This window comes from Hydra vulgaris, chromosome 03 (assembly GCF_038396675.1).
Source record: "Hydra vulgaris chromosome 03, alternate assembly HydraT2T_AEP".
NCBI lineage: Eukaryota > Metazoa > Cnidaria > Hydrozoa > Anthoathecata > Hydridae > Hydra > Hydra vulgaris.
In genome coordinates this window covers 34,266,180-34,338,268 of record NC_088922.1, presented here as the reverse complement: position 1 = coordinate 34,338,268, position 72,089 = coordinate 34,266,180, and the positions used below count along the sequence as shown (strand labels likewise).

At 27.5% G+C, this 72,089-nt stretch overlaps 1 protein-coding gene and 1 long non-coding RNA gene across 3 annotated transcripts in view; one reads left to right on the top strand and one right to left on the bottom strand.

Annotated features, from left to right (window-relative positions):
* The window catches only part of LOC101237560 (uncharacterized), a 103,361-nt gene extending 88,609 nt beyond the window's left edge, over positions 1-14,752 (bottom strand). The window contains exons 1-9 of one of the 2 annotated variants that reach the window (XM_065792995.1): positions 14,711-14,752; positions 11,657-11,730; positions 7,468-7,523; positions 5,119-5,346; positions 4,995-5,032; positions 2,360-2,483; positions 2,089-2,164; positions 1,908-1,988; positions 215-240 (exon numbers count right to left, since the gene is read on the bottom strand). In XM_065792995.1, the coding sequence (XP_065649067.1) occupies positions 215-240; positions 1,908-1,988; positions 2,089-2,164; positions 2,360-2,483; positions 4,995-5,032; positions 5,119-5,346; positions 7,468-7,523; positions 11,657-11,701 (674 nt within the window). In that variant the 5' untranslated portion in view covers positions 11,702-11,730; positions 14,711-14,752. Of the gene's footprint in view, positions 1-214; positions 241-1,907; positions 1,989-2,088; positions 2,165-2,359; positions 2,484-4,994; positions 5,033-5,118; positions 5,347-7,467; positions 7,524-11,656; positions 11,733-14,710 lie in introns of those variants that run through there. The other variant, XR_010637526.1, reaches the window with a different exon arrangement.
* Positions 14,753-43,209: 28,457 nt separating this feature from the next.
* On the top strand, positions 43,210-44,246 carry LOC136077715 (uncharacterized). The gene is made up of 3 exons (XR_010637209.1): positions 43,210-43,458; positions 43,604-43,757; positions 44,123-44,246. It is a non-coding gene; the product is annotated as an uncharacterized LOC136077715 (long non-coding RNA).
* The last annotated feature ends 27,843 nt before the right edge of the window (positions 44,247-72,089 follow it).

The window sequence follows — 72,089 nt, the reverse complement described above, 5'->3', positions numbered from 1 at the left end:
AGTTATTGTTTTCAGTGCAAAACGTCTTTAAATAAGACCCCATCACCCACCAGGTAGAACCACAATCAACCTGTTTTTTTTGTTTATCTTCTTTTTTTTTACTTAAAGGCAAGATAAATAAGTTGATTAACCACTGCACAATTGCCAATTTAGGAATGATTATAACATATTTAGTCACCCTTTTGAGCAAGCTTAAAAAGTTTGAATAGCAAACCTTAAATTAGTTCCAGCACTTGTAATCTAAAATTATAAATAAAAATATAACTAATGATAAATAAAATACAACTAGTGATAAAAATATGCAGTAACTAATGAAAACTGAAAAAGATTAAAAGCTCTGTCTTCTAAAAAATATTTTTTACTACGGTTTATTAAAGATATTTTCACAACATAGGTGCCTGCAGGATTTTTTGATGTTTTAGATATGACATTTTTACGCATTGTACAAAGTTCAAACTTAAGTATATTCATGCATACGCCAAATGAAGGTGCTTTCAACCCCCTACCCCTAAAAAAAAGGAGAGGGTTATAAATTTTGCATGGTCATAACTTTTGAATTTTACAATATTTCTGAATGAAATTTAAGATCTGTCAATGAATTTAAATTTATTATAAGATAGTAAAGTTAAAAAGTTAATTTATTCGATAGTATAGTGAGGGGTCAAACATTTTAGGGTATTTTTGTTCCCAGGCCTCTATCTATGGCATAAACATACTTAAGTTTAGACTTTGAAAAATGTGTGAAAGTGTTATATCTAAGATATCAAAAAATCCTGCAGGTGCCCATATTTGCAATAAAAATACTTAGTAACTGTCTTTTTCTCTATATAGTAACGCCCATTCTTTGTTTAAATAATTAAACAATATAAAAAAATTATAAAATAACCAAAACTAAATTTACAATTTAGTTATGAAAATTTAATTTTTCAAAGGTATCTCTAGACATTACCAATAACATCTTTTTCTGTAGGTGGTCTTGTTCTGAATGTCCTTTTCTCATGCACTAGATGGTCCCATAATTCTCAACGTTATCAACTATTTGTGAAATGGTGATGCATGTTGGGGCATCTATGTGAAACTCACTTGTAAAGCATCTTTGCACTTCAGCTTTATTTTCACATTTCCAAGGTGTTTCACAACAATTTTTTTTTGTATGAGCGTAAGCCAAATATTCGTCATTCCAACTCCAAAATCAAATTTGAAATAGAAAAAAAAAGTTTATTAGTTATCCAAAGCAAAAGTGTGTTTTGGGAAAAACTGTAGTTAAAACAAAATTTGAAATTGAATTATTTTAACTTGCCATGACCCTTTCCCTTTAGAGTCATTATTATCAATCCTCAAATATAGAACTTCACATAAACTTTTTTGTTGAGACTTTATTGTAGATTATGTTTATTATATCAATATGTTGCTATCAATATGTTGCTACCAATATGTTGCTCTTTTTTTCTCAAATAGTACAGAATACAAAATGTTGTTACATGAAAAGTCTGACAGATTGAGTTAAAGTATTTAACATACCTAGTTTTCATGACCCGTTTTATGTGTCTTTTTTGCTAAAATGAAAATCTTATTTTTATTAAAAAAGTTTCATCACTTTCAAGACTTCTTTTATTTTTGGTGACTAAAAATGACTGTTCCTATTTTGTTCACTTTGTCCATCTGTTACACCTTTCATTTTGTGCATCTGTTGCATTCAATTTTTACCACACTTTATTTTTAAAACAAATATATATTTTAAACAAGTTTGCTAAATTATATAAGAAATAATATAAATAGAAGAAATAACATAATAAAATATATAAGAGGAAATAATAAGTTCAGTAACAAACAGCATTTTACAAAGTAGTAAAAAAGTTGTAAAGTATAAAAAAGAAGTTTTTAAAATAAAAATTAAAATTGTGTACATTTTTATTTTTTTTATGTACATATAAAAACTTTTTGAAATTATTTTTGATGATTTTTTTTTCTTCTACTTGTTGAATAACCTAGAAGAAGAAAAATGCTTAAGTTAGATTAAGTTTAAATAAACCAGTTAAATATATGTAATATTGAAAAACTAATAATTTTTGGGTAAAAAAATAATACCTCAGCCATAATTGAATCAAAGCTCAAATTGCTCAATGAATTCTTTACATATGGCAAGTTTGGTTGAGATAAATACCTTTATTAAAAGAACAACACAAAATTAATTAAGAAACAAAACATATATATAAAAGAATAATATAATAAAAGAATTATTAATAGATAATAATTTTAAAGCTATATTAACATTATATTATTAAAAAGCAAAAATTACAACAAAATAAATAGTAATAAGACCACAACTCAAATTTCAAATAAAAATTATAAATTACACCTTTTATTGTCACAACTTTTAAAATTGGAAACCATATCTGTTCCAAATTTTTTGTACTTCCTTCGTATATCCAAAATTGATTCAAACTTTGATGTCTTAAGAACATACTTTTGATTGCAGGTGTCTTGATGAAACAAATAAAATTTTCAAAAACTACTGCAAAAAAGAACTACCAAAAAAAGCTTTAAAAAAAAATGATGTTAAGTACTAAGTTATACAAATAGTTGCAAAACTTTAATTAGAAAAAAAAAAATCTTGTTTTGTTAACATTTTATTAAAAACAATAATTAGACTAAAAAAAACTGATTTAAATAAATGCACAATGATCAAGTGTTGAAAACAATCATCACAATTAAATACAAATAATAAATTATTTTTTTTCAATAAAAACTAAAATTTTTGTTTTATTTTTTAAACATCTAAGCACTTTGGAGTAAAATGGGGGACTTTGAAGTGAATTTAAAGAATGTAATTTATGTAGAGAGTAAGAAAAATAAGTTGCTTTAAAATTATTAAAATTAAGTTATTGTGTTTAATATAATTTTTTTTTCTAAAGAAATTTTTTGTACTGAAGCAACTGACACATAGTAGCTATTATTAATTATTGTCAGTTTTATATTAAATGCCACTATATCTCATTACTTTTAATATCTATATTCCATATTATTTTCTTCTTTTTGTGCAACTTTTATATCTTATTCTAATCATTTCTTTCATCTTTCCCACAAGAACAACTCTCCGGAGAGTAAATTTCTTTTAAATATTGCAAGAAACTGATGCAAAAAAGTAATGCCTGATGCTAAGGTCTATTATTCTCAAATTACTAAATCTTGTTTTATACTTTTAAACAAGGTTATAGTGACTTTTTAAAAAATATAACAGTATACTTTTCAAAAATATACCCTGCAATCATTCTAGTGAAATAGGTTATTATGTTGTTACACATTCAAACCATGTTTTCTATTACTAAAGCTATTTCTAAATTTTCTACAGCTTGTGGTTTCTGTCACAGACTTACAAAACTGTTCTATAATCCCTAAACTATTTAACAAGTTCTTAACTGAATTATGTCTGAAAAAATGACATCTATAGTTAAATTTTTAAAAACTTTGATGATCGCTCTGACCCCTTAAACTATAGTCAAATCTTTCTAATTTTAGCAAGATTTTTGAGGCTTGATTTTACAAACTTTTAATATCACATCTTGAGTCTAAGAACTTAAAAAGTTTTTAAAAAATTTATGGTATAAGATACTAAGTTATACAAATAGTCGCAAAACTTTAATTCAATTGATATAACAAAAGTCAACAGTTCTACAGCTGACTTTTGTTACATCAGAAAAGTCATCTACCATTAGATGGATGCAGAGAATCAAGAAATATTGCTTTTGACATATCAAAAGTCTAATATCCTCTAAATTAAGTCTTCTAACCTTAATATCTTCTAATATAAGCCTTCTCAAATTATCTTTCACTACTAACCTATTTTAATAAGACTTCTCCTTTAAACAAGGCCTAAATGTCATCTGTTTTTTCTAATGCAAATCTAATGTTGATCCAACGTCATGTGTTTAGCACAATAACAATAAAAAGGTTAATAAAGACACAACTAAAAACAACTTGTACAGATAAATTGGTCCAACGTAGTAAAACCATCGCAAAAAGTGATTTTTTTATAGATCTAAACCTAATGTTGATCCAATGTAAATAATCCAATATTGATCCAATGTATTTAATGCAAAGTTCATTTAATCTATATGGATTGACATTGATCAAAGTATATAACCAAATCTTAATTCAACATAAATGAATAAACCATGATTCAATGTATGGAACCCGATATTGTGAGTGTTATATTGCAAATATAACACTCACAACATTGGGTGATTTAATTTGCAATATAACATATATTGTTATATTGCAAATTAAATTTTCTTGATATATATATATATATATATATATATATATATATATATATATATATATCAAGAAAATTTAATTCCAATAAATATTAAATGCAACATTGAGCCAGCTTAAACTACAATGTTGAATTGATGTGAAATTTTACACTTCCTTAACTTAAAATTCAATATTATGCTAATGTGGCAACATTGCATTTGTAACCAAAATAATATAAAAAGAATGTTGGCAACCAATGTTTTACCAACGTATCTTGAAACATTGTTCTCACTTTTTACCAACATACGTGTGCTAGCTGGGTAGTTTTGATCTATTTTACTTTTCTACCAAGACTACCATGCTCACTGTTCAAATAAGTTACTACCTCTACTTCCATCAACCAAAATTCCATCAACCATTCATGTGACTTGTAATTCAACTAAGTTGCTTAATCACTTTACTATAACTGTTTCTTAATGCTCAAAATACTTTTGTTCATCTAGTTTTATTTTTTGCCCATCAATGTTTTAAAATTCTTTCCTGTCTTTATGTTTTCCTGAATCAAACAATTTACATTTTTTTAAGTCTCCTAGCAACCATTTTCTTGCTCATAAGAACTTTTTTTTTCAGTTAACTCCCAACTTGAATAGTGGTGCTGGTAGCCTTGTTGAGGAAGAATCTATTTAAAAAAATTCAAAATATTGGTACCTTTTTGTATGCTGCGCAACAATCCTTACCTTTGTTGTCAAAAGTAAATGAGTTACACCTACGATTTCTGAAAAAATTAGATTAAAAATTAAATTATTCAAAATTTTTGCTTTTTGAAATTCAAATAATTAATATTAAAAAAGTATATTTTACCTGTACATAAATTTTTTATGCTCAACCAATCCTAAATTATCAGATGCACCAGAAGTTGTATTAATAAAAGTTGATGCATTAATAATTTTATCATCCCTTTTAACGGTATTAGTTAGTATATCAAACATGTTATCATTGTTTCTAACAAAATTATGTTCATATTTAGAGTTTGGTATATTTCCGAACACTTTTTGTGAAGACCTTAATTGACCAGATATTTTAGAAGATCTAAACCAATTATATATATATATATATATATATATATATATATATATATATATATATATATATATATATATATATATATATATATATATATATATATATATATATATATATATATATATATATATATATATATATATATATATATATATATATATATATATATATATATATATATATATATATGTATATATATATATATATATATATATGTATATACATATATAATGTATATATATATATTATATATTTATATAATATATATATATATATATGTATATATATATAATGTATATATATAATAGGTGTATGCATATGAAACCGCTGTTTAAAATAAGACAAGTTAATTTTCTTTTTAAGACAAAATTAATGTATGGATGATTATGTGTGTGAAACTACGTTCAATTTGCTTTAAATATCATAGTTTTTAATTTGATTTTATTCATATCTAGATAATTTTATACATCTTTCAAAATGAACAACTTTGTGCCTTCAAATATGCATTTGCGGGAAGTATTACTTCACTATTTTATTTTAAAGAAAACTGCTGCAGAAAGTCATCGTTTGCTTGTAGAAGCTTATTCTGACCATGCTTTATCTGAAACAACTTGCAGAGATTGGTTTAGAAGATTTAAAAGTGGCGATTTCGATCTTGACAACAAGGAACGTGGTAAACCTCCAAAAAAATTTGAAGATTCAGAATTGCAAAGTTTATTGGACGAAGACGATGCTCAATCCCAAGAACAATTAGCAGAAGAGTTGAATGTTGATCAGGCAACAATTTCAAGACGTTTACAAGCTCTCGGTAAAATAAGAAAGGAAGGAAAATGGGTTCCACATGAATTGAAAGAACGTGATATTGAAAGGCGTTTAGTGACATGCGAAATGTTATTGAATCGTTTTGAAAGAAAGTCTTTTTTGCATCGAATAGTGACTGGAGATGAAAAATGGATTTATTTTGACAATCCAGTCCGCACAACACATTATGTTGACCCAGGCGCACCTGTAAAATCAACACCAAAGAGGAATATTCATGGAAATAAGGCTTTGCTGTCTATTTGGTGGGATCAGATTGGTGTGGTATACTATGAGTTGCTAAAACCTAAAGAAACAATTGATGGGCCACTTTACAGACTCAAATTATTCCTTTTAATAAAAGAATTATAAGAAAAACGACCCGAATATGCTGAGAGACACGATAAAATAATTCTTCAACATGACAATGCTCGTCCTCATGTTTGTAAAGTTGTTCAAACAGCGTTGAAAACTATCGGATGGGAAGTCTTATGCCACCCGCCGTATTCACCAGACCTTGCTCCATCAGATTACTATTTATTCCGATCAATGTCACATGGCTTGGCAGATCAGCACTTCTCGAATTATGAAGAGGTCAAAAAATGGCTCGATGATTGGATAGCTTCTAAACCTGAGAAATTCTATTGGGATGGAATTCATAAGTTACCAAAAAATTGGCAAAAAGTAGTAGAAAATAATGGAAATTACATTCAAAGAAATATAAATAAAACATCTCCAAAACAAACGTTCTAATTCAAAGAAAAAACAGCGGTTTCATATGCATACACCTATTATATACATAGATATATATATATATATATATATATATATATATATATATACATATATAATGTATATATATATATTATATATTTATATAATATATATATATGTATATATATATAATGTATATATATATACATATATATATATACATATACATATATATATATATATATATATATATATATATATATATATATATATATATATATATATATATATATATATGTATATATATATATATACATTATATATATATATATATATATATATATATATATATATATATATATATATATACATATATATATATTATTATGTTTGTAATATTTAAGGAAAACTCAAAACAAAAATGATCTTATAAAGGTGTACCATCAAGAGAATAACATTTTTTAAGGTGATTTCCTGTTGTTCTTCTCACCAATAACTATTTTGTAACTACAGCATAAGTTTTCTCATTTGATTTTTTGATTGATTTTCTTATAACACTGTCACATTATTTGAACCAAATTAATAAAGATCAAAAAGATTTTATAATAAATTTACCTTGTTTCTTCTTTTTTTAAATTTATTTTTTGACCAACAACATTTTCAATTGAATCCTAAACATAAAAAAATTATTATATATATAAAATTTTATATAATAGTTATTATATATATATAATTATTATATTTTTTATATATATAATAAATATTATATATATAAAAAATTTTATATAATAATTATTATAAACATGTATATAAAAATTAATATTATATATAAAGTAATATATATATATATAATAAGTTATAATTCTATGAGATATTAATAAACATGTAATACATAATATCAAATCATTAAATTTGTTCAGCTGTATGGTTACCTTTTATACTGTTCTTTCAAATCTCACAAAATTTGATGCTCTCATTTTTTAATTTATATGTGGCAAATATACTTTAAAAAAGAAGCAACATTCAGTATGTTTATGTTAAATGTACTAAATGTTAAAACTGCTTCTTGTCCAATACTAAACTCAGATTTAACTCGGGTGCCCAAGAAACGTGATAACTTGCTTGAAGAAATATAAACTGACCCTAAAACCACAGATGATGACCTATGCATAGTACACATGATAATGACTTCTTTCCATAAATATCAGATTTAAATGAAGACAGCCCTTAATTATTTTTACAATATGAATTAAGCGATTTGATTTGAAATCTGAAGCTGACTAAAGATCAAGATGGACTACTAGCATCAACTACCAGCATCAGGATTAAAATGGAAAAACTTGTTACAAAAAGGTGTTAAAATATCACTTACAATATTGTAAACATTAACAAATTCTTTTTTCATCTTTTCAAATAGAAAATGAACTCTTGAATGTTGTGATATTGACAATTTATTTCAATTCTTTTTATCTTTTAATTGCTCAAAAACGAATGTCAAAATGGTGTTGTTACATATTAGAAATCACTTTTCAATTTGGATTCATGGGCAAGACATTGCTATTACAAAAAAAAAGTATGACTTAAGCAAGATTATTTTACTGTTGGACTAAAGAATGTTGCAAATCATCTACCTGTTTGAATGAAAAAGGTTATACTGTTTCTTTTATATATAAAATTAGACATCACTAAGCGACTTGTAAAAGCACTTGACTAAAGATAAGGATGCAATGAACTTTTTGAAATCAAAATTCCCCAAATTGAGTTCTACAAAAGTAATAGGTGGTATTTTTATGGGATCTTCTCAACCAGCAATTTGATAACACTCTGACACCCTTTGAAAAAGTAGCATGGTTGTCTTTTTAAAATGATTACAATGGTTTTCTTTGACAACATAAAGCAGTAAAACTTGAATTTTTAATTAAGAATGTTATGAAGAACTATGAAAACCTAGGTTGTAATGTGTCACTCAAACTTTATTTTATGAGTTCTCATACTAATTTTTTCCCTGAAAACATGTGATGTATATGATAAGCATAGTGAATAATTTCGTCAAGAAATCAGTGTTATTGATTGTGGTTATAAAGAAATAGCTTTATTACTTGCTAACTATTGCTGGACTTTAGTGTGTGATTTAAAGTCTTCTCACATAAAATCCAGTGTGGTGATTCATTTTTGAGAGGCATTTGTGCAGGCAAGTTTACATATTTAATAATATCACACTTTATATAATACATACATATTTAATCTAATTAAAAGTGTCATCATCAAAAGACATAAATACATTGTTCAAAAGAAAAACAGTTTTTAATTAAAGTTTACACATTAAATGTCAATACAAATGCCAAGTTCAAAATTGTTAAGATAAATTGTTTTCGTAAAAAGTAAAAAAAAAAGAATTTCATCAAATTGTGTTGGTCATTGTTGTTAATTATATATGTCCATTTTTTGAAGATATTTTTGGAAGAACAGAACTGGCATTATTACTTATAAATTGTGTCACAAGAAAAGCATTTTTTAACTTGTTTTATATTTATTTGAACATGTACCATAAAACTACACAACTTATAACAAACAAAGTACATAGCATGTATGAAAATGTGCACAAACATGCAAAAAGTCACAACAATACTTATTTCTTTCACTTTATATATAGTTAGTATTTTTGTCAACATTAAAAATTAATAAATGCATTTATAAACATAGCTATTATTTTTTGTGCATTTAGAAGTGAGTAAAAGTTATCAAAGAAAAGCTTAATAACGTTTTGGGATAGAGGGAACCAAGAATTTTGAGCAAAAAATAACTTTTAAAATAACTAAAAACAAAAAATTTAAAAACACAACTTTAAATAAATTCTCTATATTTATAAACTGATTCAAAATTTTATTTGAAATAGTCTGACTTATTTTATTGAAAGCGTTGTTTAGAAAAATTTCACCGGTGAAATGTGAAAAAAAAAAGAGCTTTACTTATAAAATGTTTAGAAGAACTTTGCTTATAAAAAGTGTGCTGTAGAAGCAATCCACCTACAAAATAAGTATTTGGGAAAAGATTTTCTTAATATATCTGTGGCCATTGGTCAATTTATAATAAGTGCAAGATTGGTCATTTTGAGATAAGTATGCAGTTTTGTTATATTTCATTAGATCTTTCATTTGGTCTAACTATGATTGCTGTAGTTTAAAAAAAATAATTTATTTTTATGAAAAATAATTTATTTATGGCAATAAATATTTTTAAACTTGATTTGTTGCCAATTTATGGCAACAAATCAAATTTTCAAACTCTTCTCCTGCAAAATGTCATATTTGCACCTATCATAAATTGACCAATGCCCAAAGATATGTGTTTATGTCTTTTTTTGAACAAAATAATTAATCAATTGTAAAAATTAATTGAAACTAGAAAACTAAAAAATTAAACGAAACTGGAATAGAACTAGATAAAGTATAATGCAACAAGACTACACGAAATTTAGAAAGAACTTTAAAACAAGGTTATAACAGATTGAAAAAAAGCATTAGGTTTTCGGAAATATGTGACAACCTTTAGAGTTAAATGAAACATTTGAAAATTCATTGTATAGTAGTACATTTGACACTTCATGTTTTTAAATATATATATATATATATATATATATATATATATATATATATATATATATATATATATATATATATATATATATATATATATATATATATATATATATATATATATATATGTATATATATATATATATATATATATATATATATATATATATATGTATATATATATGTATATATATATATATATATATATATATATATATATATATATATATATATATATATATGTAAATATATATATATATATATATGTAAATATATATATACACACACACACACACACACACACACACACGCACACACACACACACAAACACACACACACACACACACACACACACACACACACACACACACACACACACATATCATTCTTTTAAGAATCCTTGTGGTTTTTGGAAATGAAACAAAAATAGGAGTTACATCTCTAAACAGAAGCATTACTCAATTTCTCTTCAGACAATTCCTAAGATGGTAAATAATATAGTACTTCTACCAAAAAATGCAATATATCTAAAATGAGAAAAATATTTTCTCATTTTAGATATATTGGAGTCAAAATGGAAGTCAGGTATAAGGAGTCAAAATGGAAAAAAAAACTTTTTTCCATTTTGACTCCTTAACACCATACTATTTTAGTGTCCAAAGATTGTATAATTAGATTGTATAACCTATTCTTTGTTATTGTGTTAAACTGAACCAAAATAAAACCACAACAAGCACTGTCGTACCTGCCCTAGCTGCAACAACTATTAGTTTCCCTAGCCATACATTTTGATGGCAAAATACAAACATGTTGATAGAGCCAAGAGTGATTAGTTGAAAAATTTTGTTTCTGGCTGTGAAAATAACAAATTAGTAGACATCACAAAGATGGCTTCTAATTGTTTGATAAGATAGAAAGTTGCAGAGTTTATTTACCAGTGATCTGGCATAAAGGAGTATTTTTTAATGCAATAAATACTTGAATCTATGTTGGTGTAATTGCTGATTACAATTACAAAAGCCAATACATCAACAACTTTCTTTTTTACCTGAAACATTACTTTCTGAAATCTGAGTAATGTTTTGACACATTGCTTAAACTTTAATGCAAGCAATTAAACTATAAAAATATTTGGGAGTAAAAAAAACAACATAAGAATTAAAAAATGCAGAATCACTCATACTTTTTTTAAAATAAAAATATTTACCACAGAGTGTTTCAACATGATGAAGTTATCTTTTCTATTTGACATTGCAATATTAAAGTTTTTGTATTTGTTTGCTATAAAAAAGTATATAAAGAAAAAAAATTTATAAAAAGTCGATGAAGAAAGTATTATTATATTAACATGTGTTACATTATTATTTTATGTATTTTAAATACTTTAAAATATTTTTTTTCTGTAATTAAAGATTTAATTATTGCAAAAAATTATATGTATAAGTACTTTTTCAGTATAGTATTTATATTTGTATTCTAAACACAATTTTGGATATATTTAGTACTTTTCAATGTTTTCAAAATGCAACATACTTTTAGCAGAAGCATATATAAAATATAGATTTTGCAGGCTAGTAAACTGAGTTTGTTATGACAAGTTTTAGTGTTAAAAGTATAGTTGATTATATATAAAGAACAATAAAGTCAGAAGGTTTTAACATATATTTACATTCCAGCAAGGTTTGGATAAAGATAGCATGCTGCCTGTTATTTTGAAATAACCAAATATATTGACACAAAAAAGTAGTATTAGCCATAATACATAAGTGTAAAAAAGAAACTCTTTTTTTTTGGATTGACTGAAATCACTTTACTTCAGTAATATAAGAAAAATTTAACAATTTATGTGCTTAATAGACGTTAAAAGGAAAATAGCTGTTTACAGGAATTTTTTCATGCCAAGAGTTTGGTAAGTTCAAAAAAACTTGCGGTGTGAGTTCCAAAAAAATCATCTACAACAAAAGTTTTTTTTTGAAGAATTGATTTCAAACATAGATCAACATTTTTCACATTTGTTTGAAAATACCAGTTCACTCATGATCTTCATGTGTGAGCTGCTATATTCAAACAAATGTAAGAAATGATGATGTCAGATCAATTGTGAACTCACAATTGAGCTGAAGACTTTTTGAAGCAGTTAAAAACAAAACTTTGACAGCAGTCACTATTGAGTGCTTATGACAGCTTGAAGATGGATTATACACATTTTTGTTTATGTGTTTGAAAAAAAATATTGATTGTTAAAAATCGGTTCTTTGTTATTACCGCAACTGTTCCATCATTTTCTCTAGTTAAATATCTATAAAGGAGCCATAATTGATGTTCTGAATTAATATTGATTGTCAGACAAAAATTTTGAAATATTGCTGTTTCTAAAACCCAACAAACATATAATCAGTACTTAACAATCAGTAAAGTTTTTACTTAATTTTCAACCAATGTATTAACATTTGTTTTAGATTCAGCTTTTTATAATGTGCTGTGAAGGACAGAGATAGAGGTATAATACATCATTCTGACTATTATCATTAAGTGGTTTTGCTATTTGTAAAGTTTGGCTACATTTAGTCAGCATTTTTAATTTCAAGTAGTTTCAATAAATAAATAACTTTTATGTTTTCAAAATTTTATCCTTGGAAATATTTTGTATAGAAGTAGTCACTACAGAGTTTCTACTTCCTATTTCTTGTTATGAAAAGTTCTCTTTTAAAGTAAGTTTTTACTCATGAAAAATAAAATGCTACAGTTTCATATACAACTATGACTTCTGATGTTTATTTTGGATATTAAATAAATGAAGCAGTTCAAGTTTTGCAAACCACTGCACTAAAGTCAAACAATATTATTTTTCTGAAAGTTATTAAGCAAGTTAGACCAATAACTTCACATAAACAAGGCACACTGGTAAAAATGATATTAGATGTAAATGGTTTTAGGAAATACTATCTTTTTCCAAGAAAAAATTACATTGAACAATTAATTTATAATAAATCAGCAGATTTTTGTTATTAGTGATTATAATGCTTCAAGTTGGAAGAATAATAAGTTTTTCATTACATGCATGCAAAGTTGTTAACAAGGCCAAAAGTATCAAGGCCAAAGCCAAGATCAAGGCCAAAAGTTACCAGGCCAAGAACAAGACCAAGGCCAAGAGTTTTCAGTTTTTGTTTTCCATTAAGGCCAATTATTAACAAAACTGTAAGTAGCAAGTGCTGTGACAACAAAACTACATTTTGTAAAAATAGACCAAGGTTATGCACAGAACTCAACGAAATCAATTAGAAAATATGTTGTTTTTTCTAATTGATTTTGTTGGCCATAACAAATAAGGCCAAGGTCAAAATTTTCAGGGCCAAGACCAAGGCCAAGGCCAACAGTTTCAAGACCAAAGCGAAGGCCTCAATTTTTGGCCTAAAGGCCAGGTTAAGGCCAAGGACTAACAACTCTGCATGCATGCCCCACTTTATTGAATGTGCAAAGCTTAAAAAAAAAGACATTAAAGGAATATTTAAAGGTATTTTTTGATTTAAAGGAATAGCTAATTTTTTTTAGACATTCAACAATCCTATTTATCTATTTAATCAATAATAAGATTTTTATAATAAGGTTTAGGTTCAAAACCATTGACATAATGCCAGAAAAATGACGAGCATCTATGATTTGCGTGGAATTGCAAAAACAGCCTTTGTTCTATTTCCCAGCAGAATATAATTTTACTTCATAAAAATAACATATGAAAATCCGGAAACTATGATTATCAGATTTTTTTCAATTTTCATGGTACTAACATATATCTTACCACTTTTTAAAATAGTATAGCAATCCATTTTAGATCATATAATATGATTTAAAATGGATTGTTATGCTAATATGAGATATTAGCACGAAATAATATAATATATCGAATTACTTCTTAGTTATTATCTTATTTTTTGTAATTTGTACTATTTTACAATAAAAAATCAGCCTTTAAAAGTAACATTTGCTTTCTTATAAAATGGAACAAAAACTGGTAATGTTTACAACATTTGTGTTTTTGAAGTTTGTGTTTCGCACTTGATTTTTACTTAATTGTTTCTTGCATAAACCGATCAAGACAAAAATATAATCAAAATATAATAAAATAAAAAGAGACAAATTGTAAGTTTCACAAAAACGTTTGAAAACATCATCATAAGAACAACTTAAAAAGAACTTTAAAAAATATATATTACCAAAAAAAGATGAATTTTAATTTACTTGAAAAAAAATAAGCACTTACAAACAAATATTTACGTGCACTATTACAAGGGTCCAAACAAACAAAATATTTTTACCGACTTTTTATTTTTAGTTTGGAAATTTCAAGTACCCCACACTAATGAACGAAAAAACAAACTGTTTTATAATAAAAAATTATCTTAAATTAAAATATATTTACTTTGTAAAGACCAAATTTAAATGTTCTGGAGTTTTATAGATCTTTAGCTTTTTAAAACTTTGTCTGAAGAGGGTTTTAAGTTCAAATGAAGAAAATCAAATTATTTTTTACGGATAATTATATTTTTAAAAATTGGTATACAAACATTTATAAACCGAGACCCTTATAAATTTCACAGACATACAAACTTTAAAAAAAATTCTTATGAAATATAAAAGGTTGATATAAAATAATTTTAAAAATAAATAAAAAATCTTACAAAATTCTAAACATTACAAATATACTATTACAAATATACTATTCATGTTAATATTAACATATTCATATCAAATCAATTAATATTTTTATATCATTAATATATTCATATCAAATATAATATTCATAGACTATTACTAATGTCTATACATAATGTCTTACAACATACCTGAGCCAACGACACTGGGGGGCCGGGGAGCACGTGGCCCCCACTTTTTTTCTAAAGGAGTATTTTTTATTTTATTTTAGAAAATCCTAGATATAGAAGACTTTTTTTAAAAACTAACAGTTGTGCCCCTGTCCCCCCCCCCTCCACTTCGAAATCCGTGTCGTCGGCTCTGCTTACCATTTGCTTCTTTCTTTTTTGGGGGTACACCTTAACTTTGATCAAAAAAAAAAAAAAAAGATCGTAAAACAAAAAATCAGAAAAATAAAATAATTAGTCTTTTAATAAAATACCCAATCTTTATTATAATTAACGAGAAAAAAATTTTAATATATACATATTTATAAATATATAACTATAAATTCAAAAAGATATATTATGTACTGAGTCTTGCATGTGCTATTCATTTTTTATGTTATACACTACGTTTCCTAAAACTATAAAATTACTTTAAAGAACTGATATGCAACATGTGTTATATGTTAAATTTTATACTTCTTATTTTTGGCGAACTACTTTACATGTTTATATCATCCAATGCGATGTAATAAACCATTTATACTCGATATTATGTCATAAATATACCATGTATCCTAAGATTAATAAAAGATTATGAATCTTTAAAAAAAAAAGTCTCAGGGTTAGTCTGCCACTGAGGGCCTGGGAGAGACATTGGGGTAGCAAAAAGTTTAGCAAAAATAAATTAAACCCATACACATAGTGTTTTTATTATAAGAGTATAGGGAATTTCTAATAATGTGCATGCAAATTTCCATATCTTTGACCATACACTCTGTTCTTCAAGTTATTCGGCACGTTAAAAATAAATAATACCATATGCAAGGTTTTAAAAATACAGTAATTCTATATTGCAGCGTCGCACTACTATACTTTCTGCTGCACATTATTGCCATGCAAAAATGGTTTTTCCTAATAACTTTATCAATATTAGGAAATATTCAAGTTTGTCAACAGTTTGCATAGAAATTAATAACCAAAGTATCAGAAAAAGGTATATATTTGCCGTATTATACTATAGCAAGTAATCAGTAAGAAGTGTGCGAGGAATACATATTATCATTTTATATGCAATATACATATTAGAATATGCAGAATATTGTAAAATGTAGCGATGGAAAAAATGGAGAACGCAACTTAAATTTCTGTTGCAGTCTTTTTCGGAGGAGCGTTTCTCTACTTCAGTTTCATCAGCCTTTCTAACTAATGAAAAACAAGTTGCAAATGATTTCATCTCTGTACACAGTGTTTCACTAAGTATACTAGCAAGATCAACTAAATCATTGAAAGTATAGTCGTCAATATGGTCACCCAAAGATTGAAAGTTTTGAGGATCCAGACAAGCAACACCTTTTAAGATAACAACATTATTTCCTTTGAAACTGTCATTGATTGCTGTAGTGACAGTACCCATAAGGGCATAAAATACATTAACCTTAAACCGTCTTGGTGGGTCCTGAAATTCTTGCCTGCTTTCATAACTCGTATTTTCACCAGGCATTCGGTTTCTTTGATATCATTGGTAGCTTCTGACATGATATTATTAGCCAATGGTTCGGCTTTCATAAGGATATCAGCGAGTTTTTCACGGTTTAAAAAAGTTTATACCATCTTTATAGTGACTAGAAGATCCAAGCCATCTGTTTTAAAAAGTAGCGAAAGTGCTCATATTACCAAGACCTCTTGATAATACGAGCACTTTAAATTAGCTTTAAAAAATAACATTAATAAAGTGAAGAAATACTAACCTAACAATTAGAAATAGTTTGGGGAATATAATGATTCGTTATTAACAAAACTTATTAAACTATTAAACTTTAAGCCACATTTTATTGAAACAATACTACTATATTTTTACAAACACAGAAAAAAATTATCTTTTTTTTTTAAATTTTATTAACTTAAACCTTTAAACGATAAAAATTACAGAATAGATATAAACAAGTGTTGGGCGAGGTAATATGGGTCTAAGGAATAATGTGGGTCTAATCTTTTAGCTAAAACTTTTGAAAAACTAACTTATGAAAAGCTTATCAGCTTTTCATAAGAAAGGTTTTAGCTAAAAAAAATTTTCTTCTGTATGTTAAAGGTGCACCTATAACATACAGAAAAATAATAATACAGATAACCATGGTTGAAACAGCTCTCTAAAAATTTTATTTATCAGCTTACTAGGCAAATTCTTAAGTACATTTTTTAATCAAAATGGCGCATACATTTAAAAGAGATTTTTATCGAAAACCTTAAACTTTAGAAAAAGGTAATAAAAACGAAGTCTAAAAATTACCTGATAATTACCTTCAATTAGTTTTAAGACGGAATAATGCATAGTTTTTTCGAAATGAGCAATATTTTTGGGTTGGGTAATGTGGGTCTATATGCCAATGTGTTTTGTGCTGTTAAGAATCGAATGCTAAATACCTTTAAAATGAAAATTAATTAAAAAAAGTTTGACTATATTTCGGGATTCATTTTTCTGGAGTCATGTTGTAATGGAGTTTTGAAGGCTTGCACATTGAATTTTTATTATATAAAGTTTTTATAGAATAATATATGTACCTTAGCAGACAAAGGTCGGTTGTCCAGTTTTTTGTGAAAATGAATGAGACCTTTTTAGTTTTTTCAGTACCTGTACAGGAATAAAGACTGCTGTCCTACGACAACGTGAAACAAAGTTAGGTCTATATAAAAGGTCTGGTGTCCCTACAATGTTCAAAGGAAAAACGTTTGTTGTCCAGAAACAACTTTTATAATTTTTGTCAAAATTATGTTTCATGTGCCTTAAGACAAATTAAATAAAATAGGAAAAAATTACATAACTTTAACCATCAAGAATAAGAGTAAAGACTATTTCACTATTTCCTCTCTCCTGAACAATTTCTAAAATGTAACAACCGACCTTTTGACTTCTGCGGTACAGATATATAACACAAAAATGTTTAGATAATTTTCAATTAAGTTTAAATTCTTCCTTAAACATAAATTCATCATGCTTTGACTTTTATAAATACTTCAACTTATAAATATGAATATCATATATTCAATTTGAGAATTATAATATTTATTCTACTTATTAAAAAAATTCGTAAAAAAAATAACTATGGAAATTGAACCACAAGAATGCTCTGCCTTCCATGGAAATTTGCTTGCAAAAATTTAATTTTGCATTTCTAATTTAGCGCTTTAAACGAGTAAAATTTTTTTGCGTTTGAAACATTTATTAAAGTATTATTATATTTAAACTTTTAAATAATTTAAATATAATACATACTCAAAAATAATTTAAATATAATACATACTCAATGACTTCAGTTATATTTTACTATAAGTTGGTATATTTCATTGAAAAATGATAAAAATATAACTTGGACCCACATTACAACACTAAACGGGGTAATGTGGGTCTAGAATACAACTCAAATTAGTGTTTTTTAGGGGTCTTTAAAAATTATGTATAAACTTTTTTTGATGTAGTTTATTAAAAATTATGTCTATTTATAATTTTAAGATGTTTTGCTTTATATATTTTTTGCTCAAAGTCAGAAATAGGTAAAAATAGGCTCAGATAACCCCACTCTACCCTATTGTTTGATATTGTTTTTTATTGTGTTATGCTTTTATTCAAAAAGCAATAAAAACCGTTGCAATTTTAGGACTTTTAAACTATTTAATTTCACTGAAAAAACCATTTGAGCATGCTCAAATTACACGAAAATAGTGTCTTTAAACAAAGTCAAAAATAAATGTTTCTATGCACTTTTTTTCAAACAAAAATTAAATGGATTTCTAGCTAATATATTTTTCTTTATGAAAAAGGAAGTTACACTGCCTTCTATTATTATCACATAAAATTAATTCAAAATTTTTATATATAACCCGAATCTAACATACTTAAATAACGGATCATCTTTATCTTTATTACTCATTCTTCAGCGTTTTGAATTCGAAGAGTCGAGAACAGATAAATACATATGACGTAAAAACAGATAAATATATATGACGATAATATCGGATAGAGTTCATCATTTAAAAGGAATCGACCAAGTGTACTTAAGTAATGACGCAAATAAAAAATGTATAACACCAATGCGGTAGTAACGGGTAGCGTCTAATAGTATGTTTATTTATAATAGTAGATATGTTGAATGGAAGTATCATTATATGGTGATATTATTAAGTAAATTAAAAAGTTGTATTTTATAAAGCACTAATTTATAATTTAATTTAAAAAATTATTTTAACTCCTAAATTTTAAATAAATAATCTTTATCTTATTCTGGCTTTTTTAAAAATTATTTTATCATTTAAGATAAGATTAGGAAACTTTTCTTGTTTTTTTTTTTTAATGAAACAATATGTAATTGATTTTTTCAACGTTAAGTGAAAAAATTAATTATATATTGATTAAATATACCTTTATTAGTAAAGTGATCACAGATTATAATATATGTTTCACGTTCGAAGATTTTTTAAAGTATAGAAAGTATAGGTGTAGATATGTAGTACAGATACAACCATGGTCTTACTAAAAACAAACTTTTTAATATGATTTATTTATAGGTATTATAAAAAAAATTTACTACGTTTGACAACGTTGTAGAGATCATAGACGGAACTACAACAATTGACAAGGAAATCATCTGTCATACTCTTAACAGCTACTTTGAATCGATGTTTCTCACAAATCAAGCATAAAAGATGTTTGCATTCACTAATAAAACCAAGAACATTTGCATTTTTGAAGCACAAGCCATAGTTGTTAAAAATGTTGAGTCAAGACTACGCCATCTCACAGAAAATCAACAGGATCAGATAGCATTCATCCACGGTTTTTAAGCAGATGTTCCGCAGCTTTCTCTAAAACAGTTAAGTTTATTTTTAAACGCTCGTTTAACATTGATGTCGTTCCCGAACTGTGGAAAAATCCAATATCACACTAATCTTAAAAAAAGGCAGTTGATTTGAAGCTAGCAACTACAGACCAGTTTCTTTAACGAATGTTTTGAATACGCGTAAAAAGTGCTTTTGTGCAATAAAATGTAACTAAAGTGCCAAAATGGCACTACCAAAATGGAATCTTTCATAAGTTTGTTGAAAGACTCAAAAGTTAAACTCACTCTGTCTAAATCTATACAAACTAGTCTTTGTCTGCAATATGCATATTTAATTTCATTTACAGTTTGTAAACGTGTATTTGAATAATTTAAAACATGAATTGTTTTTTAAAACTCTACGACCGTAGTTTAAATAATAATTTTATTTTATTTACAACCAAATAAAACATTTTTTAAAGCCAAAAAATACAGTTTTGTTACTAAAGTTGGTAAAAAAATAAAAAGAATATAAAATAATAGATTAGACTCTGTTTTATTGTTTGTAAAAGTTTAGAAGCATTTCAACGAGTAATTAAGATGTAAGGAAAACTTTTACGGTTAAAAAAGCTACTTCGGCCATTTAATAGATTGTTTACCTTATAGAATAATGATGCAAAACATTAAATCCACATCGTATTTCAAGGAATCACGTTGCTATTTATCAATAAAAATGAGTTAAACATCATCTATTCACAGGGCCGTCCACAGGATTTTTTTAATTTTTTAGATATGACACTTTCACGTATTTTGCTAACTCTAAACTTAAGTAGTTTCATGCCTATGACAAATGAGAAGGCTTTGCAAAAAATTTTAGGGTAATTTTGTTCCCAGGCCTCCATCATCGCAATTTTTTGTAAGTTTATAAAATAATATTATAAGTTTCATTAACATTTACAAGTTTAATAGCATCTTCCATCAGTATTTACTAACAAAGCTGTATTTTCAATTAACGCTCATCATCATGGTGGTTTGTATTATATTAAATATTTAAGCAGTTTTTGTGTAGAATTTATTTGCTTTTTAGGAATTTTTTTAAAATTCTAATTTTTTTTAGAGCGTTCAAACTCTTCATTGAAATTTGTGTGTTCCTGTTGCTTTAACAATATCTGTTTATGGATTAATTGGTAACTCATTATCAACTTTTGTCTGGAGGAGAATAAATAATACTAAACTTCGTCAAAGCCAGTCAACTGGTATTTATTTTATGGATTTAGCAATTTGTGACAGCCGAACAATTCTTTGCTTTGTTTTAAATAATAGCTTGCCAACGATATTTCCTTCACCACAAGGTGAATCGTACGCGTATTATAGCACGCGAATTCAACATTTTATTGCTTTCCTTTTTATAACATTTTTATTATAACTAGCGCTTTGTTGACAGTAGGTGTTACTTTAAACAAATTTATTATGATTACAATACCTAACAAAGTTAGATGTCTGTGTTTACCGATTCGAGTATACTGGAGTATTTTTGGTTTAATCTTATTTTCATTGGCTATCAATCTTCCACAACTTTTCATTTTTAAAGCTATAAGAGTAAGCGAAACACAAGTTATGATTATAACAACAAAGTTTGGTTAAGGAAAAAGTTACGAGTTATGGTTACACTGTATTTTTGCGCTTGCGACACCATGGTTGTTCGTTGCTATTCTGATCTTTATCGTTATTTAAAACTTGTCCTTACAAAGATAAGAATTTGAGAAAATGAACGACTTTAGATATGTGATGATATGTGTATAGTGGAAAAATGAATAAATTTAAAAAAATTTGCTTACTTAGTTAAATGGAAACGAAAAAAATGTCTTACACTATAGTTGGTTGTTTAGTAGATTTGTATGAAATTCGAAATGATTTAAAAAAACATTTACAAGAAACAAATTTTAACGATATTGTGATGGATTGAGTGCTTTTATGTCAAGAAAAAGAAAGAGATTATATTATTATGTTAAACCGTGTGAGGAATTTTAAAGAAATAAACGATAAAACAATCAATGTGCACAAAGAAAAATTAAAAAACGTTATTAGAGGATTATTTCTGTATCTTCCGAATCGCGGTTTTTTATCCTGATACGCAATCACATACAAACAACAAAATCATTCGAATGTGTCTTTGTAATTTGCAGTTGTTTTATTATTATTTTACAAGCGTGGATAAAATGATTAAAATAATAATTTATTTAGAAAGTTTAAAAAATATGGTCAAACAATTGAGTTGTTATTGTGAAACTGTTCTTAATAATGGACTTTATTTTCAAGAAGACGCAAGGTCGTAGACAACCTTTTTTGATGCTTGAGCTAAGCATCTTTGAAACATGAAGAAAACTCCATATTTAAGTATGTTCATATATTTACGAGAAATGAGGATACTATGCAAAAAAAGCGGTTATTGGAGACTGGAACAACAAAAACCTCATAGATATGAACATACTTAAATATAAAGTTTTCTTCATGTATCGAAGTTGCTTAGCTCAAACATCAAAAAAAGTTGTCGACGGCCTTGAGACGTATTAGAATGTTATCACAAGATTAGAAAAGAAAAAGAAAATATTTTGTATTTTGTATTAAAACATTATGTTTTAATAAAATCTTCAAATTGATACGTAATTTCATTTTTTATTTGCGAGCGTGTAAAATTTTGAATTTTTTTCATAATTTCTTCTTCGACCAGACATGCCAAACGATGAAATTATATTACAGTGTTTGTATTTTTTAATTTCGATTGTTGCTCTGCATATTTTATAATGATGGTTGATTCTTTAAGATTGTACATTAAATGTGTTTTGTTTGCTCGTATTAGGAGCAAGAGCGATTTCGGTAGGAATTTCTTACGGAATCAATCAAATGGGAAAATAATTGTATTATTCTATTTTATTAAAAATTGTATAAAAACCGTATACATTGACGTGTTCAAAATTAAATTTTTCGCATCCTTTGTAATAATTAAATTTTGCCAAACTTGATTTTTTATCTTTGTAGCCCGGCGTATCAACCACCACGATATAAAAGTATTTTCGTCATATGCAAGCTAATAAAAAACAAAGTTCTTAAAGTTTTTCGCTCCTTATTTCTGTACCTAAATCTATTTTGTCCATCATTTCTTCAATCGATTTATATTTTCGCTTTTCTGAATTATTTAAAACGTGTTTACACTTTGTTTTTATTTCTTCCATATCACAACGAATCTTGATCTTTTTTATAACGATTGATCGTTTTGTCGATTAACAAAACCAAAATCCGAAAAAATAAAAAAAATCCGGCGTATATTATTTTAAACAAGTAATGGAAGTGTTGCAAAACAAAAAAAAAACAAGTCCTAATACTAGCAAAGGAGCAGCCATACACTCCAATATCAGTTTAAAAAACTTTATGACAGACTTTAAAACTTTAAATTTTCGAGTTCCAACAAAAGTTGATTTGAAAAAAAAATTTTTTTTTTTAATCCCATGTTCACGATCGATTTCTTATACAAATCTTATATATCTATTTTTTCACAGATATAAAGATAAAAAAACAGACAAAATTTCTCCAAGTATATAAACTCCAGCTAATATTGCTCCAAATAAATATCCTTCAAGCGTAATTAAAACAATCACTAATGCGAGTACTAAAAAAGGTATGATGTCTTTTTTAAAAAGTTTTAAAATTTCTGATATTTTAGATACTTCGTTTTTAACGAATGCCAAAATTCCGGATATGATTCCCATGCGAATCGTGAGTTCCACCGTAATCAAAAGGTTTGTCTGGTTAATACGGTACCTACCACAGCAACGCGAGTTGGTTTTTTCAAATTGTTGCAACGATTTATTTTTCGTTAATATATTTTTTTAAATTTATATCTTTATTTACGGTTCATTAATTCTGAAGAATGTCATGAATCAGCATTTTTTTTAATTAAAAGATTACCAATAATAAATTTTTTTTTTTTTATTAAAGATTAGCATTTTTTTACTAAAATTATTATCTTAGCAACAAAAGAAAAAGAATAAAAAATGACAAGACAAGACAACCTAACCCATTTTTCCTCTATGCACATATAATCAGATATTTTATGTGAATAATAACTTATTATTAAGTTAAAAGTTTAATATTCCTTGACATAATCCGTTACAAAACTGTACTCAGCTCATGTGTAAAAGAAGGACTACTTGTAGGGATGCGTGAATTTCAATTTTACGTTAGCCGAAATATGCTTAAAAAAGTGTTTCCGAATTTTTCATGAAGCGTCAAAGTCCACCTCTGCCTTAACAATATTACTAAACTTGTTGATGGTTTAAGAATAGGTGTAGTTGTTTTTTATAATCTTCATATTTCAATTAATAATTTCAGTATAAAATACATTTAAGTATTTACAAATAAATGACATTTAAGACAAGCTGAAAAAGTTGATCAAAAAGGAAAACAAAGTTATCAAGTAAAAGTTTGTTCTCGACAATTTTTAAAACTTCAACAAGAAAAAGTATTTTTCTTTTAATTCTGAAAATTTAAGGAAATTTTATAGATTGGAATATATGCTAAAATCGCTGGCAATTTTGGTAGTAGATTCACTTTTTCTGAAAAAAAGTGGTAGTAATTATGCCGTGAAATGTTTTGATTCTGATGTCACGTAACAATTGAACTAGTTTTTAATTGGACTTTTTTAAATCTGTATTGGTTTTGCAAAATAAATATTATTTATAATTAATATATTTCATAGCATTGCAGTTCATATGAATTCAGAAAAAAGTTTTCCTGTTACATTTTTTAAAACTGGGCTCGCAAAGCAGTATTTAATAGACAATTTTACATTTGTCCCAGATAATAATGAAAACAAATGCTACAATGGACATGTTTTGTTATTGTATTTGCAACGATCCAAGTTGACTTTAAAAACTGCCAAAAGCATTTTAAAAAATTTTGATTTTTATCCAACTCATAGCCAGATATATAATTTGGTCAAGAAATACAAAAAAGTGTTCAACCTTAAGTCATCTAACAAAAGAAAACTTGAAGAGTTATGCAAAATCGTTTCCAAAAGTAATGAGCCATCAACAGTGGCAAAAAGTAGTTTATGTGAATCATCTAATTTACTTTCAGCACCTATTCAAACAAAACTGCGTGAACCTTCTACTTCTGTTGTGTATCAAAAACCAATTAAAGAACTGGATTGTAACATTACCACTAAAAATCAATAGTTAAAAAAGAGATTATTCTTTATGTATAAATATAATGCAAAAATGAAATCCGATCATAAAGATAAACTAATTAACCTAAAAGCAAGAATTAAAGTAGATCCTTATGTAATTAAAAGATTAAATCAAACTATTAAAAGGAAAAACTTAACTATTTCAATTTTAAGGCAAAAATTAGCCGAAGTTTCAGCAAAAAGTTTGATACTAAAAGAAAATAAACGTTTAAAAAAACATATAAAGATATTAAAGCTTAAAAAGAAAGGAGTTAGACCAATTTGATTAAAGATAACCGGATAAAGGGTCTAGAACATGAAAATATGAACTTGCTATACAAATTGGATAAGTTAAAGGATTCTGCTAATGAACATTTGCCATTCAAAAAAGATAAAAAAACATTTACATGGCAGCTACGATTAATGATTTATGATGCCATTGTTAACCAGGTACCAACAAAAAGTATTCCAATTTTGTTTCCAAAAATTTTTAAACATTTAGGCATTGCACATATAAAAAGTTTCCTACATCGTAGCACAGTTGAAGAGATGGTTCGTGAATTAGGTATAATTAGCGACCTTCATGCTGCTGAAGTTGCGATTTCTACAGCCAATCTTACCCTTGGGTTTGATGCAACAACCCAAGAAGGAGTACATATAAACTCTATTCATTTTACAACCCAAACACAGTGTCATGTTATAGCAATAGATCAGTTGTCAGGTGGTACTACACACGATTATCAAACTCATGTTGTATCTTCAATAGATCAACTTGCCTTTTTGTATTCTTATTTCCATAATTGTGACTATCAAAAGAGCTGCTCAAAAATTATTCAAAACATTACAAACTCTATGACTGACCGTGTTGCCACTAATCATGCAACTGTTCAACTAATAAATTTTTTATGGGGAAAAGTTTTTAATGAACTTAATTGTCACTTACACCCTCTTGAAACAATATCCAGCTCTTGCAGGTCTGCATTAAATTGATTGAAACACATAATGGAGTGCTGTTTGGGAAAGATTGTATCGCTGGTAATATAGTTTTACAATTAAATAAGATGCGATACAAAGATGGTAAAGGAGATCCTAAAGGTTTTAAAATCTTTTTAGATGAGATGAAACTTCCCAAAGGACTCATTCCCCGTTACAAAACAGATTCCATATTTTGTTTCATATATGTGGTATATTAATCCAGCACTACAACTTATTAAATTTTTAAGTACCAGTACAGTTTCATGTGGAGGGCTACAAAGTAGTTTAAGAATATACTTTATTAATGAAACAGCTAAAAAAGAAATGTGCGTCTTAGGGCTATTGGGAAAGACTTTAACAATACATGGATGACACGTAGTACTTGTAATTTAAAAAATATTTATTTCCCTATTGCATTATTTTACAGCAGTCAAAATCTAGAGTGTTAAGTGAGTTACTCTAAACTATTTTGATCTGTGTACATGCATATATATATTATATATATATATATATATATATATATATATATATATATATATATATATATATATATATATATATATATATATATGTATATGTATATATATGTATATATAAGTATATATATGTATATATAAGTATATATATGTATATGTATATACATATATATATATATATATATATATATATATATATATATATATATATATATATGTATATACATATACATATGTATATACATATATATATATATATATATATATATATGTATATACATATATATATATATATATATATATATATATATATATATATATATATATATATATATATATATATATATATATATATGTATATATGTGTATATATATATACAGGGTTTTTGCCGACTTAAGAGAATCACGAAATATACAACAAGAAATTTATTAACCATCCTCTCTAAGGAATTCGAAATAGTTACCATCACTCTCAATACATCTTCGCCATCTGTCCGGCAGCTTGGCAATGCCAGTTGCGAAAAATTCAGGGGGGCTTTGCATTGATCCAGAGCTGAACATCCTGCATAATTTCGGCAGCATTGTTGAAAATTTTCCCCTTTAAAGCCGATTTCATGGGTGAAAATAAATAATAATCTTTCTCTGTCAAAATTCATTGATGCAATCAAAAAAATGCAAAACAATACCCTTGGCAATAATTCCTATAAAACAAAAATGTTCATTTTTTTATTTTCACAATAAATAAATACCTGAATATTATTTATTTTCATTTATTAAGTGCAATTATAAAGTAAAAATATTCTATGAATACATAGAAACACAAACGATTTACTTCTCTCACATAAACACATAGATATAAAAAATTATAACTCGGCAAAAACTTAGTTTCCAACCCTGTATATATATATATATATATATATATATATATATATATATATATATATATATATATATATATATATATATATATATATATATATATATATATATATATATATATATATATAGTCTATACAAGTGTTGACGTCATACTAAAATATTAGCATTAATTACCAATACCAATTAAAGTACTCGGCTCTTATGCCACAGAGAAACCTAAAAAAATAAAAGTTCAAAAAAAACAAAACAGTTACCTATATCGTTATAGTCATGTTTCTTACATTTTCACAGTTTTATAAAAATCTTTATTTTGAGCCTTAACTGTCCAATTAACAAAGCCAACAACAAAACAACTCCTAGTTTCAATTTTGCGTTGCTTTGTTGTTGTTTGATATTAAATTTTGTTTGAGACGAGACCTGCAAAAGAATTGTTAGCTTTCTTTATTTATTTCCATGAATGGCTTTTATTTAAACTTTTATAGTTTAGAAAAATCAATTGACTCAATTTTTATTTAATTTTAATTTCAAAAAGGCTCAAGTTTGAACACGGAATTTCAAAATTTTTTAATTATGATAAAGTCTTTTAATTATGATTAGCTGTGTAAAATTGCTTTATTGATTTACTCATTTTTTGCTTCAGTAACTTGCGCGAGATACAATATATTCAAAAGTTATATATTCATGATAAAATAAGGTTAAATTTTATGTTTTTTTTTTTATATTTTATTTGCTTAATCTAAAACCAAACAACACTATAGAAAAGTATTGTTTAACTAATCGCAAGGTTAGATTTATCTTGTTCTTCACTAATCAAAAAAATTGAGTTAATTCAATTATTTTCTTTTTATAATTAAAACAAATAATATCAACAAGAAAAGAATTTTTTTTATTCGTTTTACCTAACAAATGCCTATTAGGGACAATTCCTAGATATTTGGTAAATCATGCAAACTGCTTTAGATATGTATATTTCAACCAATAAAACGGCTGAAACTTTGATTAAGTTAGTTAAACATATTGGTAAATAAACGTAGACAAAACTCAATATACATTATTTTATAAAAAAATGCAGGAAGAAAACCTGCCACTTAAATTATTATTTCTTACTATAAATAGTAAACAAATTAAAAAGCAAGAAAGTTTAAAGTACCTAGGAGTCTATGTAAATGAAAACTTATCTTGGCTTTCCCACATAAAATACATAGAATCAAAAATTAAAAAATTATTGGTATAATGTATAGAGTTAGTCCTTTAATTAATACACAAAGTCCTAAATTAATTTACTTCATCTAACTCATAGCTATATTAATTATGGTAACATTGTATGAGCAAGCTTACAACCCTCTAAGCTTAAAAGGATATTTAGTGTACAAAAACATGCTTGCAGAATTATATGCGGAAAAAACAAATTTGAGCATACAAAGCCATTAATGAGGGAAATGAAGATGATGAATGTATACGAGATAAATACATTTCAACACATGATCTTTATGTATTATCATTTAAAAAATCTTACATCGAAAAACTTTGAAACAAAATTTAAGATAAATCAAAGCAATAACTATTTTCTGAGATCAAACGAGAGGCTCAAATACACACTACCTCGTAAAGTAACTAAATACAAAGAATATAGTATAATATATCGAGGTTCTAAGATATGGAACAGTTTTAAAAAAACCACATCAATATGGTGAAAACAGTAAATTTAAGTTTTATATAAAAAAATAAATTTTGAAATAAAATGACAGCTTTGAAACTCAACATATACACTATTGTTTTTTTAATATACACTGTCGCTTTTTAATCTAACTTTTTGATATATTCGAAGTAATTTAATCCTCTAATAGATCCGTTCCCAGTCCGGTTGCCGTAAACTTATTGCATTGCATTCTGGAATCGCTTAAGGGGTGATAGTGATTGTGTACAATTTTATTAAAGCTTTTGGCTATAAATTCTTTTTAAATAATTTATCTACTTTATTGCTCAAATGATTTAGAAGAAAATAAATTTGATGAAAATTTGTGTGCTAGTAATGAAAATTTAGCTTTAGTTTTAAAAACAAAGAAATGTTCTTCCAAACAAATTACAGACACTATGACTGAAGATGACTTTTTAAAATAAAACACATCTGACCTACAAAACTTTTTATCAAAAAGATTAATTAATCAAACCGGAAATAAAGCAACTTTAGCAAAGAATGCTTACTATGCTTATTGCCTAAACTTGCAAGCTCAAGTGCAGAGTGCTCAAGATGAAAAAAATGAATTTTAAAATGACAAGTTGAACAAAAGAAAAACTTCATCAAAATTAATTGTAGACGCAAAATCCTTAATTTATGGTTAGGTTATTGGTTCTTCGTTATTCCCAGATGTAACATATGCAGAAGTTCAGTTATATTTAAACAAAAGAATTGCTAGAAAAGCTTTTAGAGATGGCAAAAGTACTTTTGCAGTGTGTTTCGGATTGTTGTCTTGCTGAAAAACCCATTTTATTGACATATTTCATTCAGCATGAGGTAACATAACATCTTTCAGGATATTTTTATACATGAAACGGTCCATTATTCCATTGTTTCGATGTATTGGACCTAGACCGTTAGCAGAAAAACACCCCCAGACCATTACATTGCCTCCACCATGCTTCACGGTCTTATGGCAGTAACGAGAATCGAGGCGTTTTCCGGCCTGTCGACGCACACGGCAAATGCCATCGCTTCCAATGATGTTGAACTTCAATTCATCACTGAACAGGACAGTTCGCCATTTCTGCACATTCCAGTCAATATGAGATGTAGCAAACAGGAGTCTTTTCTTCTGGTTTTTTAGTGAAATCAGCGGTTTCTTTGCAGGGCGTCGAGAAAACAATCCGCTTCAACAGCACGTCGTCTGATTATTCGGTCCGATACAGGCAGCTCTAATTGCTTTTGTATCTCGACTGATGATATCCAGGGATCCTTCTTGACGGATCTGACGATCATAGAATCCTCTCTTGAATTGGTGGAACGCGGTCTTCCACCTTTGTTATCTGCTGCCAACTTCCCCGTAGAACGATATATGGAACATAGTCTTGATACGGTCCATTTTTTCACGCGATATTTATCGCAAATACTTTTTTGTAACATTCCACTTAAGTAATCGCCAATAATTTTCTTTCTTAGTTCCAATCCAAGACTGTCGCGAGCGATTTTTGCACTTGAAGTCATAAAAATAATAAAAATAAATAATCACGCTTCTCAAGGCTTACCGTGTTACATTTACCTTGTGATGATACAATAATTCTCTGTGGAACACAACGTCTTGGTTGGATGTGGACTGTATTGATGTAATGAAACACTTGTATTGATGTAATGAAACACTTGTATAATACTGACTGATTAACTTCCATATACTGAGTGAATTACATGTCGATTTACATGTCTCTTATATAGTGAAATGAACCTGTGTGAATCTGTTCTGGAAGATTCTAGATGCTTCTTTTCGATGCTTCTGGAAGCTTCTGGATGCGTCTGGATGCTTCTGAATGAATCTGGATATTTCTGGATGCTACTGGATGCTTCCAGATGTTTCTTCTGGAAACTTCTGGAAGCTTCTGCATGCTTCTGGAAACTTCTGGATACCTCTGGGTACTTCCGTTAATTATTAAAAAACTTCCGTGACGTTGACACGGACAAGACTTTAGAAAATGAAACAAACCAAAAAAGTTGCACTTGTTTTGTCCGCTGCAAAATGGCACTTGTCAACGAAATTCTGCCTGTGTGCTGTCACCTGTCAGCTGATTGATCATGTCATGGAATGCTATGACTCCAGACTCCTGAAATGTTTGCTGTGGTCGTATAGTTCGTTTTGTTTTTAAGACATGTAAAATTAGGAACACTTTTTAGCATTGATCGATGTTGGTTAAAAATGTTTTTGTCCAATACTGTATATATATATATACAGTATCGGCCAAAACGAGTGCAACCAAATAATGCTAAATTAGTTTCTTTATATAAAAGTGCTGCATTTTTTCGATTTAGAGAATTAACGATGTAACTGTTAGAGACAAAGTTCTTCAAGTTTTATTCATCACAAAGTTCATTATTTGTACACGAAAATTAATAAATTAATCAAAAGTATTAAATAAAGTTGATTTCCTTCTGAACAAAACAAGTGCAACTCAACAAAATGTTGACCAAGCTGTATTTTGCTATCAATATTTTGTGGCGAATCCTTTGTTGTTGATCACAGCCTTGCATCTTCGAGGCATAGATTTGATCAGGTGATTAATGAAACTTTGTAGAATTGCTGCCCAGGCCTTTTGGATTTGTTCAAACAGTTGATCCTTATTATGAACACCTTCACGATTAATTCTGCGGTTGGCAATCTCCCACGAGTTTTCGATAGAGTTGAGATCCGGAGATTGAGGCAGCCAATCCATCACCGATAGGTGTTTGTATTGAAACCACTGCTTGACTACTTTTGCAGTGTGTTTCGGATCGTTGTCTTGCTGAAAAACCCATTTTATTGACATATTTCATTCAGCATGAGGTAACATAACATCTTTCAGGATATTTTTATACATGAAACGGTCCATTATTCCATCGTTTCGATGTATTGGACCTAGACCGTTAACAGAAAAACACCCCAGACCATTACATTGCCTTCACAATGCTTCACGCTCTTATGGCAGTAACGTGAATCGAGGCGTTTTCCGGCCGGTCCACGTACACGACAAATGCCATCGCTTCCAATGATGTTGAACTTCAATTCATCACTGAACAGGACAGTTCGCCATTTCTGCACATTCCAGTCAATATGAGATGTAGCAAACAGGAGTCTTTTCTTCTGGTTTTTTAGTGAAATCAGCGGTTTCTTTGCAGGGCGTCGAGAAAACAATCCGCTTCAACAGCACGTCGTCTGATTATTCGGTCCGATACAGGCAGCTCTAATTGCTTTTGTATCTCGACTGATGATATCCAGGGATCCTTCTTGACGGATCTGACGATCATAGAATCCTCTCTTGAATTGGTGGAACGCGGTCTTCCACCTTTGTTATCTGCTGCCAACTTCCCCGTAGAACGATATTTGGAACATAGTCTTGATACGGTCCATTTTTTCACGCGATATTTATCACAAATACTTTTTTGTGACATTCCACTTACGTAATCGCCAATAATTTTCTTTCTTAGTTCCAACCCAAGACTGTCGGGAGCCATTTTTGCACTTGAAGTCATAAAAATAAATAATCACGCTTTTCAAGGCTTACCGTGTTACATTTACCTTGTGATGATACAATAATTCTCTGTGGTACACAACGTCTTGGTTGGATGTGGACTGGATTGATGTAATGAAACACTTTTTGTATTTCACTTCTTGTATTGATGTTCTTCGATAAAACACTTTGATAAAACTCACTTCAATAAACTGTCTTGATAATACTGACTGATTGACTTTCATATACTGAGTGAATTACATGTCGATTTACATGTCTCTTATATAGTGAAATGAACCTGTGTGAATCTGTTCTGGAAGATTCTAGATGCTTCTTTTCGATGCTTCTGGAAGCTACTGGATGCGTCTGGATGCTTCTGAATGTTTCTGGATATTTTTGAATGCTACTGGATGCTTCCAGATGCTTCTTCTGGAAACTTCTGGAAGCTTCTGCATGCTTCTGGAAACTTCTGGATACCTCTGGATACTTCCTTTATTTATTAAAAAACTTCCGTGACGTTGACACGGACAAGACTTTAGAAAATGAAACAAACCAAAAAAGTTGCACTTGTTTTGTCCGCTGCAAAATGGCACTTGTCAACGAAATTCTGGCTGTGTGCTATCACCTGTCAGCTGATTGCTCATGTCATGGCAAGCTATGACTCCAGACTCCTGAACTGTTTGCTGTGGTAGTATAGTTCGTTTCGTTTTTAAGACATGTAAAATTAGGAACACTTTTTAGCATTGTTCGATGTTGGTTGCAAATGTTTTGTCCAATACTGTATATATATATATATATATATATATATATATATATATATATATATATATATATATATATATATATATATATATATATATATATGTATATATATATATATATATATATATATATATATATATATATATATATATATATATATATATATATATATATATATATATATATATATATATATATATTTCTGGATATTTCTGGACCTATAAAGGGGTTTTGAACTGCCCAGAAAACATTGCTTTAGTGGATATGCAGTGGACCTATATAGGCATTTTTTAGCGGTTCTTTATAGTTTTTGTCATTGGTTTCTTAGTGGACAATTAGTAGCAGCCGCTATAAATGGCAAGCCAATAACTTTTCGACATTTTAATAGTCGCTATATAGTACATATATATATATATGTATATATATATATATATATATATATATATATATATATATATATATATATATATATATATATATATATATATATATATATATATATATATATTTCTGGATATTTCTGGACCTATAAAGGGGTTTTGAACTGCCCAGAAAACATTGCTTTAGTGGATATGCAGTGGACCTATATAGGCATTTTTTAGCGGTTCTTTATAGTTTTTGTCATTGGTTTCTTAGTGGACAATTAGTAGCAGCCGCTATAAATGGCAAGCCAATAACTTTTCGACATTTTAATAGTCGCTAGCCACTTTTTGGACCATTAGTGGCTAGCCATATTTTGCGGCTGCCCCTAATAGGGTGTACATGCTTGTAATAGTGCGGAACAGTTGCAAAATGTTATAGAAAGTAATTGTACCAAATTTAGTAATTGCGCTAGGGTTTTATTTTTCTTACAAAAACACGTTTCTTGACCTTTTTTACAAAATAAAAATAACAAATTCTATGCGTATACTAAAGTTTTATTAGAGTTTAAACATTACACAATGATCAGGTTAGAAATGGTTACAATTTTTAAGAAAATTTTTTAATGTCTTCAGTTGCCGCTAGAGGGCTGAGTTTTTACTAAAAAATGTTTCTGGTAACAAGCTCTGCAGTCCATAATGTACAGTTAAAGTTATGTGGAAAATGTTTTCGAAAAATGTCTAAAGCTTAGCTGTAATAAAGTTTAACTTTCTGATCCATTTGGATATATCTCAAACTGTCTTTTTGTGTTGAATAAATGCATTCTTTTTTGCGAAGTCTTGCGCGAATGAAGCCGTCTCTATTAGCCTATCCGCAAACTTGATCTGAAGCTTTGGTTACAAGTTTGATGCATCTCTCTACTCCTTGATTATGGCATGGTAAATGCTGCACATCTAGAAGATAAACATTTGTTAACATTTCAATTAGATTTTCATCTAAAATGTGAGTGGTAATCGGAGGTTCATTTAGTTCACATTTTTTCCAATCAATTAGATCTATATAGTCTTTGCTTCAAAATTGATTTATGGTATAGAGAACTTTCAAACTTTGTTCTTTTTCATCAATCTTGCTTTCATTATTTTTTGTAATGTCAATTTTCTCACATTTGGGCGAGTATCCGATATTATAGCAAGAAGTATGTTTTCTGGATGCGCAAAAAAACCATTCCTTTGTATAGCTGGATTGATGATACTTTTTGTTTCACAACTGGCATAACTGAATAAATTAATCGTTAACCATAAATGTCTAGCACCTTCCGTGAATGAGGGATTTTATCTTATATTGAACAAAATTTGGCAGTAAACTTTAATGACAAACTCAACCATTTCTCTTAGCCTGTGTGACGGTTCGCTATATCCAACATAATACCTCAATATTCACCCACCTGACATGGTTAAGTTTTCCAGGATTTCGGTTAGCCAAAGCGTTTGGAAAATAACGTGTAGATATTGCTTTGCAAATATCAAGTAAGTATTTTTGGTCAAACTTAGAGATATTTTGTCTATTTTTGGCAATGTGACATTAACAGGAATGTAGTTGACTATTGGCAAGGTATCACACAATTTAATTTCTCTTTCGATTGGTTCAGACCATCCATTAGGTCTTAATGTAGGTCCATCTAGTTTTTGAATTAAATGCCTTAGAGGCAGTTTATTAGCATGTATTTGACAGATAAACCAGCGGACAGGTCTTTTTAGTTTTAACTCGAACAAAGCAATAACACCATTAAGAAATTCGGTATTGACAGCTCTTCCGTCACAGCTTATGGCAACTAATTTAGATGTATCAATGTTGTTTAAAGTTTAAAAAAGTTTTATACTTATCTTAATGCTGTATCCATGCCTTGATACAGTCTCTACATGCCCTAGACTTTGAACCTGGTTCTTGTACTAAAACTACATGTTCTTCTTTGATAGTTTATCGTACATTTTTCTCCTTGTTTGTATCAATAACTAATGTTGTATCTTTTCTTCCATCAAAATACAAACCTTTAAACATTTGAACATTTTCATTGTCTAAATGTTGCATTTTAAGTCTGTTTTTCTTTCGTTCTTTTTGAATCTTGTTTTTATCAATTACTTTAGATAGGTCTCTTTTTGAAATTATGTTCATATCTTCCGGCACAGCACATGCTATGAATACAGCATCTCTGCTTGAAACACCTATTCTATCGCAGGTTTGTGCTAAGGATGATAACGGTGATAGTAACTCATTTGTTCAGTTTTATTTTTTTTGTTCCATTTTTGCTTGAGGAGAAACAATCAGCATTTGATTCTGAGTCAGCATTCCAAATCACAGTGTCATCAGAGTCATAATCTTGAGATATAGAATAAAAACTTGAATTTTAAATGCGGCTTGATGATATTGCTTGAGCTTCAACACCTGTAATAACTCAAGATTGTGTTGATGGGTTAGACAGTAAGAGACTCTGTTTTTTCTTGCTTCTTTTCACCGTAATCTTATAGTTCTTTGAATATCGAGTCCTTCCATATACATAATCCTCATAAATCTCTGATCGCTGATATTTTTTTGATTTCAATTTATTTTAGTAACAAACTGATGTTAAATTAGAACTAAAGAATTAAAGCCTGTGCTTTTTGCTATCTGAATATTTATTAAATGTTTTGATTATAGACATAATTTGAGGTAAATAATACTGGTGGTGATGGTAATAAATGACGTAATTTGTGACATTTTAAATACTTTAATGTCATTTAAAAATCACCGGTGTAACTGTTGGCATAGAATATTTAGTTAATTACATTTTAATTACTTTTATTCCATTATCGTGACAGTGACGACAAGTGAAAGCATCAACAACATATATAAAATTACTTTGTTTTTAAAAAAAGTTGTGTTTTTTCTTAAAAATTCAGCCCTCTAGCGGCAACTAAAGAAATTAAAATATTTTTTTTTAAATTACAGCAATTTCTAACTTAGTCATTGTGTAATGTTTAAATTCTATTACAACTGTAGTATATGCATTAGTTATTTTTATTTTGTAAAAAAGGTCAGAAAACGTGTTTTTGTAAGAAAAATAAAACCCTAGCGCGAACTGAAGACATTAAAAGTATACAAAAAAGTTTGGCACAATTACTTTTTATAGTATTATGCAACTTTTCCGCTCTATTACAATTTCAAATTCAAAAAAAAATTGTTTTTCGATACACCCAAGCCTCTAATGGTCCACTAAGTAACCAATGAGCAAAACTACAGCGTTCCGCTCAAAATGTCTATATAGGTCCATTGAAAACCTGCTGTAGCATGTTTGCTGGGTGGCTTGCCATTTACAGAGGCTGCCACTAATGGTCTATTAAGTAAATGATGAGCAAAACTCCAATGAACCGCTAAAAATTGGCTATATAGGTCCACTGCATATCCACTAAAGCAATGTTTTCTGGGTAAATAATCTAAATTTTTGATGAAAATTGCAACGTTATAAAATAGTATAGTTTTGGGTGCAAATAGCCTGTACCAAAACATTTATAAGTTGCTTATATGAATGTAATTACCCAGTAAATACTGTTATAGAGGATTTGCAATGGACCTATATTGACATTTTGAGCGGGTCATAGGGGTTTGTGCATCGGGTATTTAGTGAACCATTAGTTGTTATCTGCATCAGCCGATACCCAGCAAACATTCAATAGCGGATTTTCAGTGGACCTATATAAGCATTTTTAGCGGACCGCTGTAGTTTTGCTATAAATGCTATAAATCCCAGCAAACATTATTTTAGTGGATTTGCAGTGAACTTATATAGGCATTTTTTGGCGGTTCATTGGAGTTTTGCTCTGTGGTTACTTAATGGACCATTAGTGGCAGACGCTATAAATGGCAAGCCGATAAATTTCCAAAATGTTAGTAATGGCTAGTCATTGGCTGGCCACTTTTGACGGCTGCCACTAATGGTCCATTAAGTAACCGTTGAGCAAAACTTTATTGGTTCGCTCAAAATGCCAATATAGGCCCAATGAAATTCCGCTATAGAATGTTGACTTGCTAGCCACTTTTGGCGGTTGCCACTAAGGTCCAATAAATATTTGATGAATAAAACCATAGAGGCTTATATAGGTCCATTGAAATTCCGCTATAGAATGTTTGCTGGATATATTAAAGTCACATTTTTAGAAAGTTTTGTTCAAAACTTATACATTTTGCATTTTCTTTTATACGCAGTTAAACCCATTCAACAAAATACATTTTAAAGTTCATCTTACTGATATACAACGTTTTTATTGCCACAATTTAATAAAGCAAGTAAATCTAATGTAATTACTAAAGGTTACGTAACTCATGTGCATACCATTTATCGAGGCTGGTCCACAAAAAACAACTTGCCATGGCTAGTCGTTGTCTAGCCACATTTGACGGCTGCTAATAATGGTCCTCAATTTATCACTTTATTTATACAATAATTTAAGTAAAAGCAAACATTGTTTTAGTAGATTTGCAGTGGATCTATATAGATATTTTGAGCGGTTCATTAAAGTTTTGCTCATCGGTTACTTAGTGGACCATTAGTGGCAGCCGCTATAAATGTCCAGGCGATAACTATCTAACATATTAATTGTACTATTAATATAATAAAAAAGTAGCTAACCGATGACAGCTACATGGCTTGTCATTGGTTAGCATATTTTTGTGGCTGCCAATAATGGTCCACTAAGTTACTGATGAGCAAAACTACAAGTTTTGGTATGCACACATTTATTTTGGATATAGAAAATTTAAAAGGCAATAAATTTATAATTATGAAATACAGCAAAAGACTGTATCTTAGAGTGTTTGTGAAAGTACAAACTAAGGAAAAGGGAGAACCTACAAATAATAGTGTAGCGCAAAATTAAATTGTTATGGTGGGGTGAAAAAAACAACAACATTATTATTAACGAATGGTTTAATGTAGAATAAAGAATGTCTTTCACAAATAGTCAATAAAAATGGGCGATTGTATATTTGGAACTTGAATAAAATTAGAGAGAGCCATTTGTACTACCTGAATGTGCCAAGTGTAATTTTTTATTCACAGTACTAACACTGTCTCTATGATAAATTGCGTAATTATTTTGTTAGCTGTAGCATTAGAAGAATTATATAAAAGTACTAAAAGTAATTGTTTTATAAGCTGTACCAGAAAGTATTTTGTTGGCTATAGCATTAGGTTAAATATACACTAAATTGGTTCTGTGTTATAATTTTTTTACTTCAATTCGACTTCAAAACCATGTTGTTTGGCTGCAACAGCCAAACAAAAAAATATTTTACTTCTATGCAAGTAACACAAACAATAGGATATTTTAAAAATTTAAATACTTTTTATTGATTGATTGATATAACCTGAAATTTGTTGATGGTGTTGTTAGATTGGTTCAGGAAAACCTAACGGTCTGCAGCACAAAACACCGCGGATCTGCGTTTTTGATGAATTTAGAAACAAGCAAAAAAAAATTGTTGGACGGTTTATATATTAGTATTATGAAATAATTGAGATCTTTAAGAAAGTAACACTATACTGCAGTGTTAAAAGATTTTTCAGATCCATTAAAGATTTTAAAGATATATTCAGGTATTATCAATTGTAAAAAATCATCAACAATTAATCTTTATTTAAAGCAACAATAAATCTTTAATTTAAATGATTGTAATGTAAAATTAAAAAAATATATATAAATATGTATATGATAATATATATATATATATAAATATATATAAAAATATATATAATATATATATATATATAAATATATATATAAATAAATATATATACAAAAATATATATAAATTTATATATAAATAAACTTTTTTTTATGTATGAACATATTTTTAAGCAAAGTATATGTTTAAATTAAAATTTAGAACTATAAAAATTGCATCTGCGCATAAACGCAAATAAATTTTTTTTCATTGTCACATTTAATTTCTTGGATCCAAAACACTAATATTTTAATAAGTAACACGTTTATTTACAATGTTTGTCATAAATATTTGTAAATACTTTGTCGAATATTTGACGATTTTGATCACCCTGAGAAACTGACAATAACAACAGACACAGACAAGAACAATTGTCAGACAAGAACAACAAATACTGACGACAACAACAGATAACGACAACAGCAATTGACTGATAACAATAACAGAAACTAACAACAACATATTGCTTATACTATTAAATGAATACTCTGAATTAATAATCAAACTGTGAATGGCAACTAGAAAATGATATCGATTCAACAATTCTAAAAATTACGGTAAGGTGGGGTGAACTCGTTACGGAGTAGATCCATCGTTTCCTGTTACTCGGCTATATTATAATATTGCATAAAAACAAAAAAAATTTTTTAATTAATACGTAAGTTAGGTCAAAATATAATCAAATTACGCAATGTTTTACTTATAAAATATACTTTTAGAAATCAAAATACTCTATGTTATATATACTTTTTGATTGATTAAGTATTTGTAAAATAATAAGTTATTATTATTTTTTTGTTGTTGCACGATTAGTGAAAACTCAAATTTGAGACAACTTTAAGATATAAATAATTTAAACAAAACTTAAAGTTGAACTAAATGAATTCGTCGTGTAAAAAAAGGTATAAATTAAATATTATCTATAAGTGGATAGAAAAAAAGTCATATGACTATAGATGCAATTGAATTAGTGGTACAGATATTAAAATAATATGCATTCCACCTCATATTTTATTTTTTCCTGCAATCACTTTGATAAAAAAGATGCAATGCAATGAAATTGTGACTTGCAAAAAATATGCAACAAACGTTCTTTTATTGATTCCATTACAGCTTTAAAAAAAATGGATGTTATCCTTTTTTACACATATAAACAAATTAATAAAACAAAAGAAATCTTTGGCCATTTCTTATTTAAAAATAATGATATGTTTTGCCTAGCGTTGCTCTCACAACATTACCAGATGATGTCATGTTTCTTAAAATACTAGCTAAAAGGCTTGTACAAAATGTTTTTGTTAAACAGAAGTTGAGATAAAGAAGTCAAAAAGTCTTTTTTTTTAAAAAAAAACAAACAAACACTAATACAAACTTTTCTTGTAGTTGTGAAGCTTTTTGGAGAAAAGCAAAAAAAAAGTGAAATTCTTTGTTGTGTGACTTTGTTCTGACAGAGTTTAGTACTGAAGATGTGGCAAATGATGAATTGGCAAAAGATTGGCAAAAAATAAAATAATACAATTAAAAACATCAATCATTTCCGTTCAATTTGAAAAGTGGACTGCAGCCTACCCAACAAACATTCTGTAGCGGAATTTCATTGCACCTATAAAGGGGTTTTGAGCGGACCACTGTTGTTTTGCTCATCGGTTACTTAGTGGTTCATTAGTGGCAGCCTCCAAAAGTGGCTAACCAATTACTAGCTTCTATTAACATGTCGGAAAGTTATCGACTGGCCACTTATATAGGCTGGCACTAATGGTCCACTAAGTAACCGATGAGCAAAACTCAAATGAACCGCTTGAGAATGCCTATAAAGGTCCACTGCAAATTCACAAAAACAATGGATTGAATGCTTGCTACACATTTGTAACCGTTTTGATATAAACAAGTGGCAAGCTAAGAGCTTGTAGCTTGTAGACAGAGCAAAATATGCTTATGGCAACACAAATGGTGGAACACAGCTTACAGAATTTTTCTAAATGTGAAATGAGCGCAGAGATTACAAGATTAAATGTCAAATTGATTAAAAACACTATCTTCTGAGATTTATCTTCTAGCCAAGAAACTGATTGTTTTGAATTTTTTTGTTTTGAAACTAGAACTTTTTTTTCTAGATTTATATGTGTTATTAGATTACAGTGCATAAAATTTTAATGCATAATACAGAAGTTATAAAGTCATGTATTCATGCAATTGGCCAGCTCTGGGAAGAATCTCAAAAAATGTAAAATAAAGATTATAGAAAGTTCCAAGAGTATAGCACTTGGAAACAGTCGCGTTTTTCTACAAATATAGGTTTGAAAAATATGTTCTTAACAACATCTGAGCCTGTTATCCATGCTCTTAGAAAGTTGCCTGTAAAGAGAAGCGATAAATTGCTAGTAAAGGTTTTAAATTTGATTGTCTTTAGCAATAGCAAATCATAGTTTATTAAATGAGTTGTTTAATGTTTTAATTGATGAGTTTTTTGAAGATTGAGTGATGAGTGTTCTGAGAATTTAAATGGTGAATTTTCTGATGATTGAATAAAAAGTTTTTTATATAATTTTATGTATGCTTGTTGTTTAAACATACTTTTTATTTTGTATATCATTTGCTTTTTGATTCACTGTGTAAAGATTGTAAAAGGTACCAACTTTATTTACAACAAGTTTATTAATAAAAGGTACTAAAAGTTATGAGTAGAAGGTACTAAAAGTTAATTTTTATTTATTTATTTTTTTATTATTATTTTTTAATTTTATTTATTTTGCTGTTTAACAATAAATAATCAACATATTCTACCGTAGTACGAAAAAGACAGTAAAATCTTGTCAACAAGCACCGTTTTTGTATATACAGTATAAAGTACAAACTTTTCTTTTTTACAATGATTTTTATAAAATAAAGAATAAAACAGACACGGGCTCAAAGAAAAAGAAGATGACAATACGTCATCGCAATCTTTTCATAGAGCCCCTAAATTTATGAATAGTTATTATTAGAAGGAACTAAAAGCTATTTGTAAAAGGTACTAAAAGTTACTCGTAGAAAACCACAAAGTCCACAAAGTAACCGATGAGCAAAACTATAGTGGTCCGCCTAAAATACCTATATAGGTTCACTGAAATTCGCAAATAGAAAGTTAAAAGTTTACGATAAGTTGATGTAGATAAAAAATATGGGTTCCCAAAAAGTTTTATGCTTTGCTAAAAAAATATATATTTATTCAGATTAGTTTCATTTGATTAATTTATGTAACTTATTTAATTTATGTAACTTTATTTATGTTACATAATATTTTGAGTGTCTAAAGGATAAATAAAGTAAGCTGCATAATATTATTTACTTAAAATGAGTAAAACAAAAAAACAAATCTTACAAAAAGAGGATTAAGAAAGTTACTCTAATGAAAACATTTTTAAGTTATAAAACAAATTAAATACTTAGAATTCTGATTTAGTAAAACAAATTTTATGTTTAGATTTATGAAAAATCATCAAAAAACATCAGCAACTTGGGATATTCGCCTCTAAATATAGACTTTCTAATTCATTTTTACTTGGACCCATTCCCATATCATGGGATATATAAAGTAAAAAAAAAATCTATTAAAATTATCTATTATCTACTCTAACGGACATTATTTTCATTTATCACAATGAACACATTCAAAATTGCATTGGTATTTTTTGCTATTGTATCATTCGAACACAACTTTCTTTGTAAAGCACAAGGTAAATTAAGAAATTAAATAAAATATTTTATCTAATATGTGTTTTTATGTGACTTTGTAAAATGCTAAAAATTTAAATGAGGCAGAGATTTTGGCTATAGAAAAAAATTAAAGGAGAGATGATTTTTATAAAAAATTATTGACAGGTCCACGTCAAGGCTTTTTGCCAAGAACAAAACTTAATGAAGATTACATAAAAAAAATGTGCGAACGCTGCAGTCAAAATTTATCTATTAAACCAATTACTAATACGGAAAGGTGCAATGAAATTTTTGCCAGCATTTACTGTCGCTCTACAAGGTATGAAATGTTTTTAAACTTATTGTAAAAGTTAAATACACAATACTAGCACAAAACACAATAGGTTTGAATTAAAATTGCAAATGCAGAATATATTAAAAACAGATTTTGTTTTACGCTTTTTTTCATGTTCCTCGATCATGTAAGCTCCTCGATAATGTAAGTTTCTCGATAATGTAAGCTCCAAGACAATGATCTTATTTCTGCTGAACTAAATTTGTATGTGTGCAGTACATATATATATAATGTATGAAATACATATGTATACAATACATAAGTATTGTAACTCTTAGGAAATATGTGTATACCACATATAAACATTGCTTAAAGTTGTTCACGTAAATGTGAATTTTTCATTTATTTAGTGCATAAAAATGGTGGAAAACCTTTAAAAACGACTTAATCCAAAGAACTTGTGGCTTGTAAAAAAACATGCAACGAACGTTCTTTTATTGATTCCAATATAGCTTCAAAAAATGAATGTAAACTTTTCAAATATGTAAATTTTTTTTATACATGTAAATGTGGCTTATAACTATAATCTTTTATAACCTAATAAATACAATATTTATTTTGTAATCATTTATATATTTAAAAAACTGAGCAACTTGCTCTGAGTTATTTTTTTATTTTGTAGTTTTTACAATGAATTTTATTGTTAAATATATGACAAAAAAGTATATCTCATTTACAACTTCGTATTACAATTTACAGTAAAGTTTAAAAAAAATATGTTTCATATTATACAAAATTTTATAAAAAGGCGTTTAAAATTTTTTTAAATAATAATGATAATAATAAAAAAAATTAGAAAATAAAATTTTGAAGAATACTAAATAAGATTTATTATGTATCATAATTGACACAAATTGTAGCAAAGGTCTTGTCCACATGGATATTTCAATGTTTATTTATGTATTTTTTGCCAATGAATTCAAAAATCATAATCGTTTTAACGTAACATTGATAACTTTTATTTATCTTTTATTTAATATTTTCATAAAATTGATGCAAGTTTTCCCTAAGCCAGTATGTTGTATATTTCTATTCTAATATTGTAAGGATAATTACATAGCATATGGCACTTTTCATATATAAAAAGGTATTTATAGACTGTACGTTGTGCGTGAAAACAAAAAGAAACAATACAATTCTTTATTATAAATGTTTTTAAACTTGCAATTATAATACAATTCTTCACTATAAACTCTTTCTTCAAGATTTGAAGTGCTTCGATAACCGACATTTTTTGTGTGACAATATATAACCTCTCATCATATCAGTATTTCATCGTCCTTGATATCCACAATTCATTTTTGCAATGTCCTTACAAAATCTCTCATCATGCTTCTCAATTAAATTACCCATGTTTTCGAAGATAAAAACTAGGCGTGAATGCAATATATGAATCTTTATGGACATTAAACAACCCAGTTTTCTTGAGATTTTTTAATAAGCCAAACAAACGGTATTTAGTAATTAGAGTCCTTACAATTTTTCTGGATGGGATTATAAAACTTTGTTAAAATCTACTAAAAACTTCTTAAGAACATTGAACAATGCTGGTTATAGTTTCACTTGTGGGGGCCAATGAGCTTTCTTGTAATGATCACAACCAGCCCTGCGGTCCCATAAGGTAAGGAAAAATAAATACATGTATCCGTTTTGCTAGTCAAGCAAGAAAGCTAGTGTTTTGAGTTTAAAATAATTAACTTTGTAAACAAGTTCTTAGGTATTATCATAGTTTTGATTTTTCTGTACTGAGGCAAAAATGAACCTTTATTTCGATTGCGGAGCAGCACTGTATTGAAACTTTTGAACCGTTCTGAGCCATCTATCACCAGTCGCCATTATGCAAGATTATGTTCGAGTATAAGAGAAGGAAACAAACCAGTCAAATCTTTGCAACAACATAGATTATTACGCAAGTCATAGCAAATTTCAAATTTTAATATGTTTCTAGTACACACATGTTCTACAGTCTTAGCCACGCAGATTCAATTTCATCAGCTTTAATGAAAGAAGTTTAGCTTTTGAATTGAAAGTATGATCTAAGTCTTTGATTATATCTTTTCTCTCTTTAATTTTTCTGTACTTCTTAATACCATTCATAAAAAAGTAACAGTCATTGTAATGGTTCTTCGGCTCACTACATACTCTAGAAACGGCAAAAGGCAATGCCTTTCTTCTAACTTCAAACCGTCCTACTAAAGTTCTATTTTTTTTTAATTTTATTTAGGTGCCTCTAGAAGTCCTTACGGTCTTATCGCAGAGCACTGCGGATGAGCATTTATGAAATTTAAGAAGTTCACGCCTCCTTCCTAACTGATGTTGCAAAATTTTCGCAGAAGTGGGGTTTGAACCACGGATCTTTCGTTTCTTAGCGAAGTGCGCTACCACTACGCCACGGCTGCTCATTTTGGCATATTACATAAAGGGTCGATGCTTTTTCCTGATTATCTATGGTGACTATCCTGCATTTCAAAATATTTTGAGCACGCTATCTAAGAGCAAAACATGTCAAGAGAATTTGACATCCTCAAGTAGCCGTTATGAATAGAACTTACCAAGTTGGTACAAAACATATACAACGTGTGTTAGATACGTATTTAGAGTAATTTAAGATAACTTTAAAACAAATTACTTTGGTCTTGAACGCAAACTTTAAATGCGTATTTGATAAGAGGCATACAAATCATTTTTATACGTTTTTACAATTTAATGACGCTGAAACGGAAAATCTTGTATTTAAAATGCCTAATAATAACATGTTTTTCAGTCTAAAATATGTTAATTATTATCTGTCTTGTAACCCTCTACTTTTCTTTCCTTATCTTAACTTAGGCTGCAAAAGAACCACCTTAGCAAACATGCTATTGGAATTTTGGTGGACCAGTTTGAGCGGTCCATTGTAGTTTTGCTCATCGGTTACTTAGTGGGCCATTAGTGGCAGCCGCTAAAAATTAGCCTAACTTGCCACTAATATCATTTCGAAAAACTATTGGCTGGCCATTTATGGCTGCTGCCACTAATGGTCCAACTAAGTATCTGATGAGCAAATCTCCAATAAATCGCTTAAAAATACCTATATAGGTCTACTGCAAATCCACTAAAACAATGCTTACTTGGACACTATCTAGCAAACATTGTTTTAGTAGATTTTCCATATACCTATATGGACATTTTTTAGCGGTTTATTGGAGTTTTGCTCATCGAATATTTAGTGAATCATAATTGAAAGCTGCTTTAAATGGCCAGCCAATAATTTAAATGGCAAGTCGATAATTTTCCGACATGTTATAATGGCTAGTTGTCGGCTAGCTTAAAAACGAAAAAAACAGTGAAAAAGTGATTAGACATTTGTATATTGGCTTTTGATGAAAAATACATACCTTTTACACAAACATTGTTTTTATAAATAACAAAACATCAATTTTGAGGTATAGTAATGTAATTTTAATCACTTTATATATTTAAAGTTATTATGTTATTATCAGTCGTACAGAAATGAAATTGTTTTCCATTTCATCTACAGATTTTGTACATTAATTGAAATACTTATTTAATTATTATTGACAAGTTGATTATGTTGCAATATTGTTTATAGTTTATAGTTTATTTTTAATAGATTAAATAATTTCTTAGTAAAGAAAAATTGAAGCAATGTTTCAAAAGTGTTTTTTTGTCCAAAAAATATCTTTTATGCGCATGTTGAATTAAGAAGGTTTCGCTTGATTTCTAGCGTTTTTGATAGAAAGCTCTAAAATTAAGCAAAATTGTCAACTTACATCTGATAGTAGCTAGTTCTAGTCTCTCTACGCCATCGTAGGAGCAGTTGGTTGCTATGACGGCATACTTGTACATTTTTAAAAATAGGAATAAAATAAAAAACAGCTAAACTGTTTAAAATTTCAAGGTTTATTAGTGTTAAGATGTTATAATAAATACATCCATATTAAAACTTTTATTTTTGGTCTTCAGAATACTGAATATTAAAATTTTAAAGTTAAGAGTATGTCAATTAGGGCCGTACCTAGGTGAGTGGGCGTAGGGGATGTTTAAACCCCTATGAAAACTTTGTTCAAAAATTAGCCAGCAATTTAAATCTACAGTAGGCAAGTTTAGACCTTTTAAGCTTTTTGGAGGCATTCGTCAAACGTTAGTAAACTAAAACCCTTCTTTTTGCGACGTTTTTTGGTCGTTAGTTGGCAAAAAACAGATAAATAATCACCCTCCGCCATTCTTCATTTAAAATCTCTTGGAGACGGCCTTGATTGCATGTAAGATAAGGATTAGAAAAATATTATTAATCTTTAGAATAAAAGCGACGTTAATATCAAAAAAGAAGAACCAATTATTTTAATAAATATAGTTTGTGAAATCTTTCAGAAAATGTTTCATAATCGACAGAATTATATTTTAAAACACTATAAATGGAAACCTAAAATCAGCAAATGACAGAATTGTTGCATTATTGAATGAAGCAAGTAAGAAAGAGAAAAAATTAAGAGCTGATTTCAAAATAATATGAGAATGAATGAAAATCTTAAAAAATATAAATAAAAATATGGAAGAAAATTTAACGATCAAGCAAGATATTCATAATAAAAAATTAAATGAATTGATAAAAATCTAAAAGCCGGATTGGCGACAGAAAAAACTTAAAGGTAAGGCAGCTGCAGGGCAGACTTTAAAGAAGTTTGGTCATTCCATTAATTCATTCGGATTGATGTAATCAATAAAACAGAAAAAGAACTCAAAAATTAAAACGACACCAAAAAAAAAGGTATTAAATTTATTTGAAAAACAAACTTTTCAAAGAAATTTAAAACGACTCTTCAGTTAAATACTTTTATTTCGTTTTAATTATTAGTCTAATAAGTTTGAGAAATTCTGAAATAAAAATATTGTAAGTCAAATTAATCTTGTTTATTAATCTTGACTTTTTATTTTTTATTTATTGGAAAACCTCCACTTTTACATTTTTGTGAAAAAATGAGTTTGAATAGTAACTATAATAGTTTGTAACTATGTTATAAAAAAAATTATTAGCTAAATATATAATGAGTTTTTTTATCAATATTCTCAAATCAACTTTAATACTTACATAGACTAATAATACTAATATTGTGTCAAATGATAAACTTACCGAAAAAGAATTGTTAAATGCAGTCTCTTTGATTAAACCGTAATAAAATACCGTAGTTGACAATATAAGTGATAACGTTAGTATCAATTCAATAAAACATATACCAATATACTAACCCCTTATTTGTTAAACTTTAATTTATCTTTCAGAAAGTAAGTTTTCCCAGAAAAACTGAAAATTGCAAAATTTGTGCAATTTCAAAATCAGGTGATGTTTACGACGTTACTAATTAACGACCGATCTCAGTTCTCACATATATATACATATATATATATATATATATATATATATATATATATATATATATATATATATATATATATATATATATATATATATATATATATATATATATATATATATATATATATATATATATATATATATATATATATATATATATATATATACATATATATATATTTTTATATATATATATATATATATATATATATATATATATATATATATATATATATATATATATTTAATTCTAGAACGAATTATGTGTAATAGACTATTCTTTCTAATAATATGACTATCGCAGGCGGAGTTCCCCAGAGATCAGTTCTGGAACCTCTTTTGTTTCTAAGTTATGTTAATGAATTTTTTCAAATTTTTCAAACTCAGCTTTATTCGCCAATGACACTAACTCGTTCTATTATAATGAAGATATTAAAACTTTGTTTTTAACAGTAAACGAAGAACTTGATAAACTAACTCAATGGTTTAAGTCCATCAAACCATTCCCTAAATGATAATAAAATTTAGTACACATTATTCCATCATGCTTACAAAAAAGAATATATTCTGTTTATGCACCCAATTCTTTTTATTGATAATAGCATAATAAAAAGGAAAATATTGTACTAGTTTTTAAGTATAAATCTTAACGAAATTATTACACGGAGAGGACATATAAATGTAATTGAGAATAAAAATTTTAAAAGTATTGGTATAAAAATTTAAAAGTATTGTACAAAGCTAAACAGTTCTTAAACCAGTCTTGCTTAAAATATATATGCTTTTCATTTATTGGTTGTTACATAAATTATGCAAACATTGCTTGGTGCAGCGCCAACCTTACAAAAACTAAGTAAACTTCTCTGGAAAGAAAAACATGCTTATTACAAATTAATTTTTTATTTATGTATTTTGTAATTGTGGTTATTCTTAACGGCGAAATATATATAATGATAAAAATTTAATAATATAAAAAAAAAATGTAGGGTAAGGTTGCCGATATTATACCGGTGCCTAAATGATACTTTTGCTGTATCTAGTTATTTTTACAACCCTAAAAATATTCTTTGACTAAAATTTTAACTTTGCTATGTTGAACTAATGAATTAATTGTTTTTTTGTGAGATGAAACAAGATTCTGGCAACAGTTATCTCGAGTTGGTATGATGCCAAAGTTTTCTTATTTAGAGTGTTCAATGTTTAGATTATTACTTTAAACATGTTAAATATATGTCTTTTTTATCATATTTATGTGAGAGTACTATTTATTTGAATTCACAATAACTCCCAAGAAATTAAGATACAGTTGCATTTGTTGTTTAATTTCGTTATAAAGTCAAAGTGAATTTAGTCGCGTAATTTGTACTTCGCTTAAGGCCTTAAATTGTACCAAGGCTGCCATTTTGAATTTTGAATATTTGTAACTTTTTTCAAGAATAAAGATTTTCTGTTTTTTATTATTAATATAATGTGCAGTAATATCCATCATTTTCCTACCTAAATTCTAGCTACCACTGTATGTTACATAATATAAAAGTTATTTAATACCTTAATACCTTATTGATGATTGTTATACCTTATTACGTATTAATATTATTACAGGAAAGATTTCACAGTTTCATAGTTTATTAAATTCAAAACTTTTTTGCATTGCTTGGCACAGAAAAAAGTCTATACAAAAATCATTCAAAACGTACTGTAAATTAATATATTATTTATAAAATCAAGATATAGGTACAATATGGGATTATAATGGTACGATAAAAGATCTTGATTCATTATTTGTACCGATTGCATGTTTTTAAGATTTAAATACCTATCAAATACCAACGTTTTGTTTAAAAATACTGTTATGCTTATTAGAGAGTTACCTATTTAACTTAATGTCTTCGAATTTAAAAAAGGGATATAGTTACTTTTTAAATTGCTTCTGTTTAAAATATGCTTAAAAAATTGAATGAAATTAATTTAATTTTATTTTATTTGCACAACTAAAAACTTTTTTAACTTATTTTGTATTCATTAGATACTAAATTTATGTACAATCAATCGCAGTTAAAATTTTCATTTGATAATTGAATAAGATATATCAATTATCAAAGCTGAATAAATTCAGCTTTGATAATTGATATATCTTAATTTCATCTAAAATGATAATTGATATATCTTATCTTTGATAATTGATATATCTTATTTTCATCTAAAAACATTAAATATTAAAAAAATTTCACACAAATTTCAAGTTGAATAAATTACTTATCTTGGAAGTGAAAACTTATTAAAAGTGAAAAATAAAAAATAAACTTTACTTTTTTTAAAACGAATGCATTAACCGTAGAAATTGTTAAAATACAAAAACATTTCACTAAAAACTGAATAAATTTTTTATTAGAGCGAGTATTAAGCTCTTTTTCTCAATAAACTTTACGAAAAGAGAATCAATACCGTAAAATCGCCAAAGTTCGGTCACCATGTAACATCGGTCATTTAAGAAAAAATATAAAAAAAGCATGCAAAACTCAAATTTTATAAACTTTTTTTCTCAAATAATATTTGTAATTAGTTTGTAAATATGAATCTATAAAAAAATAATGTTTATATGCAACCTGCTGAAATAATTCTTTAGCAAAACAAAAAATTGAAAAAATGCATACTATTAAAATCTAAAATAAGCAAAATATTAAAATAAATGATCAAATTTAATCTTAGCGTTATTAAAACTCACAAAATTAAGTATATTTACGCATATTTATATGCAACCTGCTGAAATAATTCTTTAGCAAAACAAAAATTTGAAAAAATGCATACTATTAAAATCTAAAATAAACAAGTTATTAAAATAAATGATCATATTTAATCTTAGTATTATTAAGAATCACCAAATTAATTATATTTACAAATAAAAATTATTAATTTTTGAAAATTATTTTTTTTTATAAAGATTAGTGAAATTTTGAAATACTCTAACTTCGGTCATTCACGGATAAATAACGAAGGAGACAATTAGCAGTAATATTGTGAAACGTTTATAAGTGTTGTAAATGTAAAATTTACGGGCAACTTTACCTGTAAACTTACCGGTAGATTTTGACATTTTTCAATGGCTACACACCATGGTATTTTATTTGAATAAAAAATTTGTTCATAATTTCAAAATTAACTAATGGTTCTTTGAGTTCTAATAAATATCAAGCTTGTGACAATTTTTTTGGAGATAAAATAAAAGCTCAACGACATTTATGAATGCGTTGCGAATCCTGTTACGATTGGTTGTGTGGATATTGCCGTTTTTTTATGGTCAACGATACGTGCAAGAATTGCCAATAAACATACAAAACTCATCTAAAGCAAAGTAGTGTATTTTTGTTCATTAAAAAAACTTTTTTAAATTAAGTGAAAAATATATTATTAATTTTATTAACCAGTGGTGTAGCAAATGTGATAATGCCCAAAGTATTAAGATAGTTGGTTAATTAAAATAAAAATTAATAAAACTACTACTTATATTTAAAAAAGCCTTTTTTTTATGTGCTCTTTCTTGGTTTCTTTGATGCCTCAAAAGACCTTTTTTTTGAGCCCCGGGCGACGCCCTCCTTAGTTACTGGTATTATCTGAACTTATATCATAAATTTACAATAAAACAACATTTAAAAATTATTTTTCATTATTTGTGACGTTATGTTTGTGATACGTTATTAGTATTATATTATACGTTATTAGTATTATACTATACGTTATTAGTATTATATAGCAACCGAACTTATGAGATAGTATTAAAAGGTAGCTCGGTCAAAGTAGATGTTTTCGTTTTAAATTAAATATTGAGTACTAGTTTTTATTTTTCAATTTTTATTTTTCCAATATCAATTATCAATATGATTTTCTGTATGTTTCAGGAAAAAAAATTAAACATTTTTTATTTATGCGTGATTAATAAATGTTTAAAGCTTAAATGACCGAATTTAAGCGATTTTACGGTATATAAAAAAAGTTGTTTAAATTATTATAGCTTGTATTTTAACATCGACAAACTTTTTTTTGTCCGTTATTACCAATACGTCCGTAATTACCATAACGCAGATTTAATTACGAACATATATAAAATAGAAAGAAATATACACACATTTTCCCTTTTAATTTCTTGGCATTTGCTTCTTTTTGAATAGACGTAGCATTTTTTATTTCTAGCTATATTAGCAACATTAATTTGTATTGAAAAAAACAACACTCTTCCATAAATATATATAAAAAAGTTTTGAAGTATTGAAAAAAACAACACTTTTTCATAAATTTGTATAAAATTTTTTTCATAAAACGCCAAAAGCTTGATCTGTTTCTGGAATTTGCATTTTCGAATACTTTTTGGTTTAATTCAATTTATTTTAATTAATATTATTAATAACTTAAAATTTTTTGCATATTATTAATCAGAATTAAATTTTTCACAAAATAGTGTTTACAGTCTTTTTATTTTGAATTTTGCAAATGTTATTTTGGTCTATTTTTCGTTAACTTTATAATGGTAGATTTCGAACTGAAACTTAACTTAACTGCAATAATATTGTAATTATTTTTTACATATTATTTTTTGGTTGGTTACATTTTTATTTATCCAAAAACAAAAATGTATATATATATATATATATATATATATATATATATATATATATATATATATATATATATATATATATATATATATATATATATATATATATATATATATATATACAATAGGTAGTAGGTAGCAACAAAGCTACAATGGTAGTACTAGTCGATAGCAATCGACTAGCTACAGATTTGTCACTATGTTTTAGTTAGCTATATCCCAGTGGGCACGCATCGTCCGAGGGACATCCAGACATCCGTAAGACATGCGATGGACGTCCCCGGACAGCGCATACCGACTGGGATACCTAGGATATGTAGTTATTGATATATCGTAATAATAAGTTGCGATATGTAGCCATCGACTAACTAGAAATTTGTCGTTATGCGATCAAGTCATTAGCTAACTACAGATTTGTCGTTAAGTTGTTGCTAGCTACAATGCTAGAATATGTAGCTAACTAATATGTAGGTACAAGGCTGCGATAAACAGATAGTTAAATGTCGTAATAAAATCACAATGATATAAGTTAAACTATTGTTTTAGATATATTAAATCCAATACTTTAAAATTGACATAAAAGTCAAAGTGAAACAATAATGTAAAAAAAAATTTGCTTAAAAATCGATATATAACTAGCTGTTCACTTGCAACTCGCTAGCAATCATTAGCAACCATAGATCACAAATCATTAGCAACCATAGATCACAAATCATTAGCAACGGGAAGCTTTCATCTTTAATTATATTTTAGTTTATTACTTTATAGTTGTTTATTTAAAAACTTTCATTAAATAGGTTGACAGTTTTATGATTTTAAGTTCATGTCAACCAATGTTAAGTCATAATACTATCCCAATGAGGCCAACAAAAGTAGTTTATATTTACATTATAACATAAACTACAAAGTTCATACAGAATTAATCGAATTCGATAAATAAAAATTAATATTGAAAACCAATCTGTGTTAAAATCATTAATCTGGTAATAAGAAATAACTTACTATTTTGCCCCAAATGAATCTCTATGAGTTAATTTCATATTACTTTAACATACATAAAACTTAAGAAAATGAACAATACTAGTTTACTATATTACAATATAAATTTATTATTTAATAATATCTTTAATTATCTTTATTTGCGAAGTTCTTGTTCTTTTTTCTCTTCGATTCTTCGAATCATCGACAACTTCTTTCTAAATTTCTAATCTTCAAAATTGCAGCCATTCTTATAGTTTTAATTGATTTTAAAACCTTGAAGATGTGGTATAACTTGTAAAATAATTAAATATTTACTTTGAATTGTTCTTTTGAGTTATAAATTACAGTGATTATAAAAAAAATTGCTGCGATTAGAACCTAGAACTACAAAAAACCTCTAAATTTATCGCCTCACCCCTCCGCCCCACACACCATTGTTAGGTCAATAAATTAAAGAGTATTTTTTTTTTTTAAAAAAAAAAAAAAAAGCTTTTAGTAAAATAAAAAAAAAGGAACTTTTTATAAAAGCTTTTATAAAAATATCTCAAACAAAAAGTTATTAAACAAAAAATCTAAAATCAAAAATCTGGAGCAAAAAATCAAAAATCTGGAACAAAAAATCAAAAATCTGGAACAAAAAATCAAAAATCTCGAACTAAAAATCAAAAATCAAAAATTTTTCAAACTAAAAATCTAAAATCAAAAATCTGCGCCATAAAAACGTTAAATAAAAACAAAAAAATGCGCCATAAAAACGTTAACATTTTAAAAATAGAAGTAACAATAATTAGAAGTAATTTAATAATAAATTTTTATACTTTTAATTTAAATTTATTCTTTGTATTTGTGACTTTTGCAATAGTTTTTTCTCATAAAAAGCATCAATATGCAATTCTATTCAAATAGAGTAGGTTTTCGTTTAAGTTTGCAGATTGATCCAACTTCGGCAATGAGGACTTATAATAAGGTGAGGGCTTTAGCTAAATTTCCATTTTACAACACTTTAATTAATTTTTTAAACAACTGTTAAACGCAAGGTGAAACAAAGAGCTGCTGGAGTCACTTTTTAGCACATCTATTAGATTCTGCAAAATATTGTGAACAATTTGTCGCAAATATCGCTGATTAATTGCTTTTTAAAAGTAGACATCATACCACAATTAAAAATGATATTTAAGAATCCCTTTAAGTATTCGAACAAGAAGATGTTTAACTAATTCAGAAAATGTGTGAAATGCAACAAAGTTTAATTTTAACAGCTCTGTCAAAATAATCAAAAGAAATTCAAGCTTTTAGTAGATATTCAAGGTTTCTTACATTCGGAAGACGAAAACTCAAAGGAATATGAACAATGCATTATGGAGGATATTTAACAAGTGCCTAATGAAAATCAAAGCACTGAAATTGAATCTACTGATGACGAATCTGAAACGCCAAGTCTTGGAGAAGATCATAATTAACATTCCAATAACGCTAGATATAATTTTCAAGACTGCTATCACGCTAGATACAATTTTTAAGACTGCAATTACCCTAAATACAATTTTCAAAACTGCTATGGAAATGAATTTACAGATTCTTCAGCTAAAGCTTCATTCTAAAACTGTCACCTGATTTTGATTGGACTAGAGCATATGTTTGCATATATTGCGCGCTCTTGTCACCAATTTAGTGTGAAAAATACAACGTTCTTTCTACTTGTAACTTAAACAACGCTAAATGTACATAATCATAAATCAACGACAAATGTGCAATTACATACACTATAAATATTAGCTTTACCTACAATTTTTTATATACATTTGCAATATAATTCTGTAATCTATCTGCAACAACAACAGGTTAAACCTTATTTTAGAGCAAGGATGGTTTAAAATGAAGATATGTAATTTTTACAAAGTTTTGCCGGTAAAACAACAAAAGTAAAAATGCTAATCAACAGCAACCAATAAATCATTAAAAAATTTAAAATAATGATTATAAAAAATGTAATAATTAAATGTAATAACGGCACTGCAAACAATCCTTAAATAAAATTTTTTTTTTTTTCTTTTTTTTTTTTTAAATAAGTTAAAAAATAGAAAAATCTATTGTTTGTTGCTTTCTAACAGGTAAAACGGTTTAAGGCTCCAAAAACTGTACGTTATTGAATCTTTTTGTTTCTTGTGTATATCTATTATTATTATTATTATTATTATTATTATTATTATTATTTATTTCGTCATTTATAAACATTTTACAATGTTCTTGTTTTACAAGTTTCATCAATAACATTTCATTAATAACATTTAAATAAGAGATAAGAACGACAAGAGCGAGTTGAAGACAGAAGTCTTGTCACCAAGCCCCTATAGTAGGCGTAAAAGTATTTTTACAAATTTTTCATTAAATAAATTTACAAATACTCGTTATAATAAACAATTTAATACATAAATACAATAAGACATAATAAAGTGCAACAACAGAATAAATATATAAAGAAAGAAATATTACAAGGATTTTTTTTTTTAAACTTAAAATTACAAAAATATGTTTTTGTCTGATATTTCAAATAAATACTGTTTGATTATATTTTTAAAACAACTTATTGAGGTTATACTTTGCATATTTTCATCAAAAACTATGTTCCATAGACGAGGCCCTCTATATGAAATTGAGTTATCGGATGTTTTAAGAGTTGATTTAGGTAAGTTAAAGTTATGGATAGAGCACTTTTGGTTTAATAAATATTATTTTCAATGCTGAAAGGCATGTACTTATCCAAGCAATATTAGAATAGCTTATGCAGGTATGGATAAAAAAGTAATATAAATCTACTGAACACTTTTTACTTAGTATGTGTTTTGTTTTATACATTAAGCCTATAGTTCTAGAAATTTTGTTTTCAATTAGCGTAATAAAACTTTTCCAATTAAAATGTTCATCAAATATTATTCCTAAATTTTTAAGCCCGAAGCATAAAACGACACAACTTTTTTACCGAGAGAGTGGTAAACGACTGAAACAATCTTAAACAAGAAACAATAGACGCAGTCAGTATCAACCAATTCAAAAACAAATCGGATGAACATTTTAGATACTAACACTATTATACCATTATTTAAAAAAAAAAAAAGAAAACAGCAAAAACAAACATAAAAGATTGAAAACATATTGGAAAATATCAGGAGTGTTTTCAATATATGCTAATAATCTAACTATATTCAATATCTATTGTTCTATATTTGTTAATAAGATATTCTATATCTATTAATAAGAATATTAATGAGCAAAATCAAAACAAGCAGATCGTGTTATTGTTATAAATCTTAATTCAGAGTGAAAAGTTGTAGTTTTTTTTGTTTGTTTTTTTAATTTATTTTAAAAAGTTAAACCTTTAATTAGTATATTATCGTTTCTAGGTATTATTATTATTATCATTATTATTGTTATTATTATTATTATTAGTTTCTAGGTATTATATACATACTAAATAAGATATAAAGTTGTTCTCATTCAAAAGCTTACAAATAATTTTGATATACCAAAAAAATTTTAAAGAAATATTTTTAAAAATATAGCTAAAAACTTTTTTTTTTAATATTTAAACACTATGAAAAAATTGATAACTGAAGAAAGTTGTAAAACGAATATTACTCAATATATAGCAATTTTTTAATATATTGGAGCTTGCTCTTTTGTAATGAGAATTTTCGTAAAGAAATGTCAAAATACCTGCAAATAAAATTGTTATTCAATACCATATAAAACTAAATTCTTTGTAAACGCATTTCAAGGAACAAACTGCTAATAAAAAAAACTCTGTTAAAGCAGCCAAAACAATTTTTAAAGAGTTGGAAACGTCGAATGAACGTTAAGAAATTTAAGAAAGTACTTTTTCTTTATCTTATAGATGAAACTTTTGATCAATTAGATGTTCTTGCAAAAAAAAAATTGTGTTTAATTTACACGTAATCAAAGTTATTATAAATTCGTAAAAACCTGAAAAAAAATTATTAGTCTAATCTAATTACTAAATATAAAAATGCCTCAAAACAAATATGGAAAATATTGAAAGAAATAACGGAGAAACAGAAAACCTGTTCAAATTTCCTTCCGAAAATGATTAAAATAAACAATTTATGTGTATATGAACCAAATGAAATAGCGGAAAAATTTAATAAATACTCTACTGATATCGGAAGTAGGCTGGCTGATAAGATTCCTTCTACAAATATTTCCTTTAATGATTTTTTGACAACTTCTAATAATTTACTTTCTCCCCATGACTTATTCCTAGATTTATCAATTGAAGAGTTTGAAAGAGCCTTCAAATCTCTAAAAAGACATAAAGCAACCGGTATGGATGGAATAAACGGGAACATAATTATATATTGCTATGAAAGTTTGAAAAATATTCTATTTAAAGTTTTCAAAACATCAAGGGGTTTTCCCTGACCTATTAAAAATTGCTAAAGTTAACCCGATTTATGAAGGCGGAGAAAAATCAACTTCAGTCGCCCTAATTCTATCTTTCCTACGTTTTCAAAAATTTTAGAAAAAATCATCTTTGAAAAGACATACAACTACCTGATTTTAAATAATTTAATATATAAAAATCAATTCGGCTTTAAAAAGAATAGTTCAACTGAACAAGCCATTATTTAGTTTACACGTGAAGTCTCAAATCTTTTTGCTAAATTACAATATACACTTGGTGTTTTTGTCGATTTATTAAAGGCTTTTGATACAGTCAATCATGATATCTTACTTAAAAAACTTGAGTTCTACGGAATAACTGGTAAATTGATCAAATGGTATAAAAGCTACTTGTCAAATAGAAAGTAATTCGTCTACCACAGAGAAGAATTGCTTCCTATTGATTTTCAAAATAAAACAATAATTGAAATAAAATGTGGTGTTCCACAGAGTTCTATCCTTGGTCCACTTCTCTTTTTAGTATTCATCAAATAAGGCCTAAATAAATCTAAATAAGATCTAAATAAGGCCTCGAACCTTATGAGCATCATGTTTGCAGACGATACCAATTTATTTTTATCAAACAAAGACATTAACAAACTTTTTTTAAATACGAATAAAGAACTTATAAAAATTTCTACTTGGTTTAAATGCAACAAACTAACCTTAAATATTGATGAAACAAAGTGTATCCTTTTGCACTCCGTAACAAAAAAACGCTTTTTTGCCTAATGATTTACCTCAAACTTTATCTAATGATTTACCTCAAACTTTATCTAATGATTTACCTCAAACTTTATCTAATGATTTATCTCAAACTTTATCTAATGATTTACCTCAAACTTTATTTAATGATTTACCTCAAACTTTATCTAATGATTTACCTCAAACTTTATTTAATAATTTACCTAAACTTTATATTGATGAAGTAGAATTAAAAAAAGATTCCGTTTTAAAATTCCAAGGTATTTATCTTGATGAAAATATGACATGGAAAACTAATATTGATTATATATCAACAAAAGTTGCAAAAAGTATTGGAATCCTCTATAAGGCCAGAAATTATTTAAATAAAAATAATTTAAAACAACTATACTACTCATTTATTCATAGCTATATAAACTATGAAAACATTGCCTGGGGAAGTACAGGTAAAAGTAAATTGCAATGTCTTTACCGCCATCAGACACATGCAATGCGAATAATATATTTTTTAAATCGTTTTTCAAATGCAAAACCTTTATTCAAAGATATGAGTGTATTAAAGGTTTTTGAACTTAACTTGTATAATACTTCATGTTTTACGTTTTGTTGTATGAACAACCCTTTATTGCAGGTTTTTAAAGATCTATTTACCTTTAAAGTAAAGAATAAATATAGTTTGCGAAATAAAAACTATTTAAAAGAATCCTTTTGTCAAACAAAGTTTAATCAATTTTGTATAGATTATCGAGCACCTTATCTCTGTAATAAAATTGTCCAGCCTAATTTTGATTCATCTATCTCTTTTTCTGTTTTTAAAAACAAATTAAAGAATATTATTTTTTCAACGGACAATATATTGAAATATTTTTGAAATGTTATTTTAACCATTCATTATTTCAAAGGCTTTGGGTTGTTACTATATGGGTTGTGTCAGAAACTACTTGCATCATTTTATATTATATTTATATTGTAATTTTTATATGGTTCTGGCTAAAAGATCTTCCTCCAGATTCCAAGTTTATGTGTTTATATTACATGTAAATCATGACATGTAAATAATGTAAACTAAAACTTAACTAAAAAAAAAAAAAATTTAACAAAAATTAGACAACCGGCTCTATAAGTTGATCAAAAACATTTTTTGAATAAGATTGTTAGATAAAAATGAAATAAAAAAACATCTTTTGTATTGAAACAATGATTTTTATGAAATTTGATCATTTTTATTGACATTTTTGTTGGTTTTAGTTCAAGTTATTAAAACATCAGCTATATTATGATTAATTACACAACATTTTTATACGTTGAAGTGACATCAGGTTTTTATGGCAAATTACAATTTTGCAATAAACAGCTTTTTAATTTTAAAAGTTTATGTAGTTGACTAGATTTTTAAAATGTTTCTCTAAAGCAGATTTAAATTCATTTATAAATGATTGGGTATAGCTTAAACAAATTGAATTTTATAAAAACAGAAAACAGTTAAATATAACTTTTATATTTTATGGGAAACTGGGGTTTAATTATATTTAAAAATATCTAATTTGTGCAAGTGCGGTTGAATTGAAGCAAGGACGCTAAACCGATGATAATACTGCTGATAATGAACTAAATTAAGACCTGAGTATTGAGAGATAAATATTAATAATTATTTTTAGTAGTTTAATGGAAAAAATAAACATATTATAATCATTAAACTGCTTGTTTTTTTTATACCATTTAAACTTTTTTTTAATTTATAAAAAAAATAATGTAAATTAATGACAATATGGTTTAATAAAGAATATTCGTAAAGAAAATTTTGTTTTGTTGCTTTTTCTTTTATAAACTTTACCTGCGTCATCTTGATTGATGCTCCAACAATAGTCTATCACCATGTGTTTCTTCGAATGTCCTTGGTAACAGTCTTCAATTGTTTTAAGATCTTGATGGAATCGCTCTTCTTGTTTTCTCACATCTTGAAGATTTTTAGGAAACTGGTCAAGATGACTATTTATATAATCAAGTTTTAAACTCATTTTACATCCAAGATCAAAAAAGGCTTTTAACATTCAAACAGTTAAATCTGCATAGTTTTCAGCTTTTTTTTTTTCAATTAAGTTTTTTACAACATTTACAATCAACAACCTTGCGGTTTTCTCCTATCCATTATTTTAAACAATTTTTTATCATTTAATAAGTATCGAATTTGTGACCCATCGAAATATCCAGCTATTTTTTTCTCTCATGACAAATCTCATGAAAAATGTTTAACCTATAGTTAAAACATTGCCAGGTATTTTTAACTATTAAAAGAAAACATTACCATTTTTTTGTTCTTTAACAAATTGTTTCATAAAACCAAATTTAAGATGGAGTGGTGGAAAAACTACTTTATTTCTGCTAACAATGGGTTCATTCACAATATTTGGCATGCCCGCTGTAAAAGTGTTGCGAATCGGCCATTCTTTTTGTATCCATTGTTGCTTTGCAAAAAAAAAAAAAAAAATTACCATTGTTCAAGAGGACACTGTTGAGGCTTCACTTTGAGCTATAGATAAATAGTCTCTATTATGTTGGATTATTTACAGAAATACCACACTGTAACAGGAGACCTGTAATATCACTACAGAAAATAAATGAATGGACATCTTGTATAACTTATCGATGTTTCCACTTTTGTTCTAAAGTAGGAAACTTTTGCAAAGCTGTCAAGAAGGTTCTTTTTCTTTAATCAAGAGGCTAATAGTTATGCTACTTGCTTAGAAAGTCCTAAATTACTCACCAAATTATTCAGCTCTCTCAGAGTAAAACATTGAAGCAATTGTAAACGTTTCGCATTAATGAAGTCTTTCAAATCTGGAATAAATTCTTCCGTTTTTCTAGCAGACATGTTTTAGTCCAGGGCGTTAAAAAATATGACTATATAAAATTTGTTACCTCCTCAAATGGAAGGGGGTTTCGATAGTCATATTTTTATTTTCGATAGTCATATTTTTATTTTCTATTGTCATATTTTTATTTAACACTGGGAAATTATATTATGAAACTTTAAATTTATCAAAGAATATAAGTGTGATTGAAAATAATACAAAAATTTTTTATCAACCTGTTGGTTTTCGTTTGGGGCAGGAGAAGGGCAAAAATTTTTAGGCTTTTTGTTCTCAGACTCCAATCATTTTAATTTTTTGGAATTACCCTAAACTCTAGAATGAAGTGCAATTCAACTCGAGAATGGAGTGAAATTCCATTATAGAATAGAGTGAATCTCCATTCCAAAAAGATTAACTTCTTTTTGTACAAGAACTAAAACTTGTTTTTTCAAAAATTCAGTTTGTTTCAATTTATGTTTTAATTAGATATATATTTTTTCATACGGGGAAATTTAAATATTGATGGGGAAACTTCCATATAGATGTAGTGTTGCCAGATATTTAGCCTTTACGAAAGTGGTCACAGTAAAAATCTTTATTTTATAGCTTTGGCACTTTATTCTTCAACGTAAACACCGGACATCTGGAACCCTTTTATTGATGGGATAACTTATGAAGCTCCTTTAGTACTGACTAATTTATATATGGCGCTTAATTGTTACAAGTTACTACCAATAACTCAAAAATATAATTAATTTTTTATAATTATTAGCCTATTAAAAACCGCTATTTAACTAACTTAAAACAGGCTGCAAATTAGATACCAGCCTGAGCACCAAAAGCTCTAACCTACTTCGTATCCAGGCAAGATTTTTATTTTTGTATAACGTTTAATCCAAGCTACACATAAATTTTAGTATCATATTAGTTCTCGTGAAGTTGAATTATTCAAAGAGTAGAGAAAGCAAAAGAAAGATCAATGCAATTCTTGTTTAAAAGATTTGTTGCATAAATATATACATTTTGTTTTACAGAGATATTAACTGGTTTAAATGTCAAGTTTTTTATCAAAGTTATGTGAAAAGCGATTTTTCATATTTAAATAAAAGCGCAGACATGAAATTTAAAACATGCATGTTGTCCATCTCATTGTGGAAGAAGTTGGTTTTAATATTGCTTTAAAAAAAGTTTGAAGACTTGTCCTCCAACTCCAAATGATAAGCTTACAGCCTTATTTTCATCTTAGTATAATCTACATAAATTGAAAAAAACTTTTTGTTTTTTTAGATGAGTATTGTGACTGATACGAGTGTGTTGAAATAGACTTATATCCGTACTGGATAAAACTGCTTAGTTTTAAAAGTAGTTTAACTTAATTTAAAAAAACATTTTTTTTCAAACTGCCGAAACCATTGCATACTTTCCGCCTATCATATCGATAAACGGGAATGTATTTAATGCTTTAACTCGCAATCAAGCTTTTTAAAAAAAATTATAAGTAGAGCTACTCCCAAAACGATAAATAGTGAAAAAAACTGTTTCAACTTGTCTTCTTTGAATGTTAATATTGCTTTTAGTGTTTAAAAGGTTCGTTATTGTTGTAAATAAATAAATGATAAGCTAGAAATAATCTCGATAAACCTCGAATGCAACATCACAAAAATCAATTTTATATTTTAAACTAAAAAAAGAGAGTTGCTACGTATACCATTCATCAAATTGTAAAATTGACATCGAGTCATGCAACGGTAATTATTGTTGCATAAAATCACATCGTACACAACACTAAATAATTATAATTATTGAGTGTTGTAAAACTTTGTGACAACGATTCATGTAATGATAGTTATTGAGATTTGAGTACTACTTGAAAACGCGTCATTCAACTATAATTATTGTTGCATGAAATTACTTAGTGCACAACACTAAATTATTATAACTATTGGTTGTTGTGCAATTTTGTGGCAACGATTCATGTAATGATAATTATTGAGGATTAAGTACTTCTTGATAATGAGTCATGCGACGATAACTAATGATTATTTTTAAGCACTATTTGGTACTTTAAATTTATTATGCAACTGAAATTTTATAACCATTTCCAAGTTTTTTAACGTTATTTTGTGACGTGTAAACATCATCTTTGATAAACATCATCTTATGACGTGCAAACAGTGTTAATAAACGGCGTAAATATTCTCGCCTAAACTTTTCTTGCGCAGCAGACGGCGGCTGCCTCCCAATTAATTTTTAGCGGCAAAATTTTCTTTATTCCGATTCCAGTGGCTTCTGCCTTTCTATTGGCGGCCGCAGTTAGAGTTTTTTGTTTGAAGATATAATATTTTTGAGGCCAACGCCAATAGAGAGGCGGAAGCCAATAGTGGCCGCCTCCAGAAGAAATTTTGGAAGCAAAACCATTTAGAGGCCGCCTCCAATAACTTATGCTTTCCAGCTGGCTGCGCCCGCCAAATTGGAGTCCGAAATATTTGTCTTCCGCCGACGGATGTAATGAAAAATAATTGCACGTTTGTTTTTAAGTTAATGAGAAATTAAAATATCAACTGAGGACAAATGTTAAAAATTTGAAATCAAAGTTTTGTTTTATATAATTAATAGACTATTTAAAAAAATACAGCGGTTGTTTTTCTAGGACTATCAAATAAATTTTTAACTTTTAAACTTTTTAAAAGTATAGAGTAAAATATAAATTATATTTATAAAAGTATATATTTTAAACTTCTATAAATTTTCTTTATTTTGTTGTAATTTGGAAAAACTGTTAGCGTAATACAGCGTGATCGCAAATTTTTAATAAACATTAGCAGATATTTTTTCAGTAACTTTTAGAATATCCAATTAATAAAAATAAGTATTTAACGTTATGTTCTAAAAAACTTAAACCAAAATCAGTCAGTTTAATTACTTATTATAATTTTTTTTTGTCCAAAAGATTCATTCGTTAATGGCATAGAAGTAAATTTTCCAACTTTTAACTTTTGTTTTGAATAATAAAACTAATAAATTATTCTACTTAACGTATTAGTTAAAAAAAAAAAAGAATTTTTTTAAATACTCAAAACGTTTTGCAAGTATCGTATAAAATGAGACTTAATGTCAAACAACATTAGTTTCTAATTAATATTTAATTGCTTTAAAGCAATTGAGTAATTTTTTTCATTACATCCGCCGATGGAGGCAAATACTTCCGCCTCCAATTGGGAAGCCGCAGCCAGTTGGGAGACAAAAGCCATTTAAATGATCATAACGTTTTTTGATCATTTAAATGGCTTTGAATTTTGACTAAGCTAACAGCTTCCGCCTTCCTAAAAAGCCGGCCTTTCGGCAAAAAGTTACTTTGCCGCCGGACGGCATTATCAACTCTAAAACTTCCTTTAAACATCTGGACGTCTTTTAAATATCTGAGTCGGACGTTTTTTGAATGTCCAAAACGGACGTCTTTTGAACTTCTCTTTGGAACGTTTTTGGTAATTTCATCTGGGTACCTAAAACAAACCACGTCTGAACGTTCCGATCTGACGTCTTTAAAACGCTTTTTTAACGTAAAAATACAGGCTTGGCCATTGAATTTAAACATGTTTCCAAAGAATCCATATTTCGTGTTTATCTCTTTTGTTGAAACACATCATTTTCCAATCTTAGTCAACAATAGAGCAAAGATCAAAACCTCGACAGATCAATGAAGTGCTTACTGATTATTTGAATTCTCAATTATCCTCTGGTTGTTTAAATTTCTGTTAGAATTACGAAAACAACTTGAGTAGTGAAGTTTCTCACCACTTCATCAACATCAACTGATGTGGAAAGGTTATTTTAATCAGCTGGAGAAATATGAAACAATTAGACTATTACCAGATAACCTCGAAAAAATTGAATGAAAGAAGCAATGAAAGAAATAGACTATTACCAGATTACCTCGAAAAAGTTTTGCTTTGCAGTTAGTTGTTTACTTTTGCTATTAACATATATTGTCAATTTATGTATTAAATCTCAATTTGTGAGACTCATGTAATTAGTTCTAACATAATACACGTATAAAAAAACAACAAATGTATAATTGACTAGCCTAAATATCGGTATCGGTTTCGGTAAAATATTTGTCAAAACATCGGCTTCGGCACCGAACTAGAGTACCCGAATTTTCGGTTTATTTTGATTTCGGCTTTTTTTTCTGTTTCGGTCGATCACTACTCTCACTTGCCAAGTAAATGGGGGAATCCTAATATAAGATAAGATAATAATATGAGGATTTATAAATATAAAGTTTCAAATTTCTTTTGTTGTTGTGCTTGTTGTTGTTGTTGTTGTTGTTGTTGTTGTTGTTGTTGTTGTTGTTGTTGTTGTTGTTGTTGTTGTAATTTGTCAAAACTATTTAGCGAAATACAACGAGGCTGCAAATTTTTGATGAATGTTAAAAGATTTTATTATACAATATCTAATTATAAAAAATAAGAACATAACATTATTGTAAATAATAAAATGAATACAAAATTTAGGATGTCGACTTGTTCAAAAAAGAACTCTGATCAAAATCTGACAAAACAGTAATTTATTATTTTAATTAATAAATATTTTTGTCGAAATGATTTTTTTGCCAACGGAAGTAAAATTTCAAATTTTCAACATTTGTTTTGAATATTTAAAAATTAATTGCTTCGATAGTTAAAAAAAATTATAGTTTTTTTAAATGGTCAAAACTTTTGCAATAAATCATATGAAACAAAGTCTTAATGTCAAATTTGTTCCTAATTAATATCTAAATTGCTTGTTAAATTGAAAACGAACATAAAATTGTTTTTGATTATAAAAATGTTTTTCATTATATCCCCGGTGGGAAGCAAATATTTCCGTCCCTAATTTGGTGGCCGCAGCCAGCTGGGAGGCAGAAGCCACTGCACCTTTTCAAGATGTAATTTAGAACATGAAAGTTGTAATTGAGAAACGTAAGATGTAATTTAGACCATAAAAGTTGTAAATAAGAAATCGTAAGATGTAATTGAGAAGATAAAATTTGTAATTGAGAAAAGTATAAAGAATACAAAGATCTTTGTATTTTGAATTTTGAAGGCATTTGAGGTTAAGGCGGAAACTGGAAAAATCCTATTGGGTGTCAATTAAAGCTTTCTTTTATTTTTGTTTGTGAAAAATTTAATTGAGATTTCAGATGAATAATAATTAAAACACAAATAATTTATTTACATAAAAATAAACTTTAAATTTGAACAACGGATTAAAAATCATCGCAATATTCAGTTAAGCACCAACTTGAACTTCTTTCATATTTAAAATCGTTGCGTAATGCTTGGTCGTATGTTGTACAGCGCGTGTATAATCACCTCCCATTATTGTATCTTTTGCCGCAGTAACAATTCTTTCTAAATACTTCATTCGTTGTTCCATAATCCCAGCACCGAATATAGTTGGAATGCGAATAACATTTTTAAAGTTTATTTTTTTTTGGACCAGATAGCTTCCACTGAGTTTAACATTGGGTTGTAGGGTCCTAATCGTAGCAACTGAGCCGGTGAATTTTCAAACACACTTTCCAAAAGAGCGCGACATGGAGCATTGCCTGTTACGACGACCAAATCCTCTAAACGATTTCCGGATGTAATCCATTGGTTTAACAAAACCAACATTTCCCCTGTTTGGCACGTCCTTGCATTTTTCTGCAAAAATATTTTTTCATCCAACCAAACTATCTGATGACCATTTGTGATGTGTTCGTTAATATTTCTTACGTATTCAGCTCTTTTTTGTTTGTTTTCATTACTATTCATTGTAGTAGGCTCCTTGTGCACTTTTTTAAATGAAAATAGTCTGCCTTTGAGATAATTGGCAATTGTGGTTGCGCTGACGCTAATATTAAATTGTCTTAATATCTTTGTTTTAATGGCCACCAATGTCAACTGACAGTCACTTTCAATCCATGTTAGTGTTTCTTCGATTTGATCGTCGGTTAATTTTTTTGGTTTAAAACCACCTCTTCCAATAAAGTTTAAATTTTCGCTGCGGACCCAATTGTATGCTGTCTTATATTTTACACCTAAAGTTTGGGCCAGAGTCACCAAATCGTTGTTTTGCTCAGCACATTTAATTACTCTTCTTCTATCATTCGATGAAGATAAACCATAATGTTTTCTTTCAACTTAATCAGTTGTATGTATTTCATGTCTACAAATTGGACAAGGTGGTTCTGGCTGTTCCAGAAGTGGTTGTAATCAAATTTGGTGAAATAAATGCTTGCACGGATTCAATTTAATAAGAGACTTTCTATTCATAGTGTATTGACAAATAACACAACGATCTTTCAATTCCATTACTGTATTAATGTATTGCTGGTGCATACAAATGCTAAATTTGATATTATTAACTTATTAAAATGCATGTCCAAAAAGATCTTTTATAATGACCTTTAAGCTTACATTGAATTCATAATTGCAAATAATGTATTCTCATTTACATATTACAATTTCTTAATTACAACTTTTGTTTTTCAAATTACATACTGCGATTTCTTATTTACATGTTGGTTTTCTCAATTATACTTTAAAATTTCGTAATTACATGTTGTGTTTCTTAATTACATAATGCGAGTTCTAAATGTATTTCTCAATTACATCTTAATTTTCTTCATTACAACTTATAGTTCTCAATTACATCTTGAAAAGGAATAGAGGCAGCCCCCAAATCATTTTGTTTCCAAAATTTCTTCTGGAACCGGCACTAATGGCTTCTGCCTCTCTATTGGCGTCAATGTCCAAAACATTTTTTCTCCAAAAAAAACTCTGGCCCCAAATAGAAAGGTGGAAGCTACTAGAGGTGGAAGCCAGAAAATTTTAAAAATCTCTATTGGGATGTAGCCACCAGCTGGTGCTGCAGAAAAGTGGAGGCGAAAAGATTTAAGCCGTTTATTAACACTGATTGTAACATTGCTGTCAAAAACAGAAATTTACAATCCCATTAAATAATTTTTGTTATATTGAAAATATTTTAAAACGTTTCAAATTTTGTTAGCAACTTTTTAATTTGTAATGGCAAACGCCTAAGGTTTTGTTTAAAAGAGCATTTTGTCATTAATACTTTACAGTTGATGATGCACGTCAAAATTTTATCCAATCAAGCTGAAAATTTAACAGTTTCATTTTTTTAAAAGTCATGCACCCTACCTTATATAGTTTTATATATCCTAATATATATCTTTATATAATGATAAATATTTATTAATACACAATAACACAACCTATGTTATTAATACGCAATGTCTTATTAAGCAAAACAAAATTGGTACTTATAACTTTAAGTTCCATTTTATCGTGTTTTAAACTTGAAGTTAAATTTTTTTTTCTCCAAAAATTTTTTGATTACTATGATTGATACTTTTATAGAACTTAATGATATTTTAATAAATTTATCGTTTTTGCGAAATACTTTTAAAGTAGTTTTTTTCACAACAAAGTATAGGATTATAGTATTATAGTCTTGTTATCAAACAGTGCCATTACTTAGCAAACATTGTCAACGTTGAATCAACATTAAAAACAAGTTGTAAAAGAAATTTGCAAAAACGTTGTCTAAGTAGCCTACTTTACAAAGATATGTAACTTTTTTTTAAAGAGGCATTGATTATACGTTGTTGCGCAACGTTGAAAAAGCATTATTTAAAAAAACGCCACTTAACGTTGAAAAAGGATTATTTAAAAAAACGTACAAAAATTTTCAAAAAGCAATCAATTTTGATTTAATTTATAACATTGTTAAAAAGTCGTTGATTAAACGTTGTTTACACGCAGAGTTGATAATGCCGCCCAGCGGCAAAGTAACTTTCTACCGAAAAGCTGACTTTTTAGGGAGGCGGAAGCTGTTGTCGGCGGCCTCCCAATCAATTTTTAGCGGAAAAATGTTCTTTCTTCCGCATCCGGAATCTTCTGCCCTTCAATTTGCGACCACAGCCAGAGTTATTTTTTGAATTCAAAATGTTTTGGAGCCATTAGGAAGGCGGAAATCATTGGTGACCGCCTCCAGAAAAAATTGTGGAGGCAGAATCATTTGGAAACAAAACGTATAAATGTTTAAAAAGGTAGAATTGAAAATTGAATTTATAAAGTTTTAAAATATTTAAATTGAGTTTATTAAATACTTTAATTGCTTCAGCGATGTTTCTTGTTGTACGTTTTAAACTATAAAATTTCTGCAAGCATTATTTGTATATTTGCGCGTTCGAATAATTTTTTCTAATTTGTATGCGCTTCTTTGTACATAAATTATAACCATTTATTTAGGTTATATCATCAAAAAATCCACTGTAGTTTAAATTATAAACTTTTAACATAAATTAGATTAATTTATTAATCACTAACTAAATCCTATTTAAGTAAAGATTGAAATGCTTTTAGTTTAAAGATGTCAAAACCTAAACCCTCTATTTATGTCAGTCAATCTCTGTACACTACACTGTGACTACGGCTGTATTAGTCGATGTATGTTTGTGTATATATTCTAAGAAACTTTGAAAAATAAAAACAAAGAAAATTTTAATGAACATTAATTATAAGAAAAACAGTATTGTTAAAGTTAAGACGCAAAAAGTAATTATTTAAAAAAGAAAAAAAGAAAAAGATGAGTCTAAAAAACACGTATCCATAACATATTAATAATTATCATTCATAATGATAGTTTATATATTTATAATACAAATAGTAACTATTATTATTAATGTTATTAGTAATAAGATATGCGCAATAGTTATAATATTTAAACAAAGTATTTAAGATGATTTTAAGAAGTCTCTTGGAAAGAGAGCGCAAAAATAAATTTAATTAGACCGGTACGGCGTTACCTCTCCCAGTGGCCACGGTACGTTTGTTAAACGTTTTTTGGACGTTTTCATTAGGTTTAAAGCTAATAAAAATGTACCGTGCCCACTGGGCTAGCTATTACATTATATTATTATTATTATATTATTATAGCTATTACATTATATTATCTATTACATCTATCTGTATATATATATATATATATATATATATATATATATATATATATATATATATATATATATATATATATATGTATATATATATATATATATATATATATATATATATATATATATATATATATATATATATATATATAGATATACAGATAGATAGATTTTTGAATGTAGACATGATGTATGAGAGTATGCAAATTATTATTGTGCACAACAAATTAACTGTCCCAGTTAATTTGTTGTGCACAATGTCTCATGTTTGTAGCTAATGCAGATCGTTCTGTTTTATTTCTTATTGTACTGTTTTTGTGTTTTTGCATGC